This window comes from Pelodiscus sinensis, chromosome 2 (genome assembly GCF_049634645.1).
Source record: "Pelodiscus sinensis isolate JC-2024 chromosome 2, ASM4963464v1, whole genome shotgun sequence".
NCBI classification, from domain to species: domain Eukaryota; kingdom Metazoa; phylum Chordata; order Testudines; family Trionychidae; genus Pelodiscus; species Pelodiscus sinensis.
The window spans coordinates 19694880-19766968 of NC_134712.1; the positions used below are offsets into that span (position 1 = coordinate 19694880).

A 72089-nucleotide genomic window follows, 5' to 3' on the forward strand; every position below is an offset into this window, starting at 1 on the left:
CTGGGGCCGACCCCCCTCACGAGACAACCCGCCCCCTGGGGCTGACCCTCCCCCTCCCACAGGGCAGAGGAAACCCCCACATTCCTCCTCCCCCGAGGCCAACCCCCTCTCTCCCGCGGCACAGGGGAACCCCCCCCATGAGACAATCCCCCCCCTGGGGCTGACCCTCTCCCTCCCACAGGGCAGAGGAAACCCCCACATTCCTCCTCCCCCGAGGCCAACCCCCTCTCTCCCGCGGCACAAGGGAACCCCCCCCCCCGCGTTCCTCGTCCACTGGGGCCAACCCTCCCGCCCCCCGTGGCACAGGGGAAACCCCCCCGCTCACTGCCTCTCCCAGGACTTCCCCCCCTCCTGGCCGCAGGGAAGCCGTGCTTCAGGTAAGGCATGGGAAATGGAAGAGGCAGGGTTTGGAATTTGGTGCCCCATGCAACTTGGTGCCCTAGGCGGCTACCTAGTTTGCCTATAGGCACGGGCCACCCCTGAGTGAATGGCAGTATTTTCTCCTGAAATGGGTTTGCACTTCAAATAAAGGAGAGCACCCATCACCCCTCACACTCCACAGCAGGGCAGGTAGATTTCTTTTCTTTTCTTTTCTTTTCTTTTCTTTTCTTTTCTTAATTTAAAGGAATGATTCATGGCAGCTGGCAATAGAGCATCTGGCAGTCGTTCAGAGAGATGGAAGGCTGTTAAAACTGAACCACTATCTCCAAAAGACAATCTGTTCTAGCCATGCAGGTGGCCTGCTTTTTGTTTAATCTGAATTATGATTCCACAGGGCTGGCTGGATTACTCTGAACTCTCCATCCTGAAATCTCAGCTACACTAAAGCAGGGATAAATTACATCTCCACCCACCCAAAGGCCCTTTTCCACTTCCAGTGAAGTGTAAAGGGGCCTTAATGTAACTGAAAATTTGGGCCTTTATGCCTCAATTTCTGGGAAAGGAACTTTCAACGCTGCCCCAAAAAATGTTTGAGGCCCAGCCAAACTGTGGGATGAACACTAAGTCCTGTGCTGTGTAATTGCAAAAGCAGCCCACACTGAGAGATAGCAGCGGTGTTCACCCAAAACAAAAAAACACCAAGTTTTTCTTAACAGCTTTAAACACCTTTTTAAAAATATACTTAAGCCTTTGTTAGTAAATATAGCTCACTCGGATAGTACCTTTCTAGTATACATAGGGCGGATTACACCCTTGTGTGGTAAAATCCCAGTGTGAGGAAACGATGGCTGTGTCTAGACTGCATCCCTTTTCTGTAAAAGGGATGCAAATTAGACACATCGCAATTGCAAATGAGCGGGGATTTAAATCCCCCCTGCTTCATTTGCATAAAAATGGCTGCCACTTTTTTCCGGCTCGGAGCTTTGCCGGAAAAAAGCGCCAGTCTAGACGCGGATCTTTCGGAAAATAAAGCCTTTTCCGAAAGATCCCTTATTCCTTATTTTAAGAGGAATAAGGGATCTTTCGGAAAAGGCTTTATTTTCCGAAAGATCCGCGTCTAGACTGGCACTTTTTTCCGGCAAAGCTCCGAGCCGGAAAAAAGCAGCAGCCATGTTTATGCAAATGAAGCAGGGGGGATTTAAATCCCCGCTTCATTTGCAATTGCGATGTGTCTAATTTGCATCCCTTTTACGGAAAAGGGATGCAGTCTAGACACAGCCTATATGTAAGCAGGCGCTGATGGAATACTTCCCTGATAGCTAACTGGAAGTGGGGAGAAAGCTGTGATGGGGTGAACTAAGCCCTGACGCCACCTACAGGAGGCCAGAGGCTTTGCCACACCCCATCCCCGCAAGAGGAGCAGAAAAGAGGTCCTCCAGGCAGGATAGAATCATAGAATAATAGGACTGGAAGGGACCTCAAGAGGTCATCGAGTCCAGCCCCCCGCCCTCAAGGCAGGACCAAGCTCCACCTACACCATCCCTGACAGATGTCTATCTAACCTGTTCTTAAATATCTCCAGAGAGGGAGATTCCACCACCTCCCTTGGCAATTTATTCCAATATTTGATCACCCTGACAGTTAGGAATTTTTTCCTAATGTCCAATCTAAACCTCCCCTGCTGCACTTTAAGCCCATTACTCCTTGACCTGTCCTCAGAAACCAAGAGGAACAAATTTTCTCCTTCCTCCTTGTGACACCCTTTTAGATATTTGAAAACCGCTATCATGTCCCCTCTTAATCTTCTTTTTTCCAAACTAAACAAGCCCAGTTCATGAAGCCTGGCTTCATAGGTCATGTTCTCTAAACCTTTAATCATTCTTGTCGCTCTTCTCTGTACCCTTTCCAATTTCTCCACATCTTTCTTGAAATGTGGCGCCCAGAACTGGACACAGTACTCCAGCTGAGGCCTAACTAGTGCGGAGTAGAGCGGCAGAATGACTTCACGAGTTTTGCTTACAACACACCTGTTGATACAATCTAGAATCATATTTGCTTTTTTTGCAACAGCATCACACTGTTGACTCATATTCAACTTGTGGTCCACTATGACCCCTAGATCCCTTTCCGCCATGCTCCTTCCTAGACAGTCGCTTCCCATCTTGTATGTATGGAACTGATTGTTCCTTCCTAAGTGGAGCACTTTGCATTTCTCTTTATTAAACCTCATCCTGTTTACCTCTGACCATTTCTCTAACTTGCTAAGGTCATTTTGAATTATGTCTCTATCCTCCAAAGAAGTCGCAACCCCACCCAGTTTGGTATCATCTGCAAACAGGATAGAGTGTCTATCTCTGTGGCAGCCAATTAGGACCCAGCAGACCGGTATAAAAGAAGCTGCTGGACTAGGGCCTGGCAATTCCTCACAGGAGCTTGACTTAGGAAGATCTATATACTGACTGGGAGACCAGCAGCATTATGGACAGCTCTGAGTGCAAGCTGAATTTAGACCTGGGTAAGACCCAGGTCCAGTAGCCAAAGACTGGCCACAAGCCTAATACAAAAACTGATAGCACTGTGGACTAGGCTAGTCAGATCCTAGTCTCAGAACCTTGAAGACAACCAGACAGGGCAGCATACAGGAGAAGTGACCCCGGGAGAAAGCAAAGTACCAGACGATCAGGCAAAAAATTTATGCAGCACCCCTTTGCCACAGAAGGACGCTCACAAGTGGGTGGACCCCATTACAATGGGTTACTGTAAATATAGTTTGATACCGCTTTGCTTAGATTTGTTAGATATTCAGCAGATGGAGTGGCATTTTGCTCCTTATAATCAGCTTAATTTGTGACCCAACACCAGATATGATGTATTAAATGCAGAGAAAGCTGAAATATGGTTATCAATGTTTGTAATTATTGTGGGAATACAGAAAAGCAGGACTGTGCTTAATCGGTTCCAAGGGGAAAGGTCTCCTCATTGTCTCCTCCTACCTAGGATGGGAGGTGAACTCTGCAAATGCACCTTTGAACTGTGGGCTTGCCCTAACCAAGGGCAGCAATTATGAGTGGAGTGCAGAGAAGGGTTGAGTATGTGAAGGGGACATTTAGAGTGTGTCTAGACTACATGGCTCCGTCGACGGAGCCACGTAGATGAGTTTACTAGACATAGCAAAATGGCCGCCGCGCTGTGCTGATCAGCTGACTGTCTGCACAGCGCAGTAGTCTAGACAGGGATTGGCTGACCCCAGATGCCTTTGTCGTCAGATCCTGTAAGCCTAATTTCAGCTGATCGGCACAGCGTGGCGGCCATTTTTATGTAAATGAAGCGGCGATTATTTAAATCACCGCTTTATTTTGCTATGTCTAGTAAACTCATCTACATGGCTCCGTTGACGAAGCCATGTAGTCTAGACACACCCTTAGATTGCTGGACTTAAGAACCTGAGAGGAAAAGGACACTCAGTCTTGTCTTTCTGACTGTCCTGTAATGATTATCATAATGTGTGCAATGCTCAATGCTACAGAGAAAAATCAAAGCAGGTCTTGTTTGTAGCAGGAACTGCCAGAGTCAGTGATGACTGACTTCTGCATGTCACAGGTCTGGGTGTGTTACCTTTTGTGGCTCTGACCAATGTTCCCACTAATCTTTTCCATTCATGTGTGGAATAAATTTTTATGTGCACTCTGGCAAGTGTACCACCAGTAGAAACAAAAACATACTGTGGGCACTCTGCTAATCATCAGGGCAGCATTTGAATCTTTCCTGAGGGGCCAAACAGGCAGCCAGCTTACATGGAACACTGGCCTTGACTCAAGAGAGGCATGTGGTGTCAAGGAATAAAGATCAATATCTTCTCAGCTCTCCCATGTGTTGTACTGTCGTTACATGGTGTAAGTAATGAATTAATTATTGCACAAGCATGGAGCAAATGAAGCCTCCTGAATCAATCATTCTGGGTGAAAACAAGACTGTGGTTTCAGGCCTGTTCACAGGAGGGGTGAAAAGGGTGCGAACACTCCCCCACCGTGGTCCTACAGGTAAACGTGAGGCTGGGATGGTGTGTTGCCCCAGCCTCCCTCCCCTGTGCTCTGGCCGGCTGGGGGAAGGCAGAAACGGTGCGTTGCCCCAGCCTCCCTCCCGACTGAAGGTCAGGGCTGATTTCCCCTCTCTCCCCAGGATCAAGGTCAGGGGTGGGGCTGGGTCGTGTGGGCGGGGAAGCCACCAGCCCCCCCCCCCCCACACACACACTTAAACCCAGGCCCATGCACAGGAATTTAAGTGCTTCTGAGTTTCCCTGGAAGTAAGTGGATTTTTAGAGAAATTGGAAAGAGTTGACTGTGGTGTCACATGTATTGCAGGGCCCAGGTTGGAAGCATGTAGTTTAAGCCTCCCCAGAAGCCTTGCAGAGGTTACCATTGAAGGGCCTAAAGCCCTATTGTCTTCTGGTCTCCTTCATGCTGGGGAATCCCACTCTTAAAGGGAATGCTTCCCCACTCACAAACACAGAGTCTGAGTGTTTACATGAAGTGGAAAGGAGAGCTGGCAGTATTTTAAAGAAGCCTTGTTAAAGGCACAGGAAGAAACCATCCCAATGCACAGCAAGAAAAGCAAATATGGTAGGCGACCAGATTGGCTTACCGGGGACACCCATGGTGAGCTTAAACACAAAAAGGAGGCTTACAAGAAGTGGAAACTTGGACAGATGACTAGGGAGGAGTATAAATATATTGTTCAAGAATGCAGGGGAGTTATCAGCAAGGCGAAAGCGTAATTGGAATTGCATCTGGCAAGGGACATGAAGAGTAGCAAGAAAGGTTTCTACAGGAATGTTAGCAATAATAGGGTGATCAGAGAGGGTGTGGGGCCCCTACTGGATGAAGGAGGTAACCTAGTGAAAGATGATGTGGGAAAAGCTGAAGTTCTCAATGCTTTCTTTGCCTCTGTCTTCACAGATAAGGTCAGCTCCCAGACAAATGCACTGGGCAACGCAGTATGGGAAGGAGGTGGACAGCCCTTGGTGGGTAAAGAACAGGTTAGGAACTATTTAGAAAAGCTAAACATGCACAAATCCATGGGCCCCAATGTAATGCATCCAAGGGTACTAAAGGAGTTGGCAAATGTCATTGCAGAGCCTTTGACCATTATCTTTGACAATTCGTGGAGATCAGGAGAGATCCCAAATGATTGGAAAAAGGCAAATGTAGTGGCCATCTTTAAAAAAGGGAAGAAGGACAATCCAGGGAACTACAGACCTGTCAGCCTTACCTCAGTCCCCAGAAAAATCATGGAGCGGATCCTCAAGGAATCCATTTTGAAGCACTTGAAAGAGGGGAAAGTGATCAGGAATAGTCAACATGGATTCACAAAGTAGATTCAAATAGTAGATTTGTGCTAAAAATCATTATTATAACTTTAGGGCTATGTCTAGACTGCAAGCCTCTTTCGAAAAAGTTTCTTTCGAAAAAGAGCATCTAGACTGCAACCTGTTCTTTCGAAAAAGTGAGCCACTTTTTCAAAAGAGAGCACTCAAGCAGTCTGAATGCTTTCTTTCGAAAAAGCCCTGCGTGCATTCAAAAATGCCTTTTTTCGAAAGAGCACTTTCGAAAAAAGGCGTTCTTCCTCGTGAAATGAGGAGTACCGCGGTCGAAAGAAAAGCCACATTCTTTCGATTTAATTTCGAAAGAACGTGGCTGTAGTCTAGACGCAGGTGAAGTTCTTTCGAAAAAAGGCTACTTTTTTCGAAAAAACCCTGCAGTCTAGACACAGCCTAGTAGAGTTGACAACACTCATTCCCACAAAGCATTCTCTGTGGCTACAAGCAAACAGCTGAATCTTAATTTTGCAGCTTCAGAGATGGAACCCATTGTCTCTTGCTACATGACAGCAGGCCTCTTCCATATTAATACAAGAAGAATGTCCTGTTAGCATTATTAGAGCTCATGTCCTCAGTGAGCCAGCCATTAGAGTGTGAAATAGACAAACAATTTAGCAGGTTTTATATTGCATCCCGTAGAGGGCAGTGACACATGCACAGTCTATCTATATGCAGTAATTGCCAGTACATTAAACCATGCAGAAAATAAAACTGAAAGACTAATATTTGATATAAGAGATCATGAATAAATGATAGTTGCACAATAGCCCAGAGACTTGACCTGTAACAATGCTAATAGGCTTTGCTTCTTTCGTGAAATGAGCCCAGACTCTCAGGCCAAATAGCCACCTCTGCTCAATTAAAGATGCTTTGAGGGTTATATTCCATTTGAAGCCACAGTACTGTTTCTGGCCAAACTCGGGTGAGCAATGCAAGCAAAGTATGTATGCTTTAGGAATGCAATTAGGCTGAAAAGCATGTAGGAAAAGTTGAGTGTCCTACCAACAGCGGGAATCAGAATACTTTAATAATAATAATCCCACACTAATGGTATATTTTACATCCAGCATAGTCCCAAAATCACTTATAATAATCTGATTTACTTACTATATGAAATGCTGTGCACCAGCAAAATGCAGCCACCTAGGGAATACAATGTCTGAATAATACAGAGCAACCCTGTGTAACCCTTCCAGACAGGAAGTGAGGATTACTGTATCCAACTGAATGTACAGAGATAATTTTTAGGTAAGCCAAATGCAATGACCAATGTTGGAAATTGCTTGAGATGCCAAAGTTAACATCATTGCTCTTGTGAATGTACCCTGGAAGTTAGCTTTTATGCATGATCTGAAAAACACCAGTTCCGGTAGGACACTGGATAAGAATAAGCTCTAATATAAAAAGGAGGAAATGAGTTGTCTATAAATATCTAATATACACAGTGGAATATCTAAGGAAATGTGTTGTGAACAAATCTAATCAGTAAGTAATTTCTAAACCTGCTTCTTTGTGATATGTTTACAGCATTACTTTGAATTACCTTTGATTGATATGTGTGAGACATTATTGTTCCCTTTGGAGACCGTGAAACAGCTGGTGGGTGTGGCACCTGATTACTGGTGAGCAAAGAGTTAGCTTTAATTCATCTTCTGCCCCCCTACCAGCACAGGTGTTCAGAGGAAGACATGTTTTTTGGAAGACAGGAGGATAATGTCTTTGGGAATATTAAGCATGCAAATGCCATAACCCTAAAGGCACCTTCTGTGATTCCACTGGGTATTACAATCCAGAGTTTGGGAGACTTTTCTACAAAGTAACAGTTTTTCACTGAATAGCCTGATTCACACAACTGCTTTCTTTCAGTGGGTGGGGAAACATGAAGGTAGAAATTTCACACTCTGCTGCTGGAGTCTGTATTTTTCATTCCCCACAGGGAAAATGAATTGTAGTTGAATGAATACCATATTGTACTTATTCAATAATGAGTACCTACTTACTGTATGGTTCCTTTCTTCCATGGACTTCAAAATGCAAACCAAACATTAAACATCAACCCCCACTATGAGAAGAAAGCACATATTATGCCCATTTTAGAGAGAGGAAAATTAAGGCACAGGGCAGTTAAGGGCAAGTCCAGCACTTTCCAATGTGGGAGCCCAAAGTCTGGCACCGACCTACAGACATACTTCAGGAGCCAAATGAGAAACCTGATCTTCAAAGGTGCTAAGGATCCACAGCTCCCATTGAATTCTGTGCATTGGGAGGGAGGAGGTTAGGCTCCAGGGGCAATGACTTCCTCTGCAGACCCCTGGGCAAGGTGGGGAGGCCCAACTCTGCATTCCTGGATGGGGCGGGGTGGAGGCAGCCAGCCCTCTCCACTACCCACAGTGCACCGCACTGCCCCCCCTGCCGAGTCCTCAGAGCTGCTCAGAGTGTGTGATGCGGCTCTCTGGAGGCAGTTTAAAGGGCCCACGGCTTCAGTCACCACGGGTGCCCCAGTAGTAGTGGTGGCGGCTGGGAGCCTTGGGCCTATTTGAATCACCGCCAGAGAACCAGCCATACCTCACACTCTGGGCAGCTCTGAGTGACCCATCTGCAATGAAGGATGGGAACTTAATATAAACTGGATTTTCTTCTCATTCCTTCTACAATATGCACCAGACACTCAGTCTGCATCTCTCCCCCTATTGACAATGGAGTCATATTACATTTGTTCCTAGCCTACTTTCTCCTCTAAAGCTGCCTGTATCACACACAAGAGGGGCACATGAACCTGTCAGCTGCAAACAGCATATGCTGAATTGGGGCTAGAGAAAAGGATCTTCTCCAACAGTGTATATACACAATGGGCTGGCAATTTAACAGGGGTGTAACTTTTTTTCTCTGATGCTCAACCTGTCAGTTTTTTTATTTCAACCTGGTGGTTTGTGTTGGGAGGTATGGTCTGGGGATAAATACTTGGTTCATTTTTTTAAAAAATTGATTTCATTTTAACCTTTACATCCACACCGGTTTGAAAGTTTACCCAGAAATATTTAATTTTCTACATCAGTGTTTTTTGATACCGAGACTAGCTTGTCACCTTCCTAAACTGAGTCTGAGAGCTCTCAGGATTAGGGATGTTAGCGTGTAATTGAATAGTCGTGTAACTGCATCAAATTCAATAGCCCCTGGGAGCTGGGGTCAGGCCCGGGCCCAGCAGTCAGTGTGCTCTGATTCCATTCCCAGGGAGCCCCCTGTGACCCCACGCTGCTGCCTCTCTATCAGGCATGCGGCAACTGGTCTGCAAGGGAAGCCAGTTTAAAAACTGGCTTCCCATGCAGACTGGTTCCCACCTGCCGCCCTGTGCTGCTGCATCTGATACAGCAGCGCAGGGTGGCAGCAGCCCCTGTCTACGGGGGGTCCGAGCTTATCCGTGGGGGGTCTGGAGTAGCCTCTATGTAAAGAGACCTCCTGTGGACAGGGGATGCTTTGCCGCAGCTTCCGCTGACACCCCCTCCCTCCCCGCACACACACACACACACACACACATTGCTGAGACATTTACGAACTTAGGTGTGAGTTTCAAAGGAGACAGTTAAGTGCCCAAATCCTATTGAAATTCCCTGGGAGCTAGGGTTCAGATCATCCAACCAATGAAAGGTGCTTAAATACCTTTGTGGGTCTGGGTTTCGGTGCCTAACTCCCTTACACTCCTTTGAAAATACCATCCTTAACTAATTTACTAATTGAAGGCCTTGAATTTGAGAGATTGAGAGCAAGCTGACAGAGATGCGCCTTGCACCGCATTCCAGCAACACCATCGGCCCATATTTTAAAAAGTGACGAATAGCGGTTCCATTCTGCCTGCCTGATAGCACAAATCTTCTTGGAATGATTGCAGTCACTAAGCTGACTGTGACCCTATGTTGCATGGGGATTCTGACCACTCATTTGATGACTCCATGGGGGCACAGGACAGGCAGCCAGAATTTAATCCCAGCTCTGACACTGACTCACCCTTTGAGAGCCCTTGGATTAATCATTTAATCTTTCTATCCAAAGAATGAGGATAATGATTCTTAGCACCTGTCCACAGTAGGGATTCATTAATATTTGTGAATGCACTGAAGATGAAAAGTATTAAATGAAGTGCCAAGTGTATTATTGTTCCCTGGTATAAAAGACCCATACTATGAACGTTTTATTAATAGGCATTTGCAATAAAATAACTCAGAAGTCTATGATCAGAGATACTGTCTAGCAACATGTATGTAGCTCCTTTCATGATGTAAGACCCCTAAGAGATGTACTGGTTTTGTATGTAGAGACCATGACATCCATCAATAAAATGTAGTCACTGATGAGGTAGAAAGCAGCAGCCATTATGGGTCAATGTTAGCAATGCTGAGCTAGTGAGGAAGGAGTCACTGAAGTGCATGGGTGCTGACAGCCCCTGGGAGAAGTGGAGTGGGGCTGCAAGCAGCCAGCCCACAGCACTGCCCAAAGTGCAGCACGCTCTTCCCTCCCAGATCTGTTCCCTTCCACCACCCAGCACTCCAGCAGTGATTTAAAAGGCCCAGGGCTCCCAGCCACTGCCACAGATCCTGGGGCAACGGCCCTTTTTAGCACCCCTGTCAGCGGGCCAGCTGGAATGGGGTTTTTTTTGAGGGGGGCGGGGCTAGAGAACATCTAATAAGGACATATTTCAAGTTGGGTGAATGTAATTGCCCACATGCTTAGGCCTTGTCTGTCTGAGAAAGTTTTGCCACTTATTTTGATATAGTTATTCAGGTGTATTTATACCAACGTAACAATCTGTCTGGACATTCTTATTCTGGTATAAGCATAGGTATGGCTTTGGGGTTGTGTGTGTATGTATTTGCTTTAGCTTAAATCTTTTCCCAAGCAACAAAAACTAAACCGTTTTAAAAAAAGGGGGTGGCATATCTTGTAGGCCCTTTCTACATTAGAAAGGGTTTGCCAGTGTAACTACACTGGCAAACTCTCTGAGCAGGGACACAGCTTACACTGCCAAAAGAATGTTTTTGCCCACACAGCTGAAATCAGGTGCCCACATGAAATCAGATATACCAGCAAAAATACTTTTCGGCCAGCGTGACTGCATTTACCCTGGGGCTCTCGCTGGCACAGCTCTGTCTGTTAGGGGACTGATATTTGTTAACACTCTTAACTGACATAGCTATGATGGTAAAGCTTTCTAGACAAACCAGGTCCAAAATAAGGGGGGTTCAGTTTAAAATTCTCAGGAGGGGTTTGGCTCAGAGTGGCTGCTGAGATGTAGATGACACAGCGGGGTTGGTTCTGCTGTTCAAGTGTCAGCCATAACAGCTGCAAGAACCACTAACAACCTCTCCTGCTGCGGGAGGGACAGGCCAAGAGGTGGCAGGAGTTTCCTCCTCCCTAAGGGAGTGGAGGTCAGCAGGACATGGCTGATGCTTCAGGAGAGATGATAGACTCCAGAACACAGGGGGAAACTAGCCAGCAACCATCATAAATTGCATTTACCTAGCACCAGGCCTCCTCAAAATGCTCTGCAGACATTAACTCATAAATGAGCACAACTCCCCAGGAGGCGAATAAATAGGGTTGCCTTCATATTCACAGATAAGAAAACAAAAGTACCGTGAAGTGAAGTTAAGTAACTGGGCCCAGGCCCACAGTAACAGAGCCCATACCAGAACTAAGGACAAGAACTTCTGGCTCCCAACCCCCATGCTCCTTCACCAGATAGAATCCCTTCTTCTCACACTTCACATGATCCTGTATGGGTGGTGAAAGGATGGATTTCCCCATATGCCTATGTACTGTCGTCATAAACTGGCTCAGCAGCTGCAGTATGGATGACTGGGCATGGATGTTCCCTCAGTCTTGTCCTTCTGGGAAGATCTCTCTCATGTGAGAAGTGATTCATTTGCGGGCAAGGCAGGGTGTGTTCACATCTAAGGTTCAAGTTAGTGGCACAGCAGATCACACAGACCCACAAATGTGGTGCAGGCACTCCCAATTCCTCGTATGCCAATGATGGAACAGGGCTGGAATAGCCCAAACTTCTGACATGGACAAGAGTTTCACAAAATTAACAACTGCCCTCACTTGAGAGGCATCCATAAATCCAACACAATAGCTCGAAGGTTAAGGAACCTACCTTTTTTCCCCTGTTGAGTCACCTTTCAGATTTATAGTTGCGGGAGAGCTTCTTGCAAAGAGCTCCCTCACACCTTTTGATATGAAAGAATCAAGATGCACTTGGCATGATTCGCATATCAGAAATGCATCTTTGACTACACAATTATTATTGGTTAGCTAATCCACTGATGTAACTCACATTCTTCACGTTACCTCACCAATGATTTTTACTGTTACGGATTTCAGATTTTCACTGTCAGGCAGAAAATATGGATGTTGTAGCCTAAAACGATGTGGAGGCCTCACAGAGAGAGGATGAAGCCAACACATCACTAGCATACATAGTCCTAAACAGTCATGGTTGCAGAAATATTGTAGTACTACCAAAAGAAGAACAGTCTGTGGTCACTTAACACTTCATGACTGTCACAATGTTGCATTCCACAGCTACTCAGTAATTAATGGCAACAGGGGAATAGAACTCTGAGCCACCAGTTCCAAAAGCCTGGGCGCTGGCCACAGGAGCCAGAACAGATGTGCCCTCAGGTGTCTGGTTCTCATTCCTTCTGGTTGTAAGCAATGGGACAGCCCCACACTGGCCATTTCACATGCCCACTAGTTAAATATAGCTCATTCCTGAGTGCTAGGGATTCATGGAATTCCAGCTTCCTGGTTGTCATCACAAACATCTGGAACTTGATGGTAATAGCAGGGCTAAATCCTCTTTCTCCAGAAATATAGTACAGGATGAGTTAAGAAGGAATCAGCTTTGGAAGTTAGCTGTGTAGAGGCTATGACACTCAGTTAAGTAGTCCTGAGCCTATCCAGAAGAGGACAATATACACTACCCTATTCATTACAATAGAGAGAGATGGAGTCACATACCAGTCACATGAAGTGTGAATATAGGTCCCTCTAATCTCCTCGATTCTAATAATAAGGTCACAAAATTTACACTCCATTTGAAATCTCAGACACATACAGCATAACTGTCAGCTTCCACAGGCCCCTGGATGGGGTGGGGGGCAGCTCCACACTCCCAAATGGGGTGGGGCCAATGTTGGGAGGGATAGGGCTGTAGGCAGCAAGCCCTTAGTGCTGCTTGGAATATGGTGTGCACCTACCTCCCCTTAGCGCTGCCCAGAAAACACGGCACAGCGCTCCGGCAGTGATTTATTTTATTTTGACTTATTTAAAATGCACCCACCAAAACATTAGTCCATGTGTGACACATTGGCTTAGTCTTCTTCTAACAGATGACCCCAACAAAAATAACCATCTACTATGCAAAGCCAGCAAAGGCATTTGATCATTCAGTTAAAGCAGTAGGACCTTCTTTTGATGTTGAAGGTCACAGATTCAACCCTCATTGACAACAGAGGGGTCTGTATGCATTACACCTCTATAAACGGTCACCAGAACAAAATACTGCTGTATAGCTCATTTTTCTCCTTTGCACATCAACATCAAAACAGAGAAGAAGAGCCCTGCAACTTCAATAGCTACTGTACCTGAAGGCCCAAGAGTGACACAGTGTTTAATAAAAGAACGTGCACATTTAGGCACCAAATCCTTTAAAAAAAAACCCCCACCTACTCACACTCTCTCTCTTTTCACCAAATTCAGCCAGACTAGCATCAAACTGGCTAGCATGGGTCTCTACCAGGGGTGGGCAATAATTTTTTACCGGGGACCACCTCACAAATTTTTTAAGTAGCCCCAGGCTGCCCCCAAAGCAGAAGAGGTGGGGCCAGGACATTTCTGTGCTTCCCTGCTCACAGACCCTGATTGGTTTGGGTGTGGAGGAGTGCATGTAGTCTTTGCCCCCTGAACAGATGGCAGCTCCTTTTAGGCACCTGTGCCCCTGGCAACAGGAGGAAACTTCGCACACTCTAGTGTGGTGTAAGATCATCCCTGTATTACCCTCAAGCCAATGGGGAAATCAAAAGGTTTAACAGAAGCTTGAAAGAGAGTTTGCAAACGGCTAAACTGGAAGGGCGATCATGGATAACCTTCACTACTGATTTCTTGCAAGCATACAGGACTACATGCCATGCCACAATGCAAAGATCACCCGCAGAGTTACTGCATGGAAAACAGATGAAAACTAAACTGAACATTGCTGGATTGTTAAAGACAAGACCTGATGCACCAAATGAGGATACTGTGAGAAAAACAGTTGAACAGAAGCAAGCAAAGTACAGTAAAACTCCAATAGTCCGGCATCCAATAGTCTGGCACTCAGTCATCAAAATGGCAAGAGCCTAGTGAGTGAGCTTTGGCAAAAAATGAGTCACAAGGTAACAGCGGCAGCAGCTGAACTGAGCGAAAAGGGTAAAAAGGGGTTAAAAAAACTAAAACATTACAGTATACTGTATATAGTATGTACAATAAAAAAGGTTAAGAACACTTTATATACAATATACAGGCAGTCCCCGAATTACACGGATCTGACTTATGTCGGCTCCGCAATTACAAATGGGGTTTTTCTCGCCCCGGAGCACGGGAGTGGCGGGACGCCCAGATGTGCCGCGGTCCCGCCGCTCACGTCCTCCGGGGCGAGAAAAGCTGCTCCGCGTCTCCCTGGTCTGCTGGCGGGGGAGCCCCCCCAGCAGACCAGGGAGACGGGGAGCAAAGCCGCGGAGCACGCGGGCAGCGGGACAGCCCAGACGCGCCGCGGCTGTCTCGCTGCTGGCGTCCTCCGAGGCTTTGCTCCCTGTCTCCCTGGTCTGCTGGAGACCAGCAGACCAGGGAGACGCGGAGCAAAGCCGCAGAGGACCCAGGCGGCGGGACCGCGGTGCGTCTCGGTCCACCGCCCGCGTCTCCCTGGTCTGCTGGGGGGGGGGATGCAGCTAGTTCTCCCCCCCAGCAGACCAGGCTTTTCTCCAGACGCCTGTGGTAGAGCAGCTGGGGCACTGCCGGTTGGTCCCGTAGCGCCGCTCTGGGCGCTACTGGACCAACCCGGCAGCACCCCAGCTGCTCTGCCCCAGGCGTCCTGATTCAGACGCTGCTGGTCAGTTTCAGAATCAGGACGCCTGGGGCAGAGCAGCTTGGGTGCTGCTGGGTTGGTCCAGTAGCACGGAGGAGCAGCGCTACTGGAGCAACCCAGCAGCACCCCAGCTGCTCCGCCCCAGGCGTCCCCAAGTCAGCCGCTGCTGAAACTGACCAGCGCTGACTACAGGAAGCCCAAGGCAGAGTTGCTCTGCCCCGGGCTTCCTGGAATCAGCCGCTGATCAGTTTCAGCAGCAGCTGACTTGGGGACGCCTGGGGTTCTTAAGTTGAATCTGTATGTAAGAACTGGCGTCCAGATTCAGCCTGTTGAAACTGATCAGCGGCTGATTCCAGGAAGCCTGGGGAAGAGCAACTCTGCCTCGGGCTTCCTGTAGTCAGCCCCTGGTCAGTTTCAGCAGCGGCTGAATCTGGATGCCAGTTCCGACTTACATACAGATTCAACTTAAGAACAAACCTACAGTCCCTATCTTGTATGTAACCCGGGGACTGCCTGTATACTATATACAGTATATACATAACCATCTTATAGTACCTTCTGATACTCCGGCATATCTGATAATCCGGCACCGCCTAGGTCCCATAGGTTCCGGATTATCGGAAGTCTCCTGTATAAGGCTTTCACAGACAAATGGCGGGGTGCTAAGGAACCTAAGTTTGAGTGTGGTTCCTTCATTAGAGTAAGAAAACCTGGAATTCTGCACAAAAGGGACCCTAAATTCACATCTCCTCTTAAAATTATTGAGAAGAGAGGACCTTGCACCTATTGACTTTCTGATGGGCGTGTATGGAATGCTTCTTATCTTGCACCTGCCTATCCACCAAGAAGAGATGAGGCCAACACCCAGCCGGTGTTGGATGACTTCACTATAGTACCAACACAACAAGACATTGCACTAAAAACGGGGTTTGAGAGACAATCTGTCAGACCCAGACAACCACCTGTCTGTACTAGAGACTATGTTATGTATTATTTACAGTGTAATATTTCTGCCAACAGTATAATGGCTTGTTCCATATTTGTTGCTGTGGTTAGAACAACAATGTTTATTTTATAATTGAGAGCGCTTCTTAAGAGAGGAGGGAATGTGGTGTTTTAGATGCTGCTTGTAATTATTAGAACTGGGAGCATTGGCTGTTGGGAGTCTGGAAGAACAAGAAACAGGAAGGAGTGGGGAGAAGATTGGCAGGGGCTGAGTGAGAGCTACTGAGGGATGCAGCAGCTTTGTAAAGCGGCTCCACTTTTGATAAATAAAGTCCTGTTGAAGTTTGTTAGTACCTTGCTTGCAAGATACTACATCTAGGTCAGTCAGGGCCTGTGGGAGCATGTGAAGTCTGCCCCTACCCTGCAAGGGAGCACCGTGCTTAGAGTCACCCGCCAGCTGAGCAGCAGCTGGTGGTTGATGCCAAGTGTGGAGCCTGTTGCAGGGTGGGAGGAGACATCATGTGTTCCCCCTTCCCCAAAGCCAGTAAGGGCTTTGGGGCATGGGGAGCGTGCATAGTCTCCTTTTGCCCTGTGCCCGTCCTGCAAGGAGCGCACGGACCTTCTAAGGAAGTCTCTTGCTCCCTGCCCTCTGGGAAGGTTGACTCTAAAGGCCACATGCTCCCCTATCCCTAGGCCCTGAGTGGCTTGGGGGCAGGGCAGCGGCAGGACTTCTGCAGGCCGGATCAACCCACCTGGCAGGCCAGATCTGGCCTACAGGGGCCATTTTGCCCAGCCCTGTTCTATACCACTGTCCTCACTTGAATGGAATCAGAGTTTCTCAGCTGTGACTAGTTCTATTTTGACTTCATTGAAAGGGGATCATGCTTTTGGATTAGCTGGCTCTGACTTCTATCCATATTGTTGCCTCACTGATGTCTGAATGGGTCTGGTGTGTACTGTGGAGCAAGCACACGGCCTGAAGGTTTGGTTTTATACTTTTTTTTAATCAAAACAATATAGTAATAACATTATTTTTAAGATCTTAGTAACTGTCCTTGGGGACAGGAAGGCTGTGATGTGATTAACTTGTACAGCAGTTCTCCTGACATGCCACATCCAGAGTTCAGAAACATTTGGCACACCACCTTTCCCATTTTAATCACTGAAGTTATGAAGTGTTCTTATGCTGATGCCATTCCTTAAATCAGCCAGCATATGATCTGATCACAGCTCATGCATGCACCACTGTTTGAAAACCTGCAGAACCATTACCTAGCAATCCTTTGTTGTTTCTTTTTAATCAAAATGTCTTTGTATTCAGCTATTACTATCCCTGAATATTACATATTTTCAAAGAATAATTTAAAAATACATTACAGATGAGTCTGCGCCTCAAAATCTGAACTAAATGCAAAATAATTGACATGAAAATGGAATGTATTTTGTAGTATGGATTGTTAGATTCTGTTGCTATCCCAGTCTACAGCACAGATCAGACTTGCATGGAAGAGTTGCCAAATGATCCTCATTAAGAGGATGAACATATTTTCAGTGACATATGTCTGACCGACTTAACTTACTTGGCTGGGCACTGCAGTCAGTGACACCAAAATAACATACAGCTGGCAGTCTTTGTTCAAATACACCTAAATTAAGTTTAATGCCATTAGAAGATGGCCTCACCCCTGGAGTGGGTTTAAGGTCATCTGCAAATCACTGTGGTGTTAATCACCCCCCTTGGCCCTTACAAGAATTGTGTTCATTGTTATATATGTAGTTCCTCATTCTTTAAAGGTAAGTAATTTAAAACACACCAACTGGCAATTCTCAGGGTTGATTTCTGTAGCACTAGATTTATATGTAACTTAGAATGGCTGATAAACATTTTATGATTAAAAAATGTAATTAAGCATAAGAGGGGGCTCAGAGCATCACGTCTCATATATTATCCAGCACACACACAATCCACACAACAGAGATCCATAGAACAGGAAGGGACCTTAATCCAGTTCCCTGCACTGATAGCAGGGCTAATTACGAGACTAGCCCTGACAGGTGTTTGTCTAACCTGCTCTTAAAAATCACCAACGATGGAGATTTCCCAGCCTTCCTAGGCAATTTATTCCAATGCTTTTAACTACCTTGATAGTAAGGAAGTTTTTTTCTCATGTCCAACCTAAACTGCCCAAGATGCAATTTAAACCCATTGCTTCTTGTCTTATCCTCAGAGGTTAAGGAGTTTTTCTCTCTCCTCCTTATAACAACCTTTTATGTAGTTGAAAACTGTTATCATGTCCCCCCTCAGTCTTCTTTTCTCCAGACCAATCAAACCCACTTTTTTCATTCTTCCCTCATTGGTCATATTTTCTAGACCTTTAATCATTTGTGCTGCTTTTCTCAACATGTTCTCTAACTTGTCCATTCCTGAAATATGGCACCCAGAATGGGACACAACATTCTGTCTCCATGCCCAGGCTGGATACTTTCCCACCATTGGTGAGAACTAAAAAGGGAGAACTACCAAATGATCGCTTTCTCTCCTTTCTGTATCACCTGCTAAAATTCTGGAATCAGTTTGCTCTCTCCACACCCCTGCAGGTCTAGGTGCTGCCTGCCACCTCTTTGAGGTGTTGGAACAAGCACATACCTGTTTCTGGGACACCATGTTGTAATGACTATTACAGTACTGCCCTTGCAAAAACACACAGCAAAGAAGTCCCTGCCTTGGGGAACTTCCAGTAGAACAGACTGACAAAGGAAGAACAATTATCTCCTTTTTCCAGACAGGACAGAGAGATTACGTGAATCATTCAAGGTCACACAGGAAGTCAATGACAGAGCCAGCAATTCATTCTCTCTCTCCCCCTCCCCCGGCAAGGCCCCAGGTCTGGATCTTGGAAGCAAAACTAGAGCCAGGGCTGACAAGAGTGGGAAAAGGGAGGGCAATTGTATGAGGGCCCTAAGCTAAGGGTCTGTAAGGGTCTTTCAGGTCTGTGTAAATACAGTGGACTAGAAGGAAGAAGAGTCCCACATTTTTATCAGTGGACTTCTGTTCAAAACAGACTTACAGTTGGTGTTTGGAGTTTTAATGGAGCTGCTCAAACTAGCTCGTATTCAAGGTTTGATTTTTTTCTTGATTTTTTTCAACAGTCCAGCTTCCTCATTTGCAAATATTTCTTGGGCATCCTTCCTTCCAAATTCCCTCACTTTTAAGTGTTTGCTTTATTTAGGCCAGTAGTGTCTTAATGACGCATTACATGAGTAGACTCTATTTACAACCTTAGCTGTGGCATTGATGCATGCAAATGTGTGTGTGTAAGAGTGAGAGAACACATAACACCTTCTCCAGCAAGTGTCAGTTGTTGTTGCAACCCCACAAGTCAGCAGATAGCTCAGCCCCCTCAGGAAAGGTTGACAATGTGACTTGGATTGTGACAGATAACCCACTGGATGGGGGAGGGGAGTGTTTATCTCTCTTGAACACCCTTATACAAGCAGCCTCGCTCCTTTATTTATTTATTTACCACAAAACACTGAAGTGCAATTAAATCATTCAACTGCAAATCAGAACACTTTCCTGTTGGGTACAGTTAAACATACACCAGCAGCTGTTCCCAACCTAGAGAGAAACATGGAATACCTGACAAATAAGAATGTAAGGACAGTTATTCACAATGTTTCTTCAGATTCTTTTACTGGCTTTTGAAGGAAAACAAACAGCAAAACATTATTTCAAATCCACTGTTATCTAATTACATTGGTTCACTAATGTATTTATTTTCACTGATTTCAAGGATTCATTCTCTCTTTGAGGTACTTTCAAAAAACAACAATAACGAGTAGTCCTGTGGCACCTTAAAGACTAACAGATTATTTGGGCATAAGCTTTCCTGGGTCAAAACCACTTTATCAGATGTATGGAGTGGAAATCACACTACCGGTCTGAGATTAAGAGGTTATACACATGAAAATAATTATCTCTATATAATAAACTCTCCTTGCAGGACTTAATTTAAAAAAAAGTTCAAATTCTGGTTATGCTCATAGACGTCAAGTTCTTGCGAAACAACCAGGTCAACCACCTAAGGAAAAGTTCAGAAATATAGATGACATACAAGTCTGAAAATCCACTGGAGCATGGGAAAATGTATCCTCAATTATTATGCCTCATCTCCACCTTCTAATATTTTATCTAGCCCCCAAATCAATCCAATCTGTCCGTCTCTGTAGCTTTCCCTATCTAATCCCCATCTCTACCTAACCAGTCAATCTACTTAGCTACCTGTAGCTTTGCATCTTAAGCAGCGTAGCCATCAGTTTATCTACCGATCTCTCTACCGCCGTAGGCAATAAAGACAGCCAAGCCCGGCAGGCGAAGAAGGGAGAAAGGGCGGAATTAGAGGAGCCGTGTGTTGACAGCCATTATTATGCACACGCGCTCTCGGTAGATCCCGGGACACTTGGCAGCCCCGCGAGCACAGAAGCCTGGTCTGCAGTTTACACCGGGCTGGATTGTGCAACGAGCAGGAGGAGTCGCCGAAGACATTAGCAAGCCATAAACAAAGGCACGTGTCTCCCCCCTGATCTAGGGGCCGGGCTAGCGCTGCTCTTCCGGCAACAAAGCGCCTTGGGATAAATACAGCCGCGGCCGCTGCGGGGACACGGATCCTGATCGGAGCCACGGTGGTACAACTCCCTCCCCCCCTTCCCGCTCCCAGCCGTGCAGCTCGGCACCCTCCCCGGCGCACCCCTTCCAGACTCCCTTGGGGACCGGAGAGGTTCCCTGGCAGAGCGCTCAGCCTCCCCGCGCCCCCCGGCGTAGAGCGATGCCTTTTCTGGGGCAGGACTGGAGGTCCCCGGGGCAGAACTGGGTGAAGACGGCGGATGGCTGGACCCGGTTCCTGGACGAGAAAAACAGCAGCTACGTGAGCGATAGACACAGGTGAGCGGCACCCGATGCTGCCCTGGGAGTGAGGGGAGGAGGATGTAGGAGTCGCTGCTGTTGGGGATGCTTAGTGCAGGACGGGTATAAGGGGCGGTCATCATAGCAAATACTGCGATGTCCCCACGCTGCAGCAATTGTTCCAAAGCCCGTCTTGCCCTATTTTGCTGTGTGCGTGCAGCGCCTCTGTTGATGGGGAGGTAGTTCTCGTGCGTCATCCTGAGAAGGAGGATCATCGCCCGGACTAAAGCTCTGCAGTAATGAAAAGGAGGGAAGTAGAAGGGGGAAGGAAACAGCTGGGCTGCAGGACAGGGAATGGCCCGCTGGGTCAGCAAGCTTCCTAGCTCCAGATGTGGCTTGCACACCCACATCCTTTGTGTTCTGTGAGTTCTGCTTTTGAAAATGGGCTAACGTGTGTGAGACAAAACCTCAATGAATTCCCAGACGGAAATTCATCCTTTAGCTTTTTAAAAAATGTTAGCTTCGTTTTATTTCCTGTTAACTGTAATTTCAGTAAAACTTAACTGTGTCTGAACAAGCAATGTGGTTTTTGGGAAGCTGCTGATGTCTGTAATACCTTGTGGGACCTCTGAGTTCACTGAAGCCTTCCCAGTGAGAGCTGGAGAGTTTTGAAAGACCAGACTGCAGACACTTGGTTTGTTTTGGTTGTGGATTTAGGCTAGCATCTTTTTTGGCCAACAGAGGGAGCTCTTTGGAGGGGGATCTATATTACCCCATATCTGGCTGAGGTGCAAGAACTGGGTTTGGCAAAAGCCTGTCTTCATTATGTCTGGTTAAAGCTGGCAATGAGCTATTGGATGGTCTAAGATGGCTTCAGTGTGCAAACCAATCTTCCATTTACTAGAACCTTTGAAATGTTTTTGGACGAGTGCCCTATATTAGTTTACAAGGAAAACTAACAGAAAGAGTTGTTGTTTTTGAAGGCTTTAACCTCTGGAGCCCTCATCTGCTTATTGTTGGTTTGCAATAGTTCACCCATTTATCTCTGCTTTAAAAAAAAAAGAGAGTGGCTAATTATCTAATCTGAGGATTAGTTATACAATCTTTTATTCTGTAACTGTAGGCACTGTGGCAACTATGAATGCCAAAGTCAAAGTGGGAGCAGTTGTACCACAGCAACTGAGTTACGAGCAATCTATATGAATTTGAGCAGTTTCTGTAATTTCAGAGCATATCATGTTTAAAAACTGAAATTAAATAAAATGTGCAGGTTCTATTTTTAAACACTAGGGGCCTTTGTTTTCTTGCAAGTGTGACTGACACAGACTTGTTATGGCAGGCTCTCCTAGTTTATTGCTTTGACATATCCTTGAACATGAGCCATTAAACAGAGATCTGCTTTTTGTTCATTAGAGGCTCCAATGCATGAAGATGTCTAGTCACTTTTAACTCTAAAAGTAAAGAAACAAAATTTGATTTTATTTTATAGCCATAAATGTAAAGCTATAGAAGGGTTAGAATCTCTATTCCTTCTTAATGATCTGTTTAATGGCGATTTTTCTTCTAAATAGAGGGGGAAACTGGGCTTCCCACTTTCATTCTCCATGATCTTCCTAGCCTCTGATGTTTGCAGCCTTTGGCACTAGTGAACACTGCACTGTCTGAGCCGGAAGTTAATCTCTGTTACCACAGATAACATACATCAAAAGCATTTAAGGAATAGTGAAGCACTGAGGCATCTGGAGTTTATTTACCCTGGAAGAGTTGGCTTATAGCATCTCACTGTTTGTGAGGTCCTCTTTTAGCTAAATGATCAAATTTAAATGTCATTTACAGGCTCATGTGGTCAGTCAGTGGCTCATGCCAGTCTGGAACCCAGGACTTGGGTCTTGGGCCTTTCCTTTAGCCATCAAATCATTCAAAGGAAAGGTTGATAATCTACAGCCAGATTCACTATTCAAGTGATGCCCATTGTACCTGTTCTTGTCAGGGCTAAAATTGGATCCAGGATACTTACTTGACCGAAAATTTTATCCCAGGGCTTTAAAGCCCTTTACAGCCCAGACCCCAGCCTGAAATCTTAAGACCTCCACTGTAACCAATTCTGGATCATGTGGTGCCATGTTATGGAGCACCAGTGAGTCATCTGGTCTGCTGACGTTTCTGTGTTCCAGTAAAATGAGCATGTAAACAAAGATACAATTTCTGTTGAAGAGAGGGATTAGTGACTCTAGCTCTGGGTAAACACAGTGGACCTAATTTTCCAGCTGCTATGTGTATGCACTTCCCCGCTAGGAGATGCTTGTATTCACTAGATGCAGGATTTGGCTCAGTATATATCTGGGCACCAGAGAGCTACTCCACTTCTTGCTAGCCACTCAAATGTGCATGGCTTTGCCTTCCTGTGAGAGAACTTATATCTGAGTGTGGTGTTGATCACCACAGTGATGTGCTATAACTTTAGAAATATATATGGCAGCATCAACAAGTAAGCCCTGATCTTGGTTCATGGACAGTTATGTCAAATCTACCGTTGACTTCAATAGTACAGGATCGTGCCCTTAACAAATGTCATCGAAAATCTTCTGAAGCCCTGCCAGACTTCCCCTGGAGAACATCCAGGGAATGACTCCCCTCTGCCCCCATTTCCAGAAGCAAACACTTCCTAAGGATTCCCAGTTCCTAAGTTTAGGAAATATGATGCCTCTGAAGCCTTCACAGATCATAAATAATCCTCGTGTGCGGCTTGATTGCGCTGCATGAAAAGAAAACATCGGAAGGCAGGCAGTTAAGCTGTTTACAGCGATGTATAGGCAGGAAAAATGCTACTCTTCTTGTGAGGCCTTCTTGTTTTTAAGGCTCATCCAGCGAGGATTGAAGATGAAACAATAATCTGCATTTGCTCACACTATGGTGATGGCAGTGACTAACAATGCCTTGCAACAATCACGATCTTGCTGTGAATTGCAAAGGGAACCTGATCTCTTTGCAGTGGTGGTTTTCATTGCACTTTTTTAAAAACAAGCTTCTAAAGAGAACATTTTATAACCCAAAGTATCTGATATATACCTAAAAAGGATGCATGTACTGATAGACATAACTGTTGTTAACTGCAAAATAATTAATCGGAGCTGTTCTTAAATTTGCATTGAAAGAAAAGTATGTCCCAAAATTAACCAAAGTTCCTAATCTAAGATCCAGTAGCTTGTCTCTGACAGTGGCCAAACCAGATGCTTGCCAGGAAGGTGCAATAACATTTGAGTAAGTAGATAGAGGGATAATCTACCCCACGCACTAAAGGTACATCTACACTGCACGCTTATTTCAAAATAAACTATTCTGGAATACTTATTCCAAAATAGCTTGTTTCGAAATAGCACATCTGCACTGCAGGGAAGCCTAACTTGGACTAATTTTTGAGGCTTTAATAAATCGACATGCTATCTCAATTCAGAGCCCCAGGAGGCACTGGGGAGGAATAACTTAGAATGGCCCTGGTGAGGGGCTATTTCGAAATAGTAGCAGTGGGGCGTCTACACACGCCTATTTTCAGAATAGGTGTTATTCTTCATAGAATGAGGTTTACACATTTCAGAATAAGATGTCTGTTATTTCAAAATTATTTCTAAATAACGGAATAGCTGTGTAGATGCTCGCATTGTTATTTCAAAATAACGCTAGTTATCTCGAAATAACGGTGCAGTGTAGACACACCCTAAGTCTCATCCACTAGTGATATAATAAAGATTTCAGATAAATCATCAGTAGCAAGTTCACACTCAGGATTGGTGAGATTTAAGTCTTAAATCAGAACTGAGATCCCTCTCTTTCACACTTCAATTATTTGAATTGAACAACTGTGCCAGATTCAGAAATTAATCATAGGACAATTACATGTTCTGTGGAATTTAAGTAAAGTTTTGACTTTTGTTCAGGAATTGTCTTACAATGCTCCCTTCTTAATATTTTATTCTTTTTCTCACTTTTAGTCTCTCTAGTTAAACAGCCACAGTTACCACAAAACACATACGTCACAAACACCTGTCCCCGTCTCTGACAGACCACTTTTAATCTTTTAAAACCAACTGCTTGGAGAAATATTTCCCTTGAGCTGCACTAGTAATACTGAGCGGAACTGAAAGTTCCGTCAGCTGTTTCCCTTTTCCGATGCTGCCAGCCTGACTCAGTAGTTCCACACCTCACAAAAGTAGGAAGCCACAGAAGCAAGCGAGACAGCGGGTGTCACAGAGCTGAGCTTGGAGGCTACACTTACACTGCTGTTGTTGTTGTTGTTTTCAGAAGAAGATATGCAAATCACGTTCGCGTTTGCATATCTTCTTCCGATTCTTTTTGCAGAAGAGGTTTTGCCACTATTTGGCCCCGTGTAGATGGGGCAAATGTCGGAAAAAAACCCTCTTTCGCTAGACCCCTTATTCCTTATAAATTGAGGCTTACAGGGTCTTGTGAAAGAGGTTTTTTTCCCCCAACATTTGGCCCCGTCTACATGGGGCCAAATAGCGGCAAAACCTCTTCCGCAAAAAGAATCGGAAGAACATATGCAAATGCAAGTGCAATTTGCATATCTTCTTCCAAAGGCAGTATAGCCATAGCCCGTGAGAGGTGCAGCTGTAGGGGCGGGTATGGTTAAAAGTGAGTATGGAATGCATGTAGAGTGAACAGGAGGGTGGGGAAGAAAGTGAAGATGTGAGGGGAGCCACCTTATGCCCCTTAATATTTCCATGCCCCAAAATCTGAGAGAGGTCTTCATTGTCTCCAGTTCTAGTCCAGTGTCATAGACGCACTTATGTTAATCAGACTAGACCCCTGCTCCTGTGGTTCACTAGCAGAAGAAACTGCATCAGGAGCAAAGTCATTAGCTTTGCACTGGATTAGTCAGATAACTAAGAACTGGGCTCCAGAATGTCAGAGCAACGATTTGTCATGTGATTTCTCTGCACAGCCTCACACCTTGGTACCACTGCAGAAAAACTGATAACTGACCTTCCATACATTACTGTGAAATGCTGCCTTCTGTTAATTCTATATTCTTTGTGTACACATGCAAAACAAAGTGACTTCAAGAAACCAGCTTTCTCAAAAGCAACACTGAGAGATGGGGGAAAAGACAAAAATCTGTTTTGATGGGGCTTTTTCTTTTTATTTATCTACTGCCAAATAGTTTTAAAATGTTCTTTAAAATCTGGACCAAATGAACAGCACACAAATGCCCAGCTAAGGTTAAAGGTGAGTTTGGTAGGAAGACAAACAGCGTAGCTATGTCTGCGTATGTGTACACATCTCAGACAGCAGGGCCCTAGAGTAGTGTTGAAAGCAGTGGAACACAGCATTTGGCTGAGCCCCAGGAGTGTAACAAGAGGGGTCCAACTTTGAAAGAGGAAAGCAAGAAACAGGTACAGGCCCAAATGGCTGTAACTGAAAACAAGTGATGATAAAACAGAGGAACAAGCTTTCTAAGCAGGCCACTCCAATACAGATCTCCTTCTCTTTTCTTCCCCCAGGCTCCTAGAAAGGAGAGGGTCTTTTTTCACTTCTGTTTCCTCCCCCAGAGCTCCTGAATGTGATGCATCTCTAGCTATCCTCTAGGCATCTAATTCCTCCCATGGGATGTGTCTCTCTGCTACTCTCCCCACCACCCTCAGTCCTCCAATTATGTAAATGGCTCCCGTGCGGTGCTGCTGCTGCTCACAGCTCTCCCTACCAGCAGGTGCATCTGCTGCCTTTCCCTGCTCTCAAAGGTTTCCAAACAGCAGCAGTGAAACTGACCCAAGTCATCTTAGTTTCACTCAGCTGCTTGGTAGTACTTACCTAGAATTATGCATACATCATTAGCTTTGGATCAAGCCCTTACAGTTAATGTGTCTTTTTCCACTGATTTCAGTGACTTTGGGATTACATTTTTTAAAAGGAAAAAGTGCTCTAGATACCTTTGCCATATATTATAAATTCAAACAGAAAGAAATGCACAGCCTCTCCTAATGCAGGAAAGGGAAACATACAGCCTGACTACAGATCACAGCCCTCCCTACATACCACCCATTTGTCTGCAGACTCAGGAAGACAGTTACCGAAACATGAATCAGGCTTGTGTTATCACTGTAATCATCAATGCTAAAAGTTATGTGGGTTTTTTTTAAAATGAAAGCTTAGTTTTCTCCCCAGACCTTCCACTAATTGGCAGGAAAAGCTTTTTAGTTACAACTTGATAGTGAATTCTTCAAACACTGGTTATACATCATCATAGGTGTGTGTTGTGCTTTATAAAAGCTAGCATTTCCTGTCAGAAGGAGCCTCAATCTAAGTAATCTCAGACAAGCAGGCAGAGGTAAAAGGGAGGACAAGGGTGTTATTCTGCAAGGTCATGAAGCTGATTGGGTTGCATACTTTGGATGTGTTCCTGTCATAATTATGTATATAATTAGGACCAGAATGGGGTGAGTGAGGTATGGACAAGAATGGAGTGAGTGAGGTATGGAATGATTTATGAGAAAATGTCTTTATGATTGGACTCAAACTGCATCTCATTTTTTACAGAACAGCACTAGAATGAGCTGTTTAACTAAAAACACACACAGGGGTACCTGGAACCTGATAAGTGCAAACAGTAAAATATAGTCCTCATCTGGCCACAGAATAAACAGACCCTCTGCTTTGTGTCATTCACAGCTATTGCAAAAAGGAGGATTACAACAAGGAGAATCTCTTCAACAGCGTGAACTATGATGTTGCTGCCAAGAAGAGAAAGAAAGACCTGCTGAATAACAAGACAAAGATTCAGTGTAAGGCAACACATGGGGGAACTTTTAAAGCCAAAGTTGCTGGATGATTATAAAACACACTCTCTGTGTGTCTGTCAGAAAGAGTATGAGACACTTGAGTGTGCTGCAGTACTTCCAGAAGTCTCTTGAGAGTCTCTGCACCCATGTTTGACCTACGTAGAGAACTTGGATACATTTTAATGTGAAGATTTATGCCTGTGTTATTAGTCCCTTCTCCAAGTGTTTGTGCTTGTTTTGTTCAAATTTTTGTCATTTGTATTTGGCAGAGGAAGAGTAACTTTTTCCTATGGTACATTCAAGTGAGCCAGTTCTGATTTTTTTTTTCTCTTTCCTCGTGTACATTAACTCCTCACTTAACCTTGTGCCTGTTAATTATTGTTTCATTGTTGCATTGCTTATCTATTACAGCACATGCTCATTTAAAGTTGTGCAATGCTCCTTTATAATGTTTAGCTGCCTGCTTTGTCCACTACTTGCAGGATTTCTGGAAAAGCAGCCTGTCCTTGTGGGGGGTTGGAACCAGGGTGGGCTGACAGCCTCCATCAGCTCTCCTAAGTTCCCTGGAAGGAAACTTAGGCTGGGCAGCTGCAGCTCACACTAGAGAGAAGAGGAAAGGTGATTTTAACTCTTATTCAGAGGCCTGAAAGGGAAGCTTTAGGGGAGGGACCCATAGAATGTTTCAGACATACAATGAAATGTTTCAGACCCAAAGGAGACTTTTGTTCTTTTGTTCTTCTGTCTTAGACAGTATCATATAAGTGATGAAAGTCGTTACTAATGGAGGTCCCTGTGTAATCCTAACTCTACCACTCACTGTTATAAACTCTAGTGACTGTTAGTCTAATGTCTTATGACACCTTAATCTAAACTCTGTAGCTGAGGTAATGAGTAATTAATTAAATCAGAAGCAACGAACTCTGGCTGTGACCCAGGCTTACTGTCAGAAAGCAGAGAAAACAAGGGGCTGCAGTGTATCCACAGCATATTGATTAAATATCTAGTCTTGGACTGTCACTGAAACACAAACCTTTTCTAGGTCCTGGCTACATGAAAGAATATGGAAACCAAGATGGTTTGATTCTCATCTGTGTTACACTGTTATAAATCAGAAGTAACTCCACACGAGTCAGTGGAATAATGCCTGTTTAGAACTGGTGTATGGGTAGAACTGGGCTTCTTCTTTATGCAAAGTTAAGTTTTAATTATATATAATTAAGTGGAAAAAAATCTGTCTTTGTCTGAACAGATTTCCATCAAGAGAAATGGATTTATGTCCACAAGGGAAGCACAAAGGAAGTAAGTATCCATTGTTTTATTTCCTCCATGCCAGAGATGGGCAATAATTTTTGGTGGGGGGCCATTCAGATTTTTATAAGTGGTCAACAGCCGCACTTTCCTGTGGAGGGGGGGTGCAGAGTCTTGGTTGGAGTCTGAGTGCAGAAGGGCACATGGGGTAAGGGACTGGAGTGCAGGAGATGGTGTGGGGTCTGCAAGGGTGTTTGGTTGAAGGAGGGGGTTGTGACCTGGGTTAGGGGATTGGGGTATAGGATCAGGGAGGGAGTTGAGATGCAGGAGGGGTTGGGGTGCCAGAGGCAGGCACTGGCTGGGAGGAGTTGACCTAAGTGTCTCCTGGCCAGCAGGCTGTAGCACCCCTCAGGCAAGCTGGGCTCCCTCCCTGCTGCAGCCCCAGCCCACTTGAAAATGCAGGCTGCTCCCTCCACATGGCTCTCTACTCCAGGTGGGGGAAGAGGCTTGCACTGCCCCAGTCTCTCAGGCCAATCTCTCAACTCAAATTGGTAAACTGTTTCCAGCCAGTGGGAGCTGTGAGATTGGCTGAGGTCAGTTCTTATTGGATGGTTGTTTCTGGCCAATAGGAGCGGAGGATTGGGCTGGGGATTGGGTGATTGCACAAAGCCTCCCCCTCTCTGCAGAGCAGAGAGCCACAGAGATTGTGTTTTAAACTGTGGCAGCTACATTCCTGAGGGTCTGTGGGCCAGATCCAGTGGCTTGACCAGCCGGATCTAGCCTCTGGGCCGTATTTTGCCCAGCCCTGCCCCATGCCATTTGTCCAAACAGCATTATTTATTGGGCCAAATCCTCAGGTTGTTCAAATCAGCATAGCTCCATTGAAATAAAGGGAGCCATGCTGATTTACACCACCTGAAGATCTGGCCTATGGTTATTTGCAGAAGCTAGGATGGGAAACCCAAGGCAGTCTCCATTGTGCTAGGCTCTGCGTATATTTAAAACAAAGAGATAACATTGTCCACTTGCCTCTGCCAAAACTGCGTGGTAAACTAAGCAGTGACACAATTGCAGGCTTTCCCACAGTGAAGTTCTAGCAAGAAAACACTGCCGGGGGGAGGGGGGGGAGCAGCTGTAAGAAACCTCATTGCATATAGGCCCTTCATGTTGAGTCCTAGGAATGTATTGCTTACCCTGCCTTGGGAGATTATTGAAAGAGATCAAATAGTGTTTCTTAGAAGAGAACCGGACCCTATTCACGACCTCCAAATAGCTGTCATAACTCCCATTGAGCTGCATTCACAGGGGGACATAAATAGGCACAATTCCACAGAAGTCATTGGAGACATGCCTACTTACACCATCAAAGAGTTTGGCCTGTAGCATGCCCCCACAAGTATGTTAACATGCTATGTTGGCTTGGACCACATATACACATGGCTCTCTCTTCAGACTACTGTACAACAAAACCTGACCCAGCTTTGTTCTCTTTCACTCTCAGCGTCATGGTTACTGCACCTTGGGAGAAGCTTTTAACAGACTTGACTTCTCGAATGCTATCCTAGATTCCAGAAGGTTCAATTATGTTGTAAGGGTGAGTAAAGGTATCATTTATTTAGCAGTAACTTCTAGCACAGACACCAGTTGCTTAACTTAGCTGAGCAGAGAACAGGTTCTGCACTGGAAAAGATCTGCCAGAGTATGCTGTGGCCTCGTTGAGTGCAAGAGGAAGTTTCAAGGGCTAGTTAATGAAGTAGTGTCTGATGCATGGAAGGGAGGGTCCATCTGTTAGAAATTGCTGGATGGGAAAGAAAGATCACATGTAGCCTTCCTTCAGATCCAGTGAAAATGAGGGCTAGTATGGGGGCATGGAACAAGGTCTACACTTCTTCCAGGTTTCTTTATCAAACTGGGTTTATCATGAAACTTCTGAGGTGTTAAGGCTGTATGTGATTGGGTGGAGGTAGTGTTTGTTGATTTTTAAAAGTGAAGTTATTGCCATCTGTTCAGTGACCTGTCTGAAATGAGTTGGCCATCGCTGTTCTGTTCCTCATGAACAGGCCTCCCATGTGACAAGCTGATAAATGGGGTAGCAGTTGTCTTGGCAGTCTCAGCAGAGTGTCCAGATGTGTCTTAGTCGCAGGAACTGACTGCGTACTTGCTTCTGGGGGCAGTCCATTCAGCTCATGGTTGCAGCACTTTGACAGAGAATCATGGAGGAACTTTGCAATGTTGATGCTCCTGCTGTATCTGCTCTTGGAGAGCTTCACCAGGGTTGCTGATCCACCCTCTTACTGAAAGCTAAATTCCAGTTCTGGTTGTTGTAACTCCCCCTTTGGGGCAGTCTACACAGTAGAGATGAAATCCTGCACACCACAGGGCCGGTGGTTCCCTTGCACTGCACATTTGAGATGCAATTGAAGATTACAGTTCCCTGAATGCCATGGACACTAACTCTGTGGTGACACACTGTGGGAAGGGAGAAATTTGTGAGTGGGGTGTATAGGATCCTGGCTAACTTCAAGGAATCTCTGGTTACAGACTTGGTGAGGAAGCAGAGTTGCTATTATAGCCCCATATGTTGTGGCAGCTTGAACTGACCAGCTGTTCTGTTGCCCTTGCATAGCCTTTTATTTGGTCAAATGATTTCTTAGCCCCAAGCTTCTGTGTAGGTTCCCCGTGCAAGCCCTCTTACTCTGGCTTTTTCAGAAGACCAAGAGTTCATCTTACATTCACAGTGTTCAAAGGGTGTTCTTTTTATTCCATGATTCTGTGTCCATAACCTGTTTATGTACATATTATCCACCAGTGGATATATTTCAGAATACACTCATTGAAATGAAGAATCTTGTCAGTTTCTGGTGGCAAAGAAGCTGCTAAGAAATCTGTTACAAATACAAGGTTGTCTATTATTGGCTCCTTTTCACATTCCATCAGCAGTTAATCACGGGGGGAGCACCAGCTGTTTAGGTTTTAGATTTTGGTGCTGAGTTTTTGCTGGCATGTTGCTCTTCCCCAGTGAGTCAAATGTTATAAAAGAGACTGTCAAAAAGATGATACCCATTAGGCTAGCCTTGGATCTTTCACCTGTTGTCTCATCAGATGTGGGTCAGGCATTCTAAATGTCCAATCAATACCCTGCAGTCTAGAGTAGAGAGATCTTTGTTACTCATATTACCATGTAGTTAACCTCTTGCTGCTGACTTTTTTTTATCCTCTTAAACTCATTTTATGATGAGCCCCTCTGTGCTACCCTTGTGTAGGATGCTGCCCATCACCCACCTACATAATGATGGGTATAAGTGGCATTTCTTTTTCAACATCAGCTATGGAAGTAGATATGATAATGTGCAGGCTACCATGAATCGGGTCAAATACAATTTCTAGACTCATGGTAGACTTTTATGAGAGTTTCCTCTAAGCTAATCACAACCCTTCATTGCCTGGATGTTGGGCATAATACTCTTCCTTTTTTTAAAAGCTTATTCAGATAGCTTCTTAAATTTAGATTGGAATAGGGATGGAAGGTTGACCTGATGCCTTTTTCCTCACCACCCTCTTTAACTTATATTGATAACTAATGATGGGCAGGGGAGTAAGGGAATTACTTACTCATTACTTACTCATCATTTCCCTAGCTAGGCAGTTATGATTCACCACTGAAAATTCAGATATTGTCTTCTAAAGTTTCTGTGCAAATGGAAAAACTGGTCCAGTGAGGATTCTGGAAGGTGTGTAATGCTGCATATCTAACATCACAGGCAGCCTTGGGCCCTTGGATTAAGAGAAGGAGACCTAAACATTTTTAGTTTAGGGGAAAATGTGAATTTTAAAAATATTTAAAACTGATATGTTAAGCTCCAGAGGCAATGGTAGAAAGAAGATCTACTGCTGAGCCATTCACTAAGCACCCTCAACGTGAGGGTTATTTTTTTTCCAGAAAGGCTGAGCACCTGCTGCACATGCTGACTTTAGTTGCCAGCTTGGGTGTTCAGCAGGCCTACAAATCAAGTCCCATATGTGGGACACAGAATTCCTAAAAATATGGTTGTTACTCCTCTCTTGAAATGTTTCAAGCCCTTCAAAGAATGCTCTACGTGGTCTGAGATGCCACTTGGTAAAAAGAAAAGGTCCTGACTTTTATTTACAGGCCTCTTCATACTACAAGAGTGGCATAAGGGAAGCAGGGGTGGCTTTATGTGTGTGACTAGGAGTCAGGACTAAATCAATGAAAAAGCATCTTTCTGACATGAGGCTAAGTTCATTAATGGAGTTACACCCAAAATCAGCTTGGCCAATGAAGTTTAAATCTTGTTAATTTAATTGGCAGGGGTCTGCTGTGTGACAGCTTTAAAGCTTTGAATAGGACAGAAGTAAAATGATTTGTGGCATTTTTAGATTCTTTCATCACTTACAGTGGATTTAACAGCATTCAAGACTAAAATCAGTACGTGTTCTCCTTTTTCCGATTGACCTCCCACCCAAACTTTATTTTTTTTCTAGTAGTTTTTGTAAGTGTGATACTTTGTAATTTAAGATGCCTGGGATTTTTTTCATTTGTTTTCAGTCTGTGAAACCACCAGTGTTAAATGTTCAAATGTAAAATTGCTCAAGAAAGGCCCTGTTTAGAGATGAAGTTCCTCATTGGATCCCCTGTATGGTCTGTTGCAAGACTGAATGAGTACTTCTAGAGCACACAGATGAGCCGTACACAATACAAAACATGCCTTGACGAGTAGCAAACTAACTTCCTCTCCCATCCCTTTCTCCAGATGTCCATGGAACTACAGTAGTGGTCCCACAGGAGTCTGATTAATTCCATGGCAGCATGGCAAAGTGCTTCCCAAGTAGTACTATTTATGTACTGCTGCTGGGAAAAAGAGGGGAGAAAAGTCACAGATGGCCTTGGAGAAGGAGTAGGGGAGGCAAACAATGATAGGCCTAAAACATTTTTACTGTTGTACTAGGGTTGCCAAATGTTTTAAACAAAAACACCGGACACACTTGACATTACATCACAATCTACATTACATCTTAGTTAGAAAATACATTTATATTTTCTCAATTTGTTTCCCGAACAGAAAGCTCAAATACTGGCCTGTCCAGTTCAAAACTGGACACCTGGCAACCCTATGTACCCCTAACTTTTAATTACAAAAATTGTGGCGTACCTAAAATATATCAAGTTTAGATAGCATGAAAACTACGGAGCTAACAGTCCAGCTTGCTCATGTAGTGCCTCTAGTATAGCTGCTGTGCATTAATTTTATGCAAAAGAGCATCAAAACATGTACAGGTTTAAGAATTCTTACTTTCATCTGCTGAATCTCATTAGATAAGTAGATTACAGAAGAAGAATCCTGTTGATTGAGGAGACTCTGAGACTAAAAAGCCTAACAGTGCCGTGATTTGCTAAGTTTTAAGGTTTTAGAGGATTATTAATGACTTGTCAGAGGGAGGTGGAGGTGGTTTGGAAATATTGCTGTTTGCTATGAGCTGCTAGAAGTTTGGCAAGCAAAATTTAAGAGAAACATATCTTCCATGGTCAAGCAGTTTCTTGTTTTTCTGTGGGAAAGGACATTTCTTTAGCAATATTTGCCTTGTTTAGATACACTTGTTATGATATTTTACCAACAGTGTGTCAGGTATTCCTATGAATGCTTGAGACAAATTCTTGCTAGTGTTAAGTTAAAATGACCCATGTCTAGCTACACATTATTTAGGCACAGAGTAAGCCCTTCACATTTTCAGCTTGTTATATCTACGTAGTAACAAGAACAATTCAGGCCAAGTACTTTAATCTTGGGCTACGTCTACACTGGCCCCTTTTCCGGAAGGGGCATGTAAATTTCAGGAGTCGTAGTAGGGAAATGCGCGGGGGATTTAAATATCCCCCGCGGCATTTAAATAAAAATGTCCGCCGCTTTTTTCCGGCTTTTAAAAAAGCTGGAAAAGAGCGTCTACACTGGCCCCGATCCTCCGGAAAAAGCGCCCTTTTCCGGAGGCTCTTATTCCTACTTCGAAGGAGGAATAAGAGCCTCCGGAAAAGGGCGCTTTTTCCGGAGGATCGGGGCCAGTGTAGACGCTCTTTTCCGGCTTTTTTAAAAGCCGGAAAAAAGCGGCGGACATTTTTATTTAAATGCCGCGGGGGATATTTAAATCCCCCGCGCATTTCCCTACTACGACTCCTGAAATTTACATGCCCCTTCCGGAAAAGGGGCCAGTGTAGACGTAGCCTTGATGTGCTCATGGTTACAGTGCTATTAAAAATGCAGACTGCACAAAAGTTCATGCCATGTAAATAAGTAAAATGAGACGAGACCTTTAAACACCATAGCAGCCTCCAGAGCGGTTTATCGTTTTCTGAAATGTTCACTTATCAGATGACAGTGAAATTTTGAAGACTTTCCTTGCATCAAAAGGATTTACCATGTGATGGTTTCATAGCTGTATTTTGCAAGAGATGACAAGCTGTCACTGTGACACTATTTCCAGCACAGAATAGCTGACTTGATCTTGACTCAGGTGTGTGGATACAGATCTGTACAACAATATGATCTGGACAGCTCATAGTTAGCCTAATACATAAATTTAACAATATGCATCTTGAAATTCCTTTTAGACTTAGTATTGATAGTCCTGGAGTTATGCTACATGGTAGCAGCATCTGTTAGTTACATTATTATAATTCATGGTACAAACACTAATATATCCACTATCACATTCAGTTCAAACTAAAACTTGGCAAATGGAGCAAATAGAAGTGCTGGGAGAGAGGGAGATTTGTTGTAGGTTGGGTGTTAAACACCAAATCCTCAGCTAAAGAGAAATCAGTGTAGTTTCAGTGTCAATCAGTGGAACTACTCTGATTTTCACCTGGCTGAGGAACTGGCCCTAGCTGTTTCATTCTGCACTCTGACTTTTCTAGTTTGACATTTTTTTTCATGGATCTCAGCAGTTACACAGTTACCTTATTAACTTTACACAGTTACCTTTCAACATCCGTAGTTTAGAGCCCAGTGCTACAGGAAACGGCTCCAAAAGTAGCTGTTTTGCTCTAGTGTGTGAAGGGCTGATGCTGTAACCTGTACACTCAGGCACATACGGTAATAGGAGCCTCAAGTAAGGTTTGGCTAGTGCTGGGCAGTTCCCCCCCCCTTTTTTGTGTGTGTGTGCTGAAACCAAAAGTTGCCCAAATTCACCTTTTTGGAGCACCTTTTGTTCCTTGTCTAAACCCACACGTCTCTTCACTTGCTGCCCCCTCACGCATTCAGCCCTCACTGCTGTTTGTGGAGGAAGCCCTAGTAGACTTTCCACTCTAATCTTCAGAAGGCAGCAAGCTGACCTGTTCTATTCTAAACACTCCAGTCTGGGACTTTCTGGTTGGGTTGTTGTATTGGAATAACTTATTCCCTTCCCCAACATGCACAAATAGCCTAGAAATACTGAAATATCATCTTGTGCTACTACAGGCAGTCCCCGGGTTACGTACAAGATAGGGACTGTAGGTTTGTTCTTAAGTTGAATCTGTATGTAAGTCGGAACTGGCGTCCAGATTCAGCCGCTGCTGAAACTGATCAGCGGCTGATTCCAGGAAGCCCGGGGCAGGGGCTTCCTGTAGTCAGCCACTGGTCAGTTTCAGCAGCGGCTGACTTGGGGACGCCTGGGGCAGAGCAGCTGGGGTGCTGCTGGGTTAGTCCAGTAGCGCCGCCGCTCCTCGGCGCTACTGGACCAACCCAGCAGCACCCAAGCTGCTCTGCCCCAGGCGTCCTGATTCAGCCGCTGCTGAATCTGACCAGCAGTGGCTGAATCAGGACGCCTGGGGCAGAACAGCTGGGGTGCTGCCCGGTTGGTCCAGTAGCGCCCAGAGCGGCGCTATGGGACCAACTGGCAGCGCCCCAGCTGCTGTACCACAGGTGTCCGGAGCAAAGCCACGGAGCACGGGGGCAGCGGGACAGCCCAGACGCGCCGTGGCTGTCCTGCTGCCTCGGGCTCCGTGGCTTTGCTCTGCTTTGCTCCCCGTCCCCCTGATCTGCAGACCAGGGAGACGGGGAGCAAAGCGGCAGAACACGCGGGCAGCGGACAGCCCAGACCAGGGGGATGGGGGGGGGGGGCAAAGCAGAGCCAAGCCGCGGAGGACGCGTCTAGGCTGTCAGCTGACCGCGCGCTCCGCGGCTTGGCTCTGCTTTGCTCTGCTTTGCCCCCCCGTCCCCCTGGTCTGCAGACCAGGGGGAGGGGGGGACAAAGCAGAGCCAAGCCGCGGAGCACGCTGCCAGCTGCCAGCCTAGACGCGTCTGGGCTGTCAGCTGACCGCGCGCTCCGCTGCTTGGCTCTGCTTTGCTCTGCTTTGCCCCCCGTCCCCCTGGTCTGCAGACCGGGGGGGGGGGGCAAAGCAGAGCCAAGCCGCGGAGCACGCTGACAGCTGACAGCCCAGACGCGTCTGGGCTGTCAGCTGGCCGGGCGCTCCGCGGCTTGGCTCTGCTTTGCCCCCTCCCCCGTCCCCCTGGTCTGCAGACCAGGGGGGGGGGCAAAGCAGAGCCAAGCCGCGGAGCGTGTGGGCAGCCGACAGCCCTGTCCGCTGCCCACGTGTTCCGCCGCTTTGCTTCCTCTCCCTGGTCTGCTGGAGACCAGGGAGAGGAACGGCCCCGTTCGTAACTGCAGATCCGACATAAGTCGGATCCGCGTAACTCGGGGACTGCCTGTACAGGATAGTTTCCTTCATACCAGTTACTCAGAAAATTCTAGATCAGGGAAACCTGGAAGTATGAAGCTGCCTGCAGCTTCTCATTTCCCCCTCTCATCTAGGGTTGCCAGGTGTCCCGTTTTGAACCGGACAGTCCAGTGTTTGAGCTTTCTGTTCAGGAAACAAATTAAGAAAATATAAATGTCCAGTATATTCTAAATAAGATGTAATATAGATTGTGGTGTAATGTCAAGTGGGTCCGGTATTTTTGTTGAAACCATCTGGCAACCTTACTCTTATCCTCCACAATCCCTTGAAGTAAAAAGGATCCGAATAGGGCAAAGAGGCCCAGCGAGCTCTCCCTGGAGATTTTGGATGGGGAGGGATGAGTATTAGAGTCACCAATTCTCTCTTTTCCCCTCCCCCATCACTAGGGCTGTGTCTACACTGCACCCCTTTTCCGGAAAAGGGATGCAGATTAGACACTTTGGAATAGCAAAATCCGCGGGGGATTTAAATATCCCCCGCGGTATTTGCATTAACATGGCTGCCGCTTTTTTCCGGCTTGGGGATAAGCCGGAGAAAAGCTCCAGTCTAGACGTGACTCTCCGGAAAATAAACCCTTTTCCGGAGGATCATTTGTTCCTACTTTCCTTTGCTGTGCTCACAAAAGCTCACAATACATGTTTCCAGACCAGACCATTTGTTGTTTTTCTCTTTTCCCCTGCTTTCCCTCCTACAATCTGTCTTTAAACGATGTTACTGGAGCATGGTCTGGAACTAACACAGCCACATATGCAGTTACAAAATGCTAGCAAAGTATAAAATCTCCTTTTTCTGCAAGACATTATTCAAAACGCTCTGGTCTTTTTGTTTGGTTTTCAGTTTGCCCAGTCCATCACTCAGACACATTCTAGGTGGGTTTTTGTTTGTCCAATCTGGAATGACACTGTTGGCTTTGAAGGAATTACACCAGGGTGTTTCTGAAGTAACTCTGAGCAAACCTTCTAAATGCACCTTTATTAATGCCCTGGTATGCATGTTGTTATAGTGGACAAGAAAATTACTTGTGTTCATACATCTGGGATTTGTTTTTGTTTGGGTCTTTAAGTATGTGCCCAGGTCATTCCTGGCATAACAGTTTGCTATGTAATGCAATACCCAGGAGGTAGTCACGACATAGTATTCATATGGAATTTCATCTTTTATTTATTGCTGCTGAAAAGGTGATACACGATAGCTGTTCTAATTTACTATTTAAATGTAATTGAGCCTTAATAAACACGGCGAAAGGAATGGCCTCTAATTCATCTTGATTGCCTAATTTTATTATTTAATTTCCTGTAAACCAAAGCACAAAATGTGGGTTCCACAAAGAATGTAATCTTTTTTTAACTTGAAATATTAGTCATTATTTCATTCTTTTGTTGTGTTATTGCACCACTTGGTACTTTTCACCTATGCAAAGACAACTGGTTTTGTACCTATTTTTGAACATCAGCACAGTTCTGCTTACATGTAATCTTAAGGAAACTGTCCTGTATTGGAGTTCTAGAATATGACAAACCGGGGACATAATTTGAGTGTGTGTCTCACAAGGTTAAACAATTCAGTATTAGTATATTATTATGAAGGCTATTTGGAAGAATGACATGTTCTAGTTTGTGTACCCACTGTTCTAAGAAACTTTGGTAAATTTTAAAAAGAACATTTCCAACATATGGTTAGTTAATTTATGCTTCTGAGTATAAAATACACTAGACACTCCTGTTTAGGTGACAACCACCATGAAATTTTGTTATAATACGTGTCCTAACTATTACCTCACCTTTTTGCATATTTTCTTCCACCCTCTCCCCTTCTTAAGTGATAGGTCATGGTGAAGGCAGACTGCCCTCCATAAAAAATGTGAGACTGTGTCAGGCTTTTTTTTTTTCTTTCCTCTTGCTTTATACCAGTCATGTGAGGTTTAAGATATTAATAGAAAGAGAACTCAGAAAGCCATCTGTTGCTGTTTAAAGTTAACCTGGAAGATAAATGGAAGAGGAGTCCAGTCACTAGGGGCACTTTGCGGTTCCTAAGTGACAGTCACATGCTGGTAACAGAGCTGAACAAAATGGGAAAATGGTTGTAATAAAACCCCTATGAGCTCATAGCATAAGGCAAGATGCCAACAAATTTTATGGCTCCATTCCTGTTATTCTTATGGCTGGCGAACAGTTCAACTCAAGACTTACTAACTCTCAGCAGTAACCATCTTAGCTATTTGACACAAGGAATTGGAACTTATTTGCACTCATCCTTTTGCCAGCAATGAGATAGCATAACCACTAATGATAAAAAATGAATAGGCTAGCTGTGGTGACAGGTTTCAGAGGTAGCCGTGTTAGTCTGTTTCAGTAAAAACAACAAGGAGTCAGGTGGCACCTTAAAGACTAACAAAAAATGTATGCCATAATAAAATTCTCAGAGGGGTAACCTTGTTAGGCTGTAACTTTAAAAACAATGACTAATCTTGTGGCACCTTAGAGACTCTGTGTGTGTGTGTGTGTGTGTGTGTGTGTGTGTGTGTGTGTGTGTGTGTGTATACACACATACATATTTACATCCAACGCAATTTACATCCATAAAATCCAATTCACTCACACACATATATAAAAATGAGATTTTGTGGGCAAAACCCACTTCAGTCAAATGAGCTGGAGGGGAATATATAAGGGTATGTGTACACTGCAGTGTTATTTCAAAATACCTTATTTTGAAATAGTTATTTCCAAATAGCTTATTTCAAAATAATGCGTCTACACAAAAAATGCATTTCGAAGTAGCATTTTTCTATTTCGAAATAGTGTGTCCACACTGAGTGGACTCTGAATCGCATTTAAGTTAAGGCTGGCCGGAACCAGTTCCAGCAGGGCACTAGGTCAGGACTTACTGTGTGGGGCTGCTGCCTGAGGCTATCTGAGGTCTGTGCTAAAAGGGACCCCCTCCTCTCCCCAGACAGCCAGTTCTCAGGTTTCCCTGCTTGCTTGTCTACCTCAATGAGGGACAGCAAAGCATTTTGTCTCTGCGTACTCTGGTTGCCCTCATTTGGGACACCACAGCACTCGGCACCATGGAGCCAGAGCTACCCCTGGGCACTCTGGTGCTTCTCTTGGACGCATTGCTGTGAGCCTGGCTGCACTTTCTGCAGGCTGCCATCCGGGAGGTCCATCGGGGGGCTGTCAGTATCCAGGAGGCCCTGTGGGAGAGCTTCCACCCTGAGGAGCACTATGAGCCTCCTTGGTCTGCCCCACTGGGGGCTTGTGCTTCATTCCTCCCTCACTTCCTTCCACTTACCCCTCCCTAACCCCCCTTCCTGATGTCAAATAAAATATACATATTTTCATGAACACAAACTCTCTTTATTTAACAAAACTGGGGGGGAGGGAATGAAACTCTGGTGAGACTAGGGAAAGGAGGTGGGAGAAGTGGGGGGGGGGGGAACCTGGGAGGAGGGAGCTGGAAGGGGGAAGCAAGGGGAAGAAGAGGGAGGGGAAGCTCAGGGCTCAGGGTCTCACCTGACCAACTTGATTGTCATGCAAACCTACTCCTGGCCTTTGGTGGCCAGGCTGGCAGCTATCCTGCCATAGACGGCCGCGTTCCTCCATCTAGTGTGGAGATCATGGACGTTGGGGGCATCCCCTCCAAACCTGAATAAGGTCCATGATCTCCACCCGGGATCAGGAAGGCGCCCGCCTTCTCTGGGTCCTGGCAGGCTCCTAGGAGCTGGCAGACTGCTCCTGGGGAGCAGCAGAGGGCTGATTGCCAGTGGCTTGCTGGCTCATGTTTTGAGGCCACTGGGTCAGGGGCAGTGACTGCTGGCTCTGGGCTGGCAGGCTTGGAGCTGGCACAGGCACTGTGGCCAGAGTCAACCCCTTTAAGGGCTCCAGGGATGGGGGGAGGGAGAGAAGTGTTCTTGGTTGAAGCTGGAGTGGCCACCAGGTCACCTGGAAAGGCTGGAGGGCCCCCTATTTTGAAATAAGTGTCTACACAGCACTTATTTCGAAATAGCTATTTTGAACTTGGCATTATTCCTTGTAGAATGAGGTTTAGCAAACGGTTTGGCCAACAGTTTTGCAGAACCTAAAAAAGCTTCCTGTTTTTATTTTAATTCCAGTAGAAAAATAATTTTAAAGGACAGGAAAATGTTTCAGTAATTGCAACCCAAACACTGCAACACTGAACAAGCATGTGAGAACCAAAGTCACACTTATTAGCAGTGCCCCTTAATCAAAAGGGAACGTGAGTCAGTGTCCATTGGCCATTTACAAAGTAAACCAAACAGCATGAATAAGGGAAAGTGAATTAAATTGTTTATATTTTTCAGGTCTAATAATAATAAAGATGAGGGAACTTTTGGTTTTTGTCTTTCTTTTTAGAGCATGACTCTTAAATCTTCCCTCTTACTGAAAACTCTAATATAAAACACACATCACAAAAGAGTGAATTGGATTCTTATATGTAAGTTGTAGGAGTAGGCATTATAAATAAGATTCTCTCAAGCTTGCTTCTTGTTCTCTTATCACGCTGTTTGTTTATGTACCCGTGAAAGACACTGACATATACCATTCATTGTTTGTCCAGTATGAATAGTCCTTGTCAATCTGAACAATAGTTTGTGGCTTCCCTACACCTTTGAACCATGAAGTGACGTTTCAGTTTAGAAAGAACAGTTTAAATAACGACCTGTCTTCCTCCACTGTGTGTTTAATTGTTTGGCTCTTTTCTCCCCTTGCATCTGTCTTCATAATGGTTCTGCCTGCCCTCTGTTATTCCAGCAATAAACAAGTATCTGAACTGTTTTGCTGTGTCATGTGACTAGAAGTCAAGATTAGAAAAATATCTCTGTACTCTAGCTGGCAACTTCTATTTTTATCCACAGCTGTTGGAGCTGATAGCAAAGTCTCAGCTAACATCTCTGAGTGGAATCGCCCAGAAAAACTTCATGAACATTTTGGAAAAAGTGGTGCAGAAAGGTAAAAGAAATGTAACAATTATGACTTGTGTCCACCACATCCAGTGTTGATCAGTGTGCAGGACTCTTGCAGGCAGTGTGAGAGCATGAAGAAAAAACTGGTTAATCTTCCTTTGTCCACTTTTACTGAGATGGCTGAGCCCCAGTTTCTACATGCAGGGCAATAACCATGCATGAAAGGATTGGGACGTGTGCTAGTGTAAAGGGACGAGGTGGTCAGTGTTCCTGGAGTGGGAGTTAGAAGCCCTGCAGAAAGGCCAAACATCTTTCCTCATCCCAGTCTCTGGTACAATTATTAGGGGACATCTCCAACAAATATTTCCTATCAGATACCTGTCATATCTAGACAGAGCAGTCCTGCTCTCCCCCGGCATTCCCCCACAGTTCCAGATTTGATACCTTTAGGCCTAAGATCATAGGGTATGTCTACACTACCACCCTAGTTCGAACTAGTACGAGGAGTAACGGTAGTTCGTATTAGAGAGCCTAATCCGAACTACCTACTCCGTGCCGCGTGTAGCCGTGGGCACGGAGTCCGAACTACCGGGGCTTTAAAAATGGCGGCGCCCGGCAAGATGCAAATGAAGCCCGGGATATTTAAATCCAGGGCTTCATTTGCAACTTCGGTTGCCTACATTAACCACCCTAGTTTGAACTAGGGTGGTAGTGTAGACATACCCTTAGAGAGTAAATCTTACCAAGCCTCCAGAAGAGTAGATACTGAAAATGTATCTAAAAGTTATAATTCCTTTTTAAAAATGTTTTTCCCCTCTTCTCTTTGCCTCCAAAGTCCTTGAAGATCAGCAGAACATCAGGCTAATAAGGGAATTGCTGCAGACTCTCTACACGTCACTATGCACCCTGGTGCAAAGTGTTGGCAAGTCTGTTCTGGTTGGAAATATCAACATGTGGGTACACAGAATGGAGACTATTCTTCACTGGCAACAGCAACTGAACAGCATCCAAATCACAAGAGTAAGCAAGAATCCAGGCCCTCACTTAGAGGCAAATGATACATTGGCTCTTTCATGCAACCTTATCATGCAGCCGCAGTGCCTGCCTGCATAATTGGATCATAATGAGCATTCCTAGACTTCACACAGAGCCTGCTGGTGGGGAGAATTTGGATTGTTAACATTTGAATTCAGTTGAATTGGACAGGGGGATGCATTTTTTAATTATTATTTTTATTCTGACTTTCAAGTGGAAAATTAAACCAAGATGCAAAATGCTTTGCCAGGTGTTAGGTTTTCAACCAGAATGTCTGGTCAGAAAAGGGACCCTGGCGGATCCAGTCAGTATTGCTGATTTGGCCCGTTAAAGTTTGCTTGTTGCAGGATTGGCAGGCTCCCTGTATGGTTCCATGCAGCTCCGCAGAAGTGGCAACATGTCCTTCGGCTCTTAGGCAGAAGGATGGCCACAGGGGCTTTGTGGACCTCCACCCTGGGCCCCAGTTCTGCAGCTTCTGCTGGCCAGGAGCTGCAGCCAATGGGAGCAGCAGGAGTGGCGTCTGTGGGCAGAGACAGCATGCAGAGCCTCTGCACCTCTGCCTAGGAGCTGAAAGACATGTTGTTGCTTGCAGGGAGTCCCCTGAGATGAGCGCCTACCAGAACCTGCCCCCCAAAAAACTCTTCCCAACTCCTTGCCCCAGCCCTGAGTTCCCTTCCAAACCCAAACTCCGTTCTGGAACCTGCATCCCACTTCCCCATCTGCATCCCAACCTCCTACTGCAGCTCAGAACCCCTGCCCAGACTCTGAACCTTCTCCCATGTCCCAACCCCCAGCCTGAAGCTGCCTGCCCCACCCACATTTCATCATGGAACCTGCGCCCCAACTTTTTACCCCAGCAGAGAACCCCCTCCTGCACTCCAAATTCATTGGCCCCAGACTGGCGCCCCTTCCTGTACCCCAAACCCCAGCCCGCTCCAGAGTCTGTACTTCCAGACAGAGCCCTTATCCCCTGCAACCCAATCCCATGCAGCAGCCTAGATTTCCCCCACACACACGCACACCCCCTGAGCCCCTCATTTCTGGCCCAGTAGTGATCCTAAATTATCACCCATAGAGTTCAGAGTCAGCAGCCCACTGAGATGAATGGGATTGTTTCTTCCTGTTAGAGTTATTGTTTCAAGCTCCTTGCAGATGCTATTATCTGTTTATGGTGTTCTTTGTGATCAGAAGAACTATACAATTAACTACTTAATGTAAGATTAGCGCAGTTTTGCTGCAGAGGATGAGCTGTGCAGAATAGGCTGCTTCTGTGGAGTTGCTCTGTTATAGACCAGTAACTATGTAGCTCCCTGAAGGGTTGAAAAGTTGAATTGCCTGACACCATCCAGATATTGGAGAAAGGGTCATATGGTAAAAAGAGTCCCACACAATTTCCCTCAGCTGATCCGCAGTTTGTATTTTGTTTTAAACAGTTAACTGCACTGCCCGTTGCCAGTAGGGTAAAACAGACATCTCAATGCAAGGCAACTGAAGACTTGGCTCCGTTTTTAAAGACTCTGAATATTGTTCCAGTGTTGGAGTCCCAAGCCTGCAAACCTTTACTCACATGATTAAGGGTTGGCCACTAGTGTAGCAACTGGAGCCCACTTCCTCGTTCTTAGGTCTTGAGGGTTCTGGGGATTTTCTGTGAATTGAACAGTCTACATGTATCCCTGTATCCGTGTAGCTGCACAGGTGTGAAGCCCTAGTGAGACAGACAGAGCCACTGTCTGGAGCCCTCTGTGAGGGCCACTTGCACAGATGGTACCTTTCACTGTCTAGACCAGGGGTTTGCATTGGTGTAGCTAAACTTATTACTAGGCAGTGAAGACTAATTTATGCAAATCCATAATGTAGACAGAATCCTAGTAGTATCCCCTATAGGAAACTATTTTTTTTTTTTTTTTGTAATGCACTCAAATATTTTCTGGGTAGCATTGCCAGCAATGTTGTAAGAAACAATTCTAGGGAAATCTTGATGGGATCCATTACTAGTGAACATCTCTACTTGTTTAATACATGATTTTGTGACCTTATAAAGTAAAATATAGTTGTCTTAGCAGAACATGACATTTCCAAGGGATTTCAACTGATAGACTGGAGGTTTAACCTGGTAGGGAACAGTCTTGTCCCTCTAGTTATCTGAATGACCCACAGAAACAATAACGCACTGGTCCACTAGAGTAGACCTTTGGCACCATAAATCTCCCCTCCAGTGGTGAGGAGAGTAAACTGTGCGGTTAACTGTTGACAACCACAATTGTTGCTCTGCCACAGTGAATTCAGATACTCTTCTTGCTGGAAATAAGGGGTCAATAGCACCACAACCCATCATAGGATCTCCTAGGGAAACTTACTCGGCCCCTGGATGAGAAATTAGCCAGTGTCACTGCATCTTGTGTATATAAAATATTTAGCAAACAGCACATTGCTCCAGTTTAGAATTGCCTGATTTTCTCCTTATACTGAGTGTTTGCATTCTTTTTTTCAGCCTGCCTTTAAAGGAATGACCTTTACAGACCTGCCATTGTGTCTACAATTAAACATCATGCAGCGGCTAACTGATGGGAGAGATCTTGTCAGCCTTGGGCAAGTGGCCCCTGAACTGCATGTGCTCAGTGAGGACCGGCTGCTGTGGAAAAAGCTCTGCCAGTACCATTTCACGGACCGACAGGTAATGGGATGAAAGTTAAACCTCAGCCAATCTCCTGTTGCAGCCCACTGATGTTTGAACATGGAGAGATCTTCCTCATTTGACTGCTTCGTTGTTCTGAGTTTTATGCTATGAGTTTCTGTATGGCCTGACCTGAAAATGGCAATAAACATTGTCCCTGAGGGGAAGTTCTGATAGTGTACGAATGTCACAATACTGGTGCCTGAATAGGAAGCTGCAGTATCAATAATATGTCTACATGGCTGCTACCCCACATGGCCTAAGATGGCTACTTCTGTTTTTACCATATGAGCAGGGAGCTCTGTGTCTGTGCAGTTCCCAACAGTAACTGCTCACGCACAGAACCCATCACCGCAACTGACCCCATTGCTGATTCTCTCCATCAAGAGGTCAAGGACTAACTAGACCATTAGTGTGAAAATCCCTCCAATCTGAATTGTTTTACCATTGGTGAGAAGTTAACCCTGCTGCTATATTGCACGTTTTGAGGGTAAAGGTTTTCAGTCGCTAGGGCTGCCAGTCAGCTCCATTCATAAGCACTAAATACACACACATACCCAGCACCAAATCTTCAGCTGGTGTGAATTAGCATTGCTCCAGTGACTTCAACAGACCCACACAGCTTTACATCTGTGGAAGATCTGGTCCTGGATTCTGGGAAGATTTTTTTCCCCCGCCTCCTATTGACTATATTTTCCATGTTGTCATATATCCAGATTTGATCTCCACAACAAATAATGTCCTAAAAGTGAATGTCTCCCAAACTGGTATGGCAACTCCAGCTTTAAAGATATCTGTAGAAAAGAAATGCAATTTAATTCCTAAAATCACAACCTGGGATAAATTTTGTTATCCCAATAATCATTTTTAGAGTTTCTGAATCATGGTGATATGTGGTAGCATGAATCTGTTGGAGCCATTGCACAGCAATGTGCAGCAAGAAGGAATCTGTGTAAGAGATAAGAGGGGTCTCTAGTACCGCGATTGTGTAGCATGGTTAGAATAAGGAGATTGCTAATGTGGAGAAACTCAGAATAGATTCTCTTGCCGTTACAGGGCAATGTCTACACTACCAGGTTATTTCGAAATAATTCCCGAAATAACTATTTCAAAATAAGTTTATTCTTCTTCACAGGCAGGAGTTATTATTTAGAAATAACAAGCCTGTCATTTTGAAATCACAGGCTTGGTAGTGTGGATGCTCGCCTTGTTATTTTGAAAATATTTTCAAAATAACGCCCCGGGTAGACATGCCCCAGATGTGGAGATCAGCAAGAATGACTGCTAGCTACTGTGAGCAAAGGCAAGGTCTTGAGAAGTGACATTGCAAACAAAACTTAGCCCTTGTGTTCACTGAGTCCACTCTAACTCTGATTTTTTAGATTCGTAAACGGGTAATCTTATCTGAGAAGGGGTTGCTGGACTGGAAGAAGATGTACTTTAAACTTGTAAGATGTTATCCAAGGAAAGAGCAGTATGGAGACACACTGCAACTCTGCAGACATTGCCACATCCTCTCCTGGAAGGTACGGGTATCGCGTTGGTAAAATTGATTTAGGGCCTGATTTCTCAGAAGTGCTGAATGTCCACAGCTCTAATTTAAGTTAGAGAGAGCTGCAAGCAGGGTTCCCTCTAAGCTGCACACTTGTGCAGGCATGCAAAAAGATGTCCAATCTGCCTGCCTCCTACACAGAGCCGCATGGCGGGCGGCAGGTGGTTGCTCCAGTGGCTGGGACCAGAGGAGCCACGAGCTGCGTGGCAGGCAGCTGCTCCGGTGGCTGGGGCAGCAATGAGCCACGTGGCTGCTCCAGTGGTCAGGGCCAGAGGAGCCATGAGCCATATGGCTGGTGGCTGCTCTGGCAGCCAGAGCCACCATGTGGGAGCCCTGGCAGGAAAGCAGCAGGGCAGGTACTGGGGTCTGTACCAGTAGGAAGGCAGTGAGGTCAAGGGCAGCAGGGGCCTGGCACAGAAGGCAAAGGCACCAGCCATATGTGGTGACGGGAGGTATTGGGCGCAGGTAAATTCCAGGGTGGGTGGGGAGAGGGCGAGGTGCAGGGTTGGATACAGGTCTTTGGGCGATTTGAAGCATTTATTGAAACCTGAGGACAAATTCTGATGTACACTACACTGGTGTAAATTTGAAATAACTCCCTTGAACTCAGAGTTACTGTGGTCTGACACAAGTTTAGCCGAGGGCAAAATCAGCTCTCTGTCGCATAGAGATGATTGGGAGAATGAATCTGGATCCTTGTTACTCATCTCTCTTCAATTAATAATGCCCTAAAATCTAAAGCTCGGCCTTGACCTGTTTGTTGCCAAAGGAGAGTAGAATATTTATTAGAGATTCATAGAAGAGCAGGACTGGAAGGGATATGAAGAGCTCATTTAGTCCATCTCCCTGTGCTGAGGCAGGACAAAGTAAACCTAGACCATCCCTGACAGATGTTTGTCTGTCCTGGTCTTTAAAATCTCCAGTGACGGGGATTCCGCAGCTTCACTTCATAACGTATTCCAGAGCTTAGCTCTCCTTGTAGTTAGAAACCTTTTTTCTTCATATCTAACCTAAATCTCCATTGCTGTATATTAAGGGGATTACTTTTTGTCCTACCTTCAGTGGACATGGAGAACTGATCACAATCCTTAACATTTAAAGTCTGTCATCAGCCCTCTCCCACTCCCCCATCATCTTTTCTCAAGACTAAGCATGGCCATCATTTGGGGTTTTGCTTAACTTTTCTTCATAGGTTAGATTTCTCTTTCCAAACCTATTAGTAATTTTGTTGTTCTCATCTGGACTCTCTCCAGTTTGTCCACATCTTTCTTAATGTGTGGCCCCCAGAAGTGGACACAGTACTGCCACCAGAACCAAATGGAACAATGACCTCCCATATCTTAAATCAGTGGTTTTCAAAGTTGGGTTGCAGGCCAACACGGGTAAGCCACCAGCAGGCCTGTGATGCTTTGTTTATCTAAGTGTTTAATAGGGATGTGTCGGGGGGCTCGCCCCTGTCTTGGGGTTGCCACCCCCATCTGGGGCCCAGATCGGCCCGTCTGGGCCTAGCCCTCGAAGTATAATGCCCCTCTCTTAGGGGGAATACGGCCCCCTGGCCTAGTTCCACAGTACAGTGCCCCTCTCGTAGGGGAAATATGGCCTGCTGGCCTGGTCCCCAAAGTACACTGTCCCCCTCGTAGGGGAAATACGGCCCAATGGCCTAGTTCACAGTTCGGTGCCCCCGTGCTAGGGGAAATACGGCCTCCCGGCCTAGTCCACAGTTTGCAGGCCCAGAGGCCTAGTCCACAGTTCAGTGTCTGTTACTCCAGTCCCCACTTGCCAGGGTCTCGGGCAGCAGGGGTAGGGGGGCCCGGGCCCTCCCTCTCCACCGGGCCCCGACCCAGGGCCCTAATAGTGCCGGGGGGGTTCCCACCACTGGCTCGGCGGGGGCTCCTCCCCGCAACGCCCCGAGCCCCCAGGGGCTTCTACAGCTCCCTGCCCTGGGTCGCTTCCTACCCCCGGCTCGCAGCCGGCCGCGGTCCCACCTGTCGGCGTCGGTCGGCTGGCTGTTGGGGCCGAGCCCGGCTGGGGCCCGACAGCAGCACGCTCAGCTCCCTTGGCGACTCCCTCTCTGGCCAGTGGTTGCTAGCTCCAGCTCGGGTCGCAGTCTGCCCCTTCTGAGCAGGCCAGCAGCCTTTTATATCTTGGCTCCCCTCGGAGCATGCCCAGTAGGGCTGTGTGGGTGGGGCCCTCTCCGCCCCTGGCTCCAGGTGGTTTCCCTGGGCTTGAGTGCGGGGCGGGGCCGCCCCGTCACAGGATGCAAGCAACTAGTTGACTAGTCCCTCAACTAGTCACTTCCGCACTCCCTTGCTGCCTCTATCAGATGTATTAAGAGCCTGCTGGCTCCCAGGGCCACAAGTGAACCCCGCTGCTTCCCTGCTTATTGATTAATCAACTAGTCGAAGGAAAATCCATCAACTTGTCAATTAGTTGATTAAACTAAATGTAACATCCCTACTATCTAGAGCTTCGTGGCTTCCATTGGCTGTGGTTTGCCATTTCCAGCCAAGGGGAGTTTCGTGAAGTGGTGTGGCCTGGGACCATGTGAAAGCTTAACCAGTTAAGGTTAACCATTGGTGCGGCTGGAGCAGGCCCTGCATGCGGGGTTCTCTTGCACGCCACAGGCATCCCAGCCAAAACAGCCTCTGTCTGCAGCGGGCCCAGGTGCCCTGCAGGCAGGGGCTGCTCTGACCAGGCCAGTGCAGTTCCACCTGTGGTGGGGAACAGCTCCAGTCCAGCCATGGGCAGGGGGGCTGTGCCAACTGTGTTTAACCAGGTAAATGAGATTTATATCCCTACCCATGACCCAACTTTGTAAACCAACATCTTAGATCACTCTGGTTAAAATACCCCAGAATATTAGCCGTTCTTGTGTCCACATCACATTGATGGCTCATATTCAATTTGTGATCCACCATCCCCTCCAGCAGAGGCAACACATGGGGGGAGAGCATGTGGAGTTAAGAGCCCCTCCCCCCATGGGCTTAACAGGGGGAGGCACTGAGGGGCTCAGTCTTTCTGCTGCACCTGCCGCCCAGCATGCTCAGCCCCATCCCTGGCAGTCGGGGTTGGGTGGGGAGTACTGGGGATGGAACCAGCTGCTTCCCATGCCAACCATTCTGGGTCACTGCTCCGTGAAGTGCATCAGCTGTTTGAGAGAGCCCGGCTGAGGAAGCGGGCCACCTCACACCCTGGCCTGGCTACTAGGGACAGCGGCTGAGTGAGCCAGAACCTTCTCTCCTCCCCCCTCCCAGCATATTTCTGGCTTATTCAGCCCCTTTGTCCAGCAGCCAGGCACGGGGAAGGAGGGACTCGCTGCTACCTCCCTCATCAGGCTCTCTTAGGCAGCTGTGTTGCACAGAGCAGGGATCCAAAGTGGCCAGCTTGACCGCATGAGAAGTGGCTCCCTCCTGTTCCCCCCTGGGCCTGGCTGCCAGGGAGAGTGGCCAGATGTGCCCGGGGGAGGGTGGTGCAGTGGAAGTAGGATAGAGCGCCCTCCCCAAATAACATGGGCACACCTCCAGATCTTTTTCAGCAGTGCTACTGCCCTGACAGTTATTCCCCATTTTGTATTTGTGCCTGTGAGGTTTTTTTCTTCCTAACCATAGTACCCTATACTTGTAATTAGTGAATTTCATCGTGTTGATGTCAGACCAGTTCTCCAATTTATCAAGATGATTTTCAGTTTTACTCCAGTTCTTCAAAATGCTTGTTATTCCTCTCAGCATGCACCTCACCCGCAAATTTTATAAGTATACTCTTTCTGCTCATTATCCAAGTCATTACTGAAAATATTGAATAGTAGACCCAGAACAGACTCCTGTGGGACTCCACAAGATACATCCTCCCAGTCTGACACTGAATCATTGATAACTACCCTCTGAGTACAGATTTGCATCCATTTGTGCACCCACTTAATAGTACTCTCAGCTATGCACTCTAATCTCTCTGTTTGCAAATTGGATGTGCAGCATGTGGCTCATGGGGCATCATAAACCAATTGAAGCTGTGACACTTGTTCTGTGACCTCTCTTGAACTTGATGATTTTTTTTTAGGGTACTGATCATCCTTGCACAGCTAACAATCCAGAGAGCTGCTCCACTTCTCTTTCACCCCAAGACTTTATCAACTTGTTCAGATTCTGAACCCTGGCTCTTCACAGCATTTCATTCTTACAAGACATTTTATAGCACTCAGCTTGGACACTGGACTTGTAAATAGTGTAAATGTGATGTATGTTTGAAACTCCTGAGTCAAGCGAACAAGAGGATCTTAGAGACAAAAGGTGAAGTTGCTCGCTGACGTTTGATGTTTAAGAAATACATGGACTTCTAACAAGATTGGTGTGTACAGGCAATGTTGTAAAAAGTCACCTTTTTATTATAAGAGTACAAGATACAAGACAGACATTTATTTCTGTTTAGAAGTTAAAATGGAATTTGCCCCATGCCCATTTCAAAACTTTATATATATTTTCAATTTCTAATAAATGAAAAGAAAGCAGTTTCCAAATAGGACTGAAACTGCTCCATCTGGTTTTATTTACAATAGATATTTATAAATATGATGTTTCAGTGATAATATTTGTGGAAAAAAATCCCTGCAAGGAGTTTTAGTAACACTTGTATGTAGAAAGAATTGGGTGCATTCAGAAATATGCGTAACATCTAGGATTTGATCCTACTTAAAATGAAAATAACACACCATGCCATTTTCTACCTCGAACAAGTAGAGTACCTTTGAAACAATAATCCATTATGCAATGTGAACTATTATACTTTGTACAACAATTTAAAGGGAAATGATTATGACCGTAAGCCAACTTTTTATGTTAATGCTTACTTTTTAAATTTGTTTTCTTGCTGTACTCAGTGCTTGAATGCCCAGATGATGAGTACATTAGAAATACCTAAGATTTTACTCTATTCTCTTTTAATTTTGTGGTCTTATTAAAGGAAGCAAAAAAAGGATTTGCATTTAAGGAGGATTCATGATGTTGGAATCATAAGGTGCTAGATCTAACCTCTCAGTGTGAATTCATAATTCCACTGATTTCAGTGGAATTACTCTGAGTTTATACCTATCTGAGATCAGATCTGGTTCACTGGGTTTGACTCCTCTGTCCCATTGTAACTCCACTGAAATAAAGTCAAAACGGATGTAATTGAGAGGAGACTCAGTCCCATAGGACCAGGTTCCTGATAAATCTAAATAGGTAAAGCTCCACTGACATCAGTGGAGCTGTGCTAGTCTACATTCACTGAGGATCCAGCTCATAGTATTTATCTTACATACTATTTATTTGTAACTGCTGTAAGAAACAGGAAAAGTAGTGAGGAAAGCTAGAGACCTAGTGTAGTAAGGGTACACTCGGTCCTAAGGGTAAACAGGATTTCTAATCACTTATCACCTGACATCCCTGATCATTTCTATGTATCATAACACATCTCTCTGCTCATGCCAGATTAATTCTCACTGTACCTCTGTTAGCACTTACAAATCTTGGTCCCACTGAAATTAATGGCCAGACTTCTGTTGATTTCAGCATGACCTAGATCTGGCTCTCAATCTCCTTTTATTATGCATAACTCATGTATTTGGCAAACTTGATCTGGCTGATTCCAGTCCATGTGTAAAAGTTTGGAAAGACCACATAGGAAAAATCCTATAGCAGAGTTCAAATACAGCACTTTTCCAACACTGTACGCAGACTGCGTAAGCAAGGTGCCTAAGAAAGAAGCATTAGAAGGTTGTATGGTATGTACAAGAGTGTGAGGAAGAGAAATACTCAGGACAAATTAGGAAGAACTACTTGAGTTTAATTATTAAATATTCTGTTCCTTTTTTTTACAGTTTTTATAACTGATTAATAATTTTCTGCAACTGTTTATATATATATTTGCTACAGTATTGCATGTTTGCAAACTAAATCTTTTCCATGTTCTTGGAGTAATTGTTTGGGGGGGGTGGGGAAGTGAGAGAATCAGTGTTTGGGGCTGGAGATTGCAGCTCTGGTGACGAGACATCCAGGAGAATGTTTTGACGGTAACTGCCTTTTGTTGCTTTCCAAAGGCAGAAAGTTTGGTTCTTCCAGAAATCTCTTTCAGAGTCAGGGCAAGAGTCAGTCCCAGGAGAAATTGTTTTGCATCACGTGGAGAAGGGGATAGAATGGTTGTCTCCTGCCATCCACTCTCACCTAAAACACTGGTGAAAACAGTGAATTTTTATCTCGGGGTGTGGGAGAGGAAGGGATGTTCATGTGAGTGGAAGGTGACTCAGAGCTCCTTAACCTGGAGAAATGAAATTGTAGTTGTGGGTGTTAGTGTCATTAAGTAAGTGAGGCCAGTTTCTATTCTCATTCACACCCATGCAGCCTTGTTGATGTCAGTGAGGTTGTGTGGGACTGAAATTCTCTTGGCAAAAAAAGTGTGTTAAGGGCAGTAATCTGAAAGTGACTGAAGTGGTGATGTTGTTTGTGGAGATCCATATTATTCCTTTCTCCAGCAGTTAAAAGTACCCTTATAACTTGTGTCTTCTGGAGGTTGATTTTTTTTCACCTTCCTCCTTCAGTTGCCCCATCTACTTCCAGTGAACTACCCAAAATAGAAGTGATTTGGAAGGCCAAATTCAACATACTAGCAATTGATGTTTCAACCTGTAAAACACTTATTTTAGATTGTATTTATCGAAACAAGTTCCTCCTTGGTGTAACCAACATCAAGTGAATTTAAACTCCAGGACTGATTCTGGCCCACCATGTTTATCATTCCATACATAATAGACTGATGCAGTCTGAGCACAGGATTCTTGAGTTAGGAATTCAAGATTTCTAGTCCTGGCTGTGCAATCATTTCTTTTTGTGGTTTTGGGCAAAACTCTCTGCCTCCACTTCCAGTCTATAAGATGGGGATAATAACTTATTGAGGTGCCCCGCTATAAGGATCATTTAGCTATCGTTCTGATAAAGCAGTTGAAGTTAAAGAGCAGGTTCTGATCTGAAAGCACTACATGAGCCTTATGTGAAACTTTTGTCTACATGTTGATGCTTTCGGATTGTGTTGTTTGGGAGAAAATATTGTGTGGTTACCTCATGTTGTAGGCTCTCTGCAGCAGAGATCTACAGCATGAAATCAAATGTAATGCAAGCTATTAAGGAACATAACTTAAGTGAGTCTCCTAGAGAAATAAATAGAACTTGTCTCATAGTTACAGTGACGATATTTTCCGAACCAAAAATTGGGACACATGATCTAACAAACTATTTTTTTTTCTAATTTATTAATTTATTTATATGAAAAGTCTTACAAAAGTATAAAAATTAAATCACAGTACTGTGAGTGAGCAGACTAGGAGTGAGGGGTCTTAGTGGATGCGCTGAGAGAGTGGGCTGGGCGTGCAGGATCTTGGAACGACGGTGAGTGGACTGAGGGTATGGGGTGTTGACAGGAAGTGAGTGAACAGGCTGGGGGTGCGGGGTCTGGGCATGATGAGAAGGAGGGCCACTTACTTGCTTTTGTGTGGCTCCCAACACCATGTCCCAGGCATCGCCTCCCGCTGGTCCTATTGACCGGATTCTGAAGCAGTGGAAAAAATCTCTAGGAAGTTCGTCTCTGTGCGGCTATTCCCCCAGCCACTTCTTGTGGCACTTCTTCTCCACAAGCCAGATCTGGCAGGCAATCTTGGGGCTCTCTCAGACACACACACACACATGCACCACTGAAATATTTGCCAAAATGTTGGAATTTCTGGAACATTTTGATGGTTTATGGGGACAACAGGACTGAATATTTGAAATTGGGACTGGCTCGGAAAATCTGGGACTTATGGTCGGCTTACTCATAGTGTAATCTTACTGCTGTAGTGTTTCTGATATCCATCTCCCCATGAGTCTTTCCTAGGGTTTGTTTCCACTGCCGGGTGGATCGATGTTGTGGCAATCCATTCACCAGGGGTCAATTTAGCAAAGACCTGTTAAATCAACCATCAAACATACTCCACCGGAACAAGATGCACAAGCCAATGAGAGTTGTTGTGTTACTCACATAGTTTGAGCTGCCTAATCTGGTTGGCATTAGCCCAAAGTGTAGACCTTCTGCTAGTCCCAAAATGGTTGGTTACCATCAAATACTGTAGTGAGTCAAATAATACCTTTTTAAAAACCACTGTTTGCACCCAGATATCTTAGCCTGACCACTTACAAAGGCACCAGTCTTATTCAAGTAGCTTATTTGCAGTGCCCGTACGTCTGCATGACTTGGGCTGGTAGGATAATGAGTAAGAATGAGTCTGAGGCAGGAAGGTGCAAAGCAACTCAGGCATAAAAGGCACCTCTTTAACTTTGCCAGAATTACCCTGAAAATATTGTAGAGTTGAAAACAGGCTTTCTGTGTTTGGACATTTATATCATTGATGATCTTTCTAAACAGCATTTCATCTTGGTGAGTTAGAGGTAGGGTTCCCATTAGGAATTCAACACTATGAAATTGTGCTCTGCCTTTGTCATCGTAAAAGCAGAGTAATCCCATTGACACCCGTGGAATTGCTCTGAATTTACCAGTGCAGCAGAGCTGAATTCAGCTCAATACATATACAGGTTGGACCTTCCTGGTCCGGAACCCTTGGGCCCTGACTGGTGCCAGATGAGGAATTTTGCCAGACCAGGGGAGGTCATTTCTGACCCCCCAAATGTGGCCTAGCTCGAGCCTGCCACTGGCCCCACTGGGCTTCTCGGCCCCACTGGACAGCCCATCTGTGGCATACCAGACTTCCCAGCCCTGCAGAGTAGCTCGCTGCTTGCAGTCCATTGCTCTGCTGGCCTCAGGGTTCTCAGCTGCCAGTCTTCCACAAGGACTTTCTGGTCACGGAACATCCATCCCAGAGCCAGGAGTCCCAGTTTAGAGATGGTTCAAACTGTGTTTTAACACCACTTCTTAGAGGGGTGAGGGCATGGGAAGGAAGAGAGGAGAATTTTGCACTTCAGTTTCCTGGAGAGGTTAGTAGTTGAGTTTATTTTAATGGGGCAGTCACTTCAAGAGGCTAAACTTCTGTTGTATATAAGCTGAGCAATTTATGCTAACAATGGTTTGGTATTTTAATGTTTGATTATAAAATGTGTGCCCCTCATCTTATCTTGTTTTTTTTTTAATTGTGTTACAACTTGTGTTTTGTAAAATCACTAGGAAAACTTGCTATCAGATATGCTTCATATGTAAATGTTTAATTGCACCATACCACGTTCTGTCACAGGGAATATTGCTATCCTCCTTTTGAACTCCTTTGGTGACTATTGTTTGTGTTCCCATTTCTGTTTTGGCATTAATTACCCTTGCACAACCAACTCCTAGAACATATGCAGGTAGTAAATTAGCTTTTTCTGCCCAGCCAATTCTTTGGCCCTTAATAGCTACAACTGAAATAAACCAGTAACATTTTAAATACTGTAGAGTACCTAATAACTCTTGAATGACGAGTCATGCTTAAACCTTCTGATTGCTACAATAAACTGTCATGGACTTTTGAGAGCAAGGGGGCTCTTAGTAACCTGTTGCACAGCTTCTTTTCACAGAGCAGCACCTTGCTAAAAAATAGCTTTAAATTAAAATGCTAGTCTTTTTTGCTGGCAAACACATACACCCTATGCATATGATAGGTAATCCATGTGTAATGGCTCTTATAAAGACCCCTTCTTCTGAGCTGACTGGTCCTCTCATTCCTTTGGGAAGCTCCTAAAAGAAACCTAATTTGAAATGTACTCAGTGCCTCTTGAGGACTCCCCACTCCCATTGACTTGGTTGGTAGTGGATGATGTTGTGGATCATTCAGCTCTCTGACGGTCTGGTCCGCAGGATAGTAAATCTTTTCTCTTCTGACAGTCTTTATTAATAGCTAAAAGTAACAGCGGTTCTAGCACACCATGTAGCAGCCACTGCACTTTCACCTGTGTGAACCCATCAATTTCTCTGAAGATAAAGTGTGGCTCTTTTTGGCCATCACTTGCTGCCTATAGTGCTGCTCCAGAGTTAACATTGTAATTAGAATTTGCAAATGTACTAATGTTTTAGAGGGCTAATCTACAGTAATAATGAATACTGGCTTATAGGTGGAAAGGAAGCTTGTTTTTCCTTTTTTAAACAAAGTGGTAATTAGATAAGGTATGAAGTGAAAAGCATACCTTGTGTATTAAGACTCATATTTAATACTCTTGTGTGATTAAAATCTTTCCATATAAATTATTTGCACACATTTTTTTCTTTGCATGTTCAACTCTGATTTTTACAGCGGTTTGGTACAAACAGTGATGTATTTTTGTAAAATGTCTTTGACACTGAATTGCAATAAATGTTCAGACAATGTGAACCTTGGTATTTAGTTGTTTGTTGCTTTCAAGAGTGTAGGCGTCTCACAAATGGAAATGGAAAGACTCACCTGCAAGTCTATCCAGAATTCGGATGCCGTGGCAACGGGTGCCGTAATAATACCCAAAATAGATAAATCCGCTATTTTGTTATAAATCAAAGGAAAGGTTAATGTGATTGTCTTCAGTAAGGGCCAACAAAAGGCCAGTGGTTAAATTGGATTTAAGCAATGCTTAAGTCTTGCAAAGGAGCATATTTCACTTTACATGAGTTATGAATCATATGTATCCAGCAGCTTCCAAGTTACGTAGTTTCCACATCAGTGTTCCAAGTTGGGGGATTACATAAGCAATCTTCTGGCCCTGGAAACCTGAAGTCTTTTTATCAGACAGAACTCCAATTGAAATCCAAAGGACTTTAGCTGAAGTTGGGACTGCATAATCAGAACAAAGGAGTCTGATCAGATGATGGGGAATATACACAGGAATACTTTGGCCTGGCATGTTCAGTCTTCAGAAAGATGAGTAACTAAATGACCAGTGGGATCAGCATCAAGGTCATTAGGACAGGAATATTATAGAGAAGAGGATGCTTGGCTGGGCTTCATAAAGTAAGAAAACTGACACGTGTGGAGGAGCACATTATTTGGACAGAGACATCCTTTAGGGGAGGAGCTATTAATGGAGATTCTCTATGTCATAGTAAATAGGTGATGATGGAAGATGATAAATAAAATATGGGTAAAATATAATGAGAAACAGTCAAATGAAAAAGAATCCCATTAAATTACATCATGTATGGCAGGTAGCGAAAAAGTGAAATTTTTAAAGTGCTTATATAGCAATGCTAGAGGTCTAAATAACATGAGTGCTTTATATTAAATTAGGATATTGATATAATAAGCACCACAGAAACTTGGAGGAATGAGGATAATCAATGGGGGTACGTCTACACTACAGCGCTAGTTCGAACTAACTTAGTTCGAATTAGTTAATTCGAACTAAGCTAGTTCGAACTAACGCATCTAGAACTAAAAACTAGTTCGAACTAGCGTTTTGCTAGTTCGAACTAGCAAGTCCACATTGAGTGGACTCTGAACAGGGCTTAAGGATGGCTGGAAGCAGTGCCGGCAGGGCATAAGAGGAGGACTTAGAGCATGGAGATGCTGTCTCAGGCTAGCCGAGGGCTGCGCTTAAAGGGTCCCGACCCCCACCCCGGACACACAGTTCTAAGGGGTTCCCCGCTTGCAAAGAAGTTCTGGCTTGGAGTGCCCTGAGTGCCCACACTGGGCACATCACACCACTCGGCCATCAGCCCGGCTGCACTTGCCGCAGGCTGCCATCTGGGGAGAGGGAGTAATTGGGGGGCTGCAGGAGAGCTTCCACCCCCAGAAGCCCGCAGAGCCAGCCCAGTCCTCCCCATCGGGGGCTCGTACCCCATTCCTCCCTCACCTCCTTCCACTTACCCTTCCCTAGCCCCCCTTCTTATTGATGTACAAAATAAAGATAACGTTTCTTCCAACATTGACTCTGTCTTTATTGAAAAAAACTGGGGGAGACTGGGAAAAGGAGGTGGGAGAGGGGAAGAGAAAGGCTGGGAGAGGGGAGGGCAACTAACATGATCAGGGGTTGGGAACAGGTCCCAGATGAAGAAAGGCTACAGAGACTGGGACTGTTCAGCTTAGAAAAGAGGAGACGGAGGGGGGACAGGATAGAGGTCTCTAAAAGCAGGGGTTGGGTGGAGAGGTGCATTCCGAAAAGTTCTTCCTGAGTTCCCATAAAGAAGGACTAGAGGACACCAAAGGAAAGGAATGGGTAGCAGGCTTGAAACTAGTAAGAGAAAGTTGTTCTTGACAAAGCAAATAGTTAACCTGTGGAACTCCTTGCTGCAGGAGGCTGTGAAGGCTACAACTAGAACAGAGTTTAAAGGGAAGTGAGATCAAGTCATGGAGGTTGGGTCCATGGAGTCCTATTAGCCAGAGGGTAGGAGTGGTGTCCCTGCCCAAAGTTTGTGGAAGGCTGGAGAGGGATGGCACGAGACAAATGGCTTGGTCACTGTCTTCGGTCCATCCCCTCCAGGGTCCCTAGGGTTGGCCGCTGTCGGCAGACAGGCTACTGGGCTAGATGGACCTTTGGTCTGACCCAGGACGGCCATTGTAAGCTCAGGGCTCAGTGTCGGGGGTCTCAGTGGACCCCCTTGATTTTCATGCACACCTGGTCCTGGGTGGCCAGGCTGGCAGCTCTCCTGCCCTAGACGGCCACTTTCCTGTGCCTAGTGCGGAGATCGTGGACGAGGTCCACGATGTCCGCACTAGCCCAGGAAGGTGCCCGCCTCTTGCGGTCCAGGGCAAGCTCCCGGGAGCCGCCAGCCTGGTCCCGGCAAGAGGGGGTGGGCTGGGGGGCATCGGGTGGGTGGCTCTGTGCCGTGCCAGGTGCAGGGTCTGCTAGCTGGGTGCTGGCAGGCTTGCACCTGGCACAGGCACCGTAGCCAGCCCGTGCCCCTTTAAGCGGTCCGGGGCCGGGAGGGGGGCATAGAGTTTCCCTGGTGTTGGCCAGAGTGGCCACCAGGGAAACCTGGGGAGGGCTAGCCTCCCACTAGTTCGAACTAAAGGGCTACACAGCCCTTAGTTCGAACTAGCTAGTTCGAACTAGGCGTTAGTCCTCGTAAAATGAGGTTTACCTAGTTCGAACTAAGCGCTCCGCTAGTTCGATTCAAATTCGAACTAGCGGAGCGCTAGTGTAGCACCTATTAAAGTTAGTTCGAACTAACATCCGTTAGTTCGAACTAACTTTGTAGTGTAGACATACCCTGGGACACAGTAATACCAGGGTACAAAATACATCAAAAGTACAGAACAGGTTGTGCTGATGGGGGAGTAACATATGTGAAAGTAAGCATGGAATCAAATGAAGCAAAAATCTTAAATGAACCAAACTGTCCCATAGAATCTAGCTGGATAGAAATTCCATGCTCTAATAATAAGAAAATAGCAGTAGGAATATATTATCAACCAGCTGACCAGAATAGTGATAGCGACTGTGAAATGCTCAGGGAGATTAGAGGCTATAAAGAATAAAAAGCTTATTAATAGTAAGGGATTTCAACTATCCCCATAGTGACCGAGTACACATCATGTCAGGATGGGAGGCAGATAAAAGTTTCCTGCAGGCCTGGCCAAATGGTTTGCAGGGCCCAATGCAGGATGCTGGGAGCAGGACCCCGCAGCAGCATGGGGCCCCAGCTCCAGCAGTGTTTTCTTTGTTAGCGAGGTGAAGTTTGCAGGTGGAGTGCACCTGGAGACTGGCAGGGGAAGTAGCCCCAGAGAAAGGGAACTACAGGGCGGGGGCTTGTTCTGCAGCCTTGTGAAGGGGGCAGCAGCATGGGAAGCTTTCCAGGTGGAAGTGCCAGATCAGAGCCATAGGGTGAGGTTGTGCCCTCCCCGCCGGCGGGCTGTGCCGCTTCCCAGCAGCTGGTAGGACTTAAACTACAGTAATTCCCTGCTGGACAAACACGGGTCCTACAGGCTGCTCTGCTCCCGCCAAGCTTCGCTGGCAGCTGGTCAGACCCCTCTAAAGTGACTTATGTGTGCAGCCAGCTCTGGGCTGGGGAATTCACCGTGACATCCTGCGAAGTGCATGGCCCTTGTTAGCGGCCCAGCCCTGTGTGCAGCGCAGGGCCCTGAAGACATGGGGCCCAAGGCAACTGCCTTGCTCGCCTTGCCCTAAGGCCAGGTCTAGTTTCCTGACACTATTTATGGCTGCTTCTTGGAGTGGCCAGTCCTGAAACCCACAAGAGAAAGGGCAATTTTTTATTTAGTCCTAAGTGGAGCACAGGATCTGCTCCCAAGAGGTGAATATAGCTGGACTGCTAGGTAACAGTCACCATAATAAAATTAAATTTAATATCCTTGTAGTGGGGAAAACACCACAGCAGCCTAACACTGAAGCATTTAATTTCAGAAAGGGGGACTACTCAAAAAATGAGGAAGTTTAGTTAATCAGAAATTAAAAGGTACAGTACAAAAAGAGAAATCCCTGCAAGCTGCATGGACACTTTTTAAAGACATCATAATAAAGGCTCAACTGAAGTACATACCCCCAAATTAAAAAAAACATAGCAAGAGAATCACAACAGGGTCACTGTAGCTAAATGACGAAGTCAAAGAAGCATCCTTTAAAAAGTGGAATGACTGCCAGATGAGGAGAGATTAATACAAATGAGGCCTTTCAGCTTGGAAAAGATGGGTAATATGGGAGGTCTATACAATCATGATAGGTGTGGAGAAGGTAAATAAGGAAATGTTATTTATTCCTTCTCATAACACAAGACCTAGGAAGGTCACCAAATGAAATTTTAAAAAATGTTTTAAAAAACAAAAGGAACTATTTTTCACATAATGCACAGTCAATCTGTGGAACTCCTTGCCAGAGGATGTTGTAAAGGCCTAGACTATAACAGGATTCTAAAAAGAACTAGCTACATAATTTGCTAAAGTTCTTTGAGGGGGTCAACAAATATGTGGACAAGGGGATCCAATGGATATGGGGTACTTAGATTTCCAGAAAGCCTTTGACAAGGTCCCTCACCAAAGACTCTTAAGTAAAGTAAGTTGTCATGGGATAAGAGGGAAGGTCCTTTCATGGATTGATAACTGGTTAAAAGACAGGAAACAAAGGGTAGTAATAAATGGTACAGTTTCCTAATGGAGAGAGGTAACTAGTGGGGTCCTCCAAGGGACTGTCCTGGGACCCATCCTATTCAATTTATTTATAAATGATCTTGAGAAAGGGATAAACAGTGAGGTGGCAAAATTTGCAGATGATACCAAACTGCTCAAGATAGTTAAGATCACAGCAGACAGTGAAGAGTTTCAAAAAGATCTCACCAGACTAAGTGATTGGTCAACAAAATGACAAATGAAATTTAATGTTGATAAATGTAGAGTAATGCATGTTGGAAAAAATAATCCCAACTCTATTCAATATGATGGAGACTAATTTGGCTACAACAACTCAAAAGAGAGATCTTGGAGTCATTGTGGATAGTTCTCTAAAAACATCCACTCAGTGTGTAGCGACAGTCAAAAAAGCAAATACAATGTTAGGAGTCATTAAAAAAGGGATAGAGAACAAGACAGAAAATCTCTTATTGCCTCTATATAAAACCATGGTATGCCTACATCTTGAATACTGTGTACAGATGTGGTCACCTCATCTCAAAAAATATATATTGGCATTGGAAAAGGTACAGAAAAGGGCATAAAAAATGATTAGGGGTTTGGAACAGGTCCCATATGAAGAAAAATTAAAAAGATTTGGACTTTTCAGTTTAGAAAAGTGGAGACTAAGGGGGGATATTATAGAGGTCTATAAAATCATGACTGGTATGAAAAAAGTGAATAAGGAAAAGTTATTTATTTATTCCCACAATATAAGAACTAGGGGTCACCAAATGAAATTAATAGGCAGCAGGTTTAAAACAAACAAAAGGAAGTTTTTCTTCACTCAGCATACAGTCAACCTGTGGAACTCCTTGCCAGAGGATGTGGTGAAGGCTAGAACTTTAACAGGGTTCAAAAAAGAGCTAGATATATTCATGGAGGTTAGATCCATCAATGACTATTATCCAGGACAGTTAGGAATGGTATCCTTAGCCTCTGTTTCTTTGGAGGTGGGTGACAGGAGAGAGATCACACAAGGATTACCTGCTGTGATCCTTCCCTCTGGGGCATCTGGTATTGGCCACTGCCAGCAGATGCTCAGGATTCCCAAGTTTAAAGATCTTGGGTAGCAGACAGAATATTCCTGTTCAGGGCTCTTGATGATGTATTTGTGCAGATTTGGTTCCAAGCTGTAGAATAGCTTTGTGAGAGACATCAGCATGGAGCACATGTGGTCCCACAGTTTCAGACTCAAATAAAAATTATTTTAAGCTTCTGGCATCTTTCTTGGGACTTTTATTCTAAATAAATAAATAGAGTTAGTAGACAACTTTCTGAATCGTTTTTCCATGGAAAATTGAGTTTTCAACTAAATTAAAATAGGGCTGTCAAGCAATTAAAAAAATTAATCGTGATTAATCATGCGATTAATCGCACTGTTAAACAATAATAAGACACCATTGACCCTGGGCTCTGCGTTGTACTGCCCCTTTGAAACGCCACTGCAGCATTTCAAAGGGGCAGCTCCAGGATCCTGGGATCAGCTGGAGTTCCCAACTGACCCCGGGCTCCATGCAGCACTGCCCCTTTGAAACGCCCCACAGCATTTCAAAGGGACAGCGCAGAGCACAGCCAGGGATCAGCTGTGCAGCGTTGCCCTTTTGCTCGGATTGCATATCTTATTTCAAGTTTAGAGTGCAGTGTAGACATAGCCTGGGTGTTTAAAATCCTTCTCTAACAGGAAAGTCAGAATTGCATCCATTTTGTTTTTTATAGTATGCTATGCTGTACTTGTAAAATAAATCTAATGTCTTGTTAATATGTTTTATTTGGATCATTTAAGTTGTGGTCCGAGGTAAGCTTGAACTGATGGCAGAATCGGAAGGAGGAAGGAAGTGGGAGGAAAGCAGGAATTCTGAAAATGAAATGGAATGTCCATTCCTCCATATTCTTAGATACTAACTGCTCTTTAGGCCTTCATCATACTGTCTGCTTGACTGATTTCTATCTTTGCTATTCTTTGTGGGCATTGGAACCCACGCACTTAGCCTGAGCAGCTCTGTCTAGACTGCTATTTTTAGACCCATAGTGTGATCCTGAGTCAGTTGACCCGGGCTTTGAGACTCACTGCCACAGGGTTTTGTTTTGGTTTTGGTTTTTTTGCAGTGTATATATACCCTTTGCTTTCTAAGAAAAAACTAAAATGGAAAATGTACCAACTAATATGAAATTTAAATCTGGATAAATACATTATACATCATACTACTTAGTGACAGATGATTATGTATTGAAATGTTAGCAGACTATACAAAAACCTCAGGGGGTAGCCATGTTAGTCTGTAACTTTAAAAACAACATGCAGTCCTACGGCACTTTAGAAACTAACAAATATATTATATCATGAGCTTTCATGGGTAAAAACTACTTCATCAGATGAGTTGGAGTGGAATTCCAGAGTATATATAATAGCAAAAGCAGTTACCTGTCAATTGTAGGACCAGTGTTAATGAGGCTACTTGAGTCAGGCTGGATGTGTCCCATTCATAGCTTTGATGTGTAAAGGTGAATATCAAAGGTGGGAAAATTGCCTTTGCAGTGCATTAATCAGTTAATATCTTTATTCAAGCACAAGTTGATAGAGTCAATTGGTGTAACTCGACTGAATTTTCTCTATTTGGAAAGCATGGTGTGAGTTTAATCCAGCCTTCTAAACATTTTTGTCTTTATTTTAATCAGATACCATATAGTTAATAAAGTATATGAGTATTCCCACTGGCTTCAGTGGGATATTCACTTCTTTAAAGTTAAGCCTGTGTTCAAATACCTTCCTAAATCAGAACCCTAGATCACCAAGGTTCTGTCCTCTTTGGCCTTACAGTGGAAATGCTCTTCAGCAATTCTCTGGAAGTGATCCTGCAGTGCAGTGCACCTCCTTGTGTGTTTGAGTGTGCTATGGAAAAGAGGAGAAGCAAACATCTAGTCTGCTTTCCCAAGGCTGAGGCTGGGAGCTTTTTTTAATTTATTTATTTAATGAGTGGCCATGTGCAATGCCTCTCAGAATTTGATGATAACTCCCCCCACCCCCTTTCCTTCCTATGTTACTCAGGAGGAGGCAACTCTTACCTGTTGCCTAATCATTAAGGATAATGGAGATCCTGGGAGGTTCCTGCTGAGATGGGGAATTAGGTAGTAACCCCATAGTTACCCCTCTGCAGTTTACTCTGATAAATATTTATAATTGGTGGTGTCTTCACTTGGACAGACGCTGTATACATCTGTTGGTATACCTTGGTTTCCTCCAGAAACAAAAATGTAATTAATGGATCTTATGCAGGCAATAAACACCCAAAATAAAACCAACACAAATTTAAATTGTCCTAACAAGATTCAAGAGAAAGGTTAATATAGATTGCTATTATGTCTATATCCAATCAGTAGATGGCACTGCAATAGCTCAGCTAATGGCTGCAACTTTCAACAGCAAGTTGCAACATAAAATTAACCAAGTGGTTCACCACCAGGGGTATATGTATCTTGGGGGTACACAGTGGACTTCCAGGGCGTACATCAACCCACATAGATATTTGCTCGGTTTTGCAAGAGTCTACAATTATAAAAAGAACTAGTGGTGTCAGTACAAACTAAAATTTCATATCATGACCTGTTTAGACTGCTCTCCATACTATACACTGAAATGTAAGTACATTATTTATATTCCAATGGATTTATTTTATAATTATATAAAATTAGAAAGTAATTGAACCTACAGTAATAGTGTTCTGTGACGTATGTATTTTTATGTCTGATTTTGTAAGCAAGTAGTTTTTAAGTGAGGTGAAACTTGGGGATAGGCCAGATAAATCAGACTTCTGAAAGGGTACAGTAGTCTAGAAAGGTAGAAAGCCTATGACATCTGTGGCATTATAAACAGATCCATACCAGCCCTGTGTAAACACTCTCCCTTAAGCTCATAGTCTTGGACCTTGTCTTGCATTGATGTGCTGGGTAAGCAGGAGTTCAAGCCAGCATTCTGTAAGTATGGCAAAAGCAAACCAGGCAATCCAGAGAAATAAGGGGTGAGGCAATTTTGTACTGTGACCAGCTTAGGTTGCACAGTACAACTGTCAGTTTCAGTTATTACATTAGACAGTTACAGCTGTAACCTACCCTTTCCTCAACTGTCTGTAAACCAAAGTCAGACCTGTTGCACAACCAACAGTCCAGTGTTTGCTCTCACTAGCTAGCTGTGGAGAAGGCATCTATGAGCTAAGAATCAGCACTAACAAATCATCAGATTTAGTACAGTCTTAACCCGGCTCAGGTGTTTTTAACCTCAAGAAGTCAACATCAGAGTTACAGCATCTTCCCCAGACCCAAAGGGAAGCAGCAGCTCTCTGTTCCAGTCACAGCCCACAAAATGAAGGCCACCAACTCCCTGAAGCGGTCTCTGACCCCAGAAGCTCAATCCAGTCCCAGAGGGCACCGCAACTACATTGCAGTCCTTCAAAGCCAGCATACAATACACAGATATCTAATTACTTAGCATACCTCTGAAATATGGTGCCTGGCCACTCTCATGTTCTCAGAATACCCGATACTCAGGTGCATTTGGGAACAGCATGGACCTGCCCCTGTCTGCATAACCTGGCTGCCACATGTGAGGGTACACTGTACAAGGGACGCCATTTTAAGAAGAGCATTCCTCTACCCCCTCCTGCCTGACCTTCCACCCAGTGTCCTCATAAGTTCATGTCAATGGGGGTGGAACAGAGAAGTATGCTATTCAAAATGAACAGAGACGTACGCTGTTCAATGTTCCTGTCTGATCCTAGACAAAACCACATCCAGTTCTGGCCCAGTACTAGATGGGAGACAGAGTAGTCAAAAAGAGAGAAAATCGAGCAAGTGGTGTCTCTACTCTGAAAGGATTCAGGGACTTTTCAAACATGTGTGTCTACATGACCCATGTCTTTCAATGGTTACATCTCAAATTATCTTCTTCCAGTCTTTTCACAGATCTTGCTCCAAAACAGTAATTATTTATTTATTTTGGGTCATATCTTGAGGTTTAAATCCAGATAAATATGACTACTCCAAAGCGACTGGACTTTCCATGCAATGGCTCATCAGTGTGTTTTATTATTTTATATTCGCGGTGAGGAGTCCTGTGGCACCTTATAGACTAACTGAAGTGTTAGAGCATAAGCTTTCGTGGGCAAAGACCCACTTTGTCAGATGCATGTCTGACCAAGTGGGTCTTTGCCCATGAAAGCTTATGTTCCAACACTTCAGTTAGTCCATAAGGTGCCACAGGACTCCTCGCCACTTTTGCAGATTCAGACTAACACGGCTACCCCTCTGATTATTTTATATTGTTGCCATGTTGTTAAAACTTCTGATGCTGATATAACAGTTTTATTTGGTTCTTTTTCTAAAATAACTGGTTTGTGGATCTAGGTGGAAACCTATAATCTCTCTTTCACCACACACTTTTTATAAATATACCCTCCATTTTAACCCAGCGGTGAGATTCAGGGTTAAGGCATGTTAGAGCTGTCTTAGTTGTGGAAAAACAGAAAAGGAATTACTTTATAGTATGAAAGGACATTTTAACCTTTTCTCTTCCAGATATAGCATGTGAGCATTTGGAAAAAAATTGGTTTACAGCAGAGAATTATTGAAAGTTGAGGAAACAGAAAACAATAAGAAGGAAGCTTTTCCATGGGGAATTATTTCACAGAAAATACTGAGACAAATTTTGTCTTTAATTGCACCCCTACAGTCCCTGTGAGCAAGCTGCATTTTTATCATTCTCTGTTTCCATATACTTTCAAAAATGATCAAGTAACACATTTTTTCCATTCCAACATATGCAGGGGTGCTGACAGCCTCTATGAACTCCTGGATAAGGGGGAGGAGAGTGGCTCTGCGCTCCCAGAAGGGACAGGACCTCGGGCAGAAGGGGTAGGGCTGGAGCAGCCAACCCTACGTGCCACCTGGAGCTTGGTGCATCTCTCTCCCAAGCCCTCCTGGTGGTGATTTTCTGCCAATGCCACAGTAGCAACAGCCACAGCTGGGATTTCCGGGCCCCTTTCAATAGCCAGACCCGGGGCAACTGTCCCCCGCCTCCTGTTGGCAGGCCTGGACATCTGCTGAAGCTGCAAGAGAAAGGATTCTGTTTCCTTGTCTATTCTATAGTCATTCACACCATTGCAAAGTGGTTTTAAAACAGCATTATTCCAGTTTGATGATACTTTACTCCCTCGGCTCTGGTGTAAATACCTAAATATGGTGCCGAATAATAGGCAGTCATGCCCTCTGCATCTAGTCCTAGCAAATTAGTGAGTGTTAGTTGAAATCTCAGCAGCTAATCTCAACTACTGGGATGCAGTCTCTCTAGGTAAGTCCCTGCTGTGTCATAAAACAACAGTACATTAACTTTTCATCTGAGGATTTCAAAGTGTTTTAAGTACCCATGTAGTAGGTGGTTTCTGGAGAATATCTTTATTGGACAAATGCAGTGGTTAAACTACAGCTTCTTAGATAACTGGTTTACATGCATAATTATTGGTTATTTTGCTGCTTTGCCTCAGTTTTACTCAGTTCACAAACTGAGGATAGCTCCACGTCTTAATTTCCTTGTTTATGATTAAATTTTATTTCTAGAATCTTTATGAGGCAGAATCTGAACTCGTAATTCTTCAAAACTGATTATTAACCTGCCAGCCTAAAAATGGAATATTGGAATGTAATTTACTGATGTACAGGAGCTCAGCAGTCTACACTGTGGGCCAAAATTCATTTGTGTTCTGTTGGAATTATATATGCTTATTTATAGCAAACGTGAATTTTATCCTTCCAATGGAAGGATTTTTTCTAGTCAACCAAATCTCTAAAATTTAGAAAACTGCTTAACTGGCTGAGTGGGCTCAGAGCTATTGGCCTTTAAGATTATGTCTACACTGCAATTAAAAACCCCATGGGTGGCCCAGTCCTGGTGACTTGGGCTTGGTGAGGAGGGGGGACATATCAGACTGTGGGGCTGATTAATTGCAGTATAAATGCCCTAGCTCAGGCTGGCACCTGGGCTCTAGGATTCTACGAAGTGGAAAGGTCCCAGATTTTTGGCTACATCCCGGAAGTCTACACTGCAATTAAACAGCCCCACAGCCTGAACCTCTGGAGTCTGAGTCAGCTGGCATGAGCCAGCCACAGGTTTTTAATTGCAGTGTAGACATACATACCCTAATTTACGTTGACACTCACGAATTCCTGGTAAACTACAGAGAACAATGTAGCATTTCCATGAGGCCTAAAGTGAGGAAATCAGTTTACAAACCCTTTGCTTACATCAGAATACACCATAACAATAGTCTCACCCTGGAATACGGTGAGAGCCAAAAAGCTACCAGAAGGGATGCAAAGGATGGTTCTAATAATTTTAATGAAATCCTCTGACAGGGTGTACCAGCCCCACACTGGGAAAGCTCAGCCTAATCAGGCTCACCTGGCTGAAGAAGCGCTGCCCCCTCAGCCCTGCTGGGTAGGCTCAGGCTGCAGCCCACGTATAAAATCCTGGGAAAAGGCTCAGGCTGGGCTGGCTTTGGAAGAGGAAGAAGAAAGTACTAGCACACCTGCAGGTGCACAGCTGGAGAGATTGGACCTGGAAGCCAGCTGGTGAGACACCTACACTACTGAAGGAGATTGGGAGGAAGGAGGCCCTGCCAGAGTATGGTAGGCAGTAGCCCAGTGCAGGAGATTGTTTCCTGAGGTGAGATTCCCTGCTGAGTGAGCAGAGGCCTGTGCCACTGCTACCTGGACTGGGACCTGGTGGAGTTGGGATGGCTTCTTCTCGTTCCCCCCTGCCTCAGTCCCCCAACCTGTGGGGCCTGCACCTGCCATCTACTGATTCTGGCTACTAGGCTGCATGGCTGCAGTGGGATGAGTGTTGGCCTAACTCCAGAAGTTAGTGCTCTTATGGCCACAACAAGAGGGCTAGGGGTTTAGGCCCACGAGAGAAATCCCTGAACACACAGGATTGGGGTGTAACTTAAAAAGCCCTTAGGACTTGATTACCCTGGTAGGGGGGAGGGAATGGATGACTATGTGACACCCAATTCAAACAGGTAGTTTTTTACATAGTTATAGTCATGGATAATTGGGGGAGGAGAGGATGGGGTGCAGGAGAGGGAAGAGAAGAAAAGTATGGAGTTAGTGGGCCTGAATGCAAAAGGTACTTTGTAACAATATGGCTTTTCTGTAGCCATATTGGAAGGCCTGTGGTAGGCCTGAACCAAAGCTGCCTTCTGCAGCCAGACTGAAGAGCAGCTGCCAGTAGCTGTAAGGCCTGTAGTTACATACTCACATCCATCTAAACTGTATTTAAAAAAGTGTCTCACCATGCTGTGAGGAGGGGACTTTGTTCTGATAGCTTCCCCCACTGTCACCAGATAAAGAAACAGATCTCAAGATGGGTAAATTGAAGTAACATCATTCTGTCTGGCAAGAAACTGCTTATCAATAGAGAATGTTGTGGAAACCTCATCCTATAATCCTTGTCATTACTTTCCTGTTGTTCGACTGTGTGATCTGTCTGGTTTGTAACTTTCTGTCTGCTGTATAATTAATTTTTGCTAGGTATAAATCAATTAAGGTGGTGGGGTATGATTGGTTAGGTAATGTTGTTAGTAAAATCATACTAAAATTGGTTAAGGTATAGCTAAGCAAGACTCAGGTTTCATTATATTAACTGTGGTCTGAGGAAGAAGATAGGAAGAAGCAAAAGGCTGGAAGACCAGGAAGAAGACCTGGAAAATAAGAACTTACCTCCGAGACTCAGCCTAAGACCAGAGAGACTGATATTGTCTGGTCAACAGGGGAAGTCTGCCTGTACCAGGATTGGTGAGCATGACACTGTGTGCTTTGCATGTGTATTCTGCTTGTTTGGGAATTGTCAATAAATAGAGGATAAGGATATTACTGTGTGAGGCTCTTTTAGTGGCTAAAGATCCTGCTAAACCTATAGGAAAATGCGCCCTGAGCCCTAGGAATTGGGTGAGGGTGGGTGTTTAACAAGGTTGTACCTTCAGCCCTAGGAACTGGGTAAAAGTGTGTATCCCTACAATGTGGAAGGGATAGAGAAATTTGTGCGGGTAACAACTTGGGTATCTAATCTCCAAAATTAGGCTCTAAATACCATTTTTTTTGGTACTACTAAGAGCCAAAAAAACTCACTCAGCTGCCACCAAACCCTGTGGATGCCTAAAATTCATTTTGCTCAGTTTTTCAGTAAAAGCTCCATAGGCACCTAAGTTTCTGCTTCTGGATTGGGTGCACAATCAGAATTTTCATAAGGAGGGTGGCTCTGCCAAGTACCAGCTGTTTTCAG

At 44.9% G+C, this 72089-nt stretch overlaps 1 protein-coding gene across 2 annotated transcripts; it reads left to right on the forward strand.

The window, feature by feature from the left end:
• The first annotated feature begins 20345 nt into the window (after window positions 1-20345).
• On the forward strand, window positions 20346-58042 carry FBXO32 (F-box protein 32). Of its 2 annotated transcripts, XM_075920162.1 has the most exons (10): window positions 20346-20766; window positions 27412-27524; window positions 28771-28820; window positions 30271-30363; window positions 42377-42470; window positions 43260-43444; window positions 45951-46133; window positions 47516-47659; window positions 48939-49067; window positions 51742-58042. In XM_075920162.1, the coding sequence occupies exons 1-10, from the start codon at window positions 20651-20653 to the stop codon at window positions 51829-51831; spliced, it is 1197 nt and encodes a 398-aa protein (XP_075776277.1). In that variant the 5' UTR covers window positions 20346-20650; the 3' UTR covers window positions 51832-58042. The 2 variants fall into 2 exon arrangements, with proteins under 2 accessions (XP_075776277.1, XP_006137545.1); XM_006137483.4 differs by lacking the exon at window positions 48939-49067 and having other exon boundaries at window positions 20362-20766.
• Window positions 58043-72089: the final 14047 nt, after the last annotated feature.

What these genes read in the sequence shown, in the direction of transcription:
- FBXO32 (XM_075920162.1), top strand. Translation starts at nt 20,651, where the DNA reads ATGCCTTTTCTGGGGCAGGACTGGAGGTCCCCGGGGCAGAACTGGGTG. An exon ending in GGAAAAAGTGGTGCAGAAAG is followed by an intron (nt 42,471 to 43,259) that starts GTAAAAGAAATG and finishes TTGCCTCCAAAG; the next exon opens with TCCTTGAAGATCAGCAGAAC. An exon ending in ACAGCATCCAAATCACAAGA is followed by an intron (nt 43,445 to 45,950) that starts GTAAGCAAGAAT and finishes TCTTTTTTTCAG; the next exon opens with CCTGCCTTTAAAGGAATGAC.